The 72,089-nt window shown below is 45.0% G+C and overlaps 2 long non-coding RNA genes across 2 annotated transcripts; both read left to right on the top strand.

The window, feature by feature from the left end:
- Nucleotides 1-38,771: 38,771 nt before the first annotated feature.
- On the top strand, nt 38,772-43,162 carry LOC146183887 (uncharacterized). The gene is made up of 3 exons (XR_014708514.1): nt 38,772-38,963; nt 39,874-39,933; nt 42,512-43,162. It is a non-coding gene; the product is annotated as an uncharacterized LOC146183887 (long non-coding RNA).
- An 11,129-nt stretch (nt 43,163-54,291) lies between these two features.
- On the top strand, nt 54,292-61,824 carry LOC146183886 (uncharacterized). The gene is made up of 4 exons (XR_014708513.1): nt 54,292-54,323; nt 57,604-57,631; nt 58,542-58,601; nt 61,180-61,824. It is a non-coding gene; the product is annotated as an uncharacterized LOC146183886 (long non-coding RNA).
- The last annotated feature ends 10,265 nt before the right edge of the window (nt 61,825-72,089 follow it).

Genomic DNA, 72,089 nt, shown 5'->3' with positions numbered 1-72,089 from the left:
CTACTTCCAGTGCTCCGCTACCTAACTTAAACCGCTGTTCCTTCCCAAGACTGTTTGAACATTGCCTTAGTCTTCTGCATATTGATTTTCAAGCCTACCTTTCTACTTTTCCTCTCTAGGTCATCAATCATTCATTGCAGTTCATCCCATGAGTTACTTAGTAAGACAATGCAATCAGCAAATCGCAGATTACTGAGGTATTCTCCATCTGCCCTTATCCTTAACTGCTGCCATTCCAAGTCTCTGAATACTTCTTCTAATCAAGCTGTGAATTGCACTGGGGAGATCGTGTCTCTTTGCCCAACACCTCTCTTTATAGGAATTTAGCTATTTTATGCAGAACTATGGTTTACTGTGCAGCCCCTATATATATCCTTCTTGCACTTTCACGTACGGCTCGTCTACACCCTGACTTCGCAATGCTCGCATGACCGCCGAGGTTTCTACCGAGTCAAATTTAATCACTCCGCCGGGGTGGCACAGTGGTTACGGCGCTCGACTACTGTTCCCAAGGATGCGGGATCGAATCTTGGCCTCGGCAGCCGCTTTTCGATGGAGGCAAAAAGCAAGGCGCCCGCGTGCTGTGCGATGTCAGTGCACGTTAAAGAACCCCAGGTGGTCGAAATTTCCTGAGCCCTCCACTGCGGCGTGGGACGTTAAGCCCCAGAAACCAAACGAAACCAATTGAGACAGATACTGTGCCTTTTCTATCCTGTCAATCAATTTCAAACGCAGCTGATGCCTGCTGTACTAACACCTCCTAGACATCTTGGTCTGCTTCTGTTTGCCGTGTGACGCGGCGTTCGAGGAAGCGCAAATGAAAGCTTGGATAGGACGCCCGATGGGGTCAGCTTCATATATGCATTAATCGCCTTGTGACATTGTGACCTGTCGTGGCGGTACATCGCGCGCCCCTTGTCGAGCTTGTCATTTGCCATTGCTAGCTCATACCTAATTATTCTTAGGTTGTTGCCTAGCCAGTCCTGAAGCCGTGGCCTAATTTAGCGAATTATCTTGCCGGCATGAGCGCCACTATTACACATTGTGTTCGTGCTGGGTTAAGATTTTTCCTGCTGATTTCCTAAGCATCACATTATCTAAGTTTCAACAGTTACTTGTGAGGCGGTAATAATTGTAGCGGTTTGTGTTGTGTCTTTCAGCGCTGTGTAATCTTCTACTTATACTGACCTTTCTAGACTAACTAGTGCACATGTGAACCCCTTTTTTGGTAAGGGCCGGATGTTGTCCAAGTGACCAGAAAAGTGACCAGAAAATGCTGGTCTGTGAAGAAAGCTTTTCTTCTGTTTTGTCCGAATGATCAGCTAAACTTTATGCTTGCCAGCTGGCAGCCATAGTTTCTGGCATTTGCGAGAGCCTTGCATGACATCCGTGTTCTTTGCGGTGAATAGACTTGGGAGCGCTGTCACCTTGGAACACTGGCTCAGCAGATTCTCCAGTCTAGTCTACTTAACTTATTCATTACATCCGGTGCAACTTGCGACGATGATATTCTCTGCTCACTGCGAACCATACACTGGTGCTCTGCGGCTTGATAAATGTCGTTTCATTTCTCTTTTTTCATCGCAGCTGTAACATGGAAGCAGGATGCCGTCTGAGGGTGAGCACGCAATTTCTATTTTTGTTCATGAAAGCAGTAAGTAACAAGACCTGGTTTACACTGGCTAAAGGTTAGAATATGTCTTAGCTTTCTCATGCGCACTGTTCGTTAAATACTTGAGCCACTAATAGCATCTGCAATTGCACAGTCGACGTAATGCCTCAACTGCTAGATTGCGGAGGCGAAACTCCACACGTACCTATAAGATAGGTGGGCATGCGCACTTTGAAAGAAAACCATCACTTCTGAAACAGTTGTGAAGGCACTGTGCACATGTTTGGTGGTCGTGTACGGGACTCTAAAAAAAAATCAATAGCATGCGATTGGTGCCAAAGAGGGCAAAGCACTGCTTGCAAGTTTCATGCAGTGGTGGCTTCATAAGGAAAGCTAATCTCTTTTGTGATTACCGAAATGCTTTGTTCCTCGAAGATGTGCTCATGTTTCATAGTTGCAGTAGTCTTTACATTCTCCGTAAAGTTCTCCAAGCAACATTCTGCAAAATGAGAATAAAGAAAAGTGCTGCAATGCGCTTAAAATTTGAAGGCTTCGAAAATTGCTCAAAACAGAATTTTGCCACTAAAGCGAAAATTGGAGGTCCTGCTGCATTAGCCACATGAATGTGCTGGCACCAGCACTTTTGGTCAAACGTTCCTGTCATGTTGGTTCATGTTTTCCATCGTGAAACTGTCGCGTGGTTAATTTGAAGTAGCTAGCACTAGCTAGTCGGCATAGGTAGCTTATGTCAAATTTAATCACCCCAACACCTTTATTATGTGGAGTTCTCGGATGTATGTGCTTCAATGTGAGTGGTGTCAAGGAATTGAGGAACTTTGTAATATTGAGGAATTTTCTACATGCAGATCTGTTACATCCAGGTTTGCAATGCAGTAGGCACTGTTTGGTTATGTTCTCACAACCTGCCTTCTCTTTCTTCCCCTTCTCACTGTTTCTTTAATTCAATGTACCTTCCAAATTTGTCGGACACTCCACCGGTATATAAAACCAGAAAACATCCTGATCGGTTACTTTAATGTGATTAACATTACATGCTTTGGCTGGCCTCTTCTTCATGTACCTTTTTAAACCATTTTTCATAAACCCTTTGACTATGCATTGTGTTGAGTCACATCTGCTTGTAACTGGCATCCAGGCATTAATTTATTTCTTATGACTTAACTTGCTCATATGCTTAAAATAAGCCACCTTTAAGCAGTCCAATAGCACTGGCATGCTAAGCACAGGAGCACTAGCTTTCAGCTGAAATTTGTGTACGTTTTAAAGTTCTTGGGCGAATGGCCACTCTAGCATGCAGCGCTTACCTGTCTGCATTAGTTTTCATTGCAGTGCAGTAGTCGACATTGGCCACTTTCACTTTAGCCTTGTTCATTTAGAGGGACAGTCTGCGTCAGGAGACGAGTATAAAAATGTTGCCACATTCTGGTAGATCTCAACATTTGATGGAAGTATTGAGGGGAGAACGCGGGATTCAACCAGGAATTTATATTATAAATTGACGAAGAGAGTCTTATTTAAGGAGATGGTGGCATCCGACTGTGTCCTTCGTTGTGTTGCTACTATTATGGTATCTGCTTGGAGAATCCAAAGTAAATGTACTACGTGTTATTGCTATGTCGCAGCGTCATACAGGCAGCTATTTGTGTTCAAATCGGAAGTTGAAGTGCTGCTTCATTCTGCTACAAACTGCTTTCCCTGCCCCGTCCTGGTCTGAAGCAGAATATTGCTCCCGAACTGCTCCAAACCAGCTGCCGGGATGTCTTACTACCAAAATTACCTGCACACGGGGACCCTGGCAATGCACCATGGCAGAGGTATAACGAGTCTTGGACTAGGGCTTAATGCAAAAATTTACATAATGTAGGGAAGCTCGGAACATATTTGCTCACAAGTAAATTTAATAGGAGCCATAAGCTCCTGGGCGGAATTAATTGTAAACAAATGCACACTGTATGTGACATGGAAAGCGTAGCAGGGGGAGGCAGAAAGGTAGGTAGGTGGGTGAGGTTAAGAAGTTGGCAGGGGTCAGGTGGATGCGGCTGGCAGAGGACCGGTTAATTGGAGTAATGTAGGAGAGGCTTTTGCGTATAATCCAGCTGATGACTATAATAATGGCCTCTTCACAGCATTTTGAATACCCAGCGGAGAGACAAACGAGAGCAGTAAGCAAAGCAGCTTCAGAGCTGGCTGTTCATTGACTTAGGAATGGAGGTTTCGAATTAAGCAAGGAAAAAAATTACGAGACTCTTTGACGGCTAAAGTGGTGAACGGCGAAGGCCTGGGTGCCGCATTCTGCTATGCATTTGTTACGAATGTGGCGGTGAGTGATGCTTGCGAATGAAGAAGTTGGCTACTGTTTCACATTCCTCCCTTCTTTTATGGCATGGTACATGTGGACGCGGAGAATTGTTATAGATACTATGCATTGTCTATCCTGTAAATCAGTTTGTGGGGTTTAACGTCCCAAAGCAACTCAGGCTTTGAGAGGCGGCAAACGCCGCTGATGCCTGCTGTACTAAGACCTCCTAGACATCTTGGTCTGCTTCTGTTTGCTGTGTGACGCGGCGTTCGAAGAAGCGCAAATGAAAGCGCGCCCCTTGTCGAGCTTGTCATTTGCCATTGCTAGCTCATACCTAATGATTCCTAGGCTGTTGCCTAGTCAGTCCTGAAGCCGTGGCCTAATTTAGCTAATTTTTCTTGCCGGCGTGAGCGCCACTATTACACATTGTGTTTGTGCTAAGATTTGTCCTGCTGATTTCCTAAGCATCACATTATATAAGTTTCAACAGTTACTTGTGAGGCGGTAATAATTGTAGCGGTTTGTGTTGTGACTCTCAGCGCTGTGTAATCTTCTACTTATACTGACCTTTCTAGACTAACTAGTGCACATGTGAACCCCTTTTTTGGTAAGGGCCGGATGTTGTCCAAGTGACCAGAAAATGCTGGTCTGTGAAGAAAGCTTTTCTTCTGTTTTGTCCGAATGATCAGCTAAACTTTATGCTTGCCAGCTGGCAGCCATAGTTTCTGGCATTTGCGAGAGCCTTGCATGACATCCGTGTTCTTTGCGGTGAATAGACTTGGGAGCTCTGTCACCTTGGAACACTGGCTCAGCAGATTCTCCAGTCTAGTCTACTTAACTTATTCATTACATCCGGTGCAACTTGCGACGATGATATTCTCTGCTCACTGCGAACCATACACTGGTGCTCTGCGGCTTGATAAATGTCGTTTCATTTCTCTTTTTTCATCGCAGCTGTAACGTGGAAGCAGGATGCCGTCTGAGGGTGAGCACGCAATTTCTATTTTTGTTCATGAAAGCAGTAAGTAACAAGACCTGGTTTACACTGGCTAAAGGTTAGAATATGTCTTAGCTTTCTCATGCGCACTGTTCGTTAAATACTTGAGCCACTAATAGCATCTGCAATTGCACAGTCGACGTAATGCCTCAACTGCTAGATTGCGGAGGCGAAACTCTCGTGAAATAAAGCCACACGTACCTATAAGATAGGTGGGCATGCGCACTTTGAAAGAAAACCATCACTTCTGAAACAGTTGTGAAGGCACTGTGCACATGTTTGGTGGTCGTGTACGGGACTCTAAAAAAAATCAGTAGCATGCGATTGGTGCCAAAGAGGGCAAAGCACTGCTTGCAAGTTTCATGCAGTGGTGGCTTCATAAGGAAAGCTAATCTCTTTTGTGATTACCGAAATGCTTTGTTCCTCGAAGATGTGCTCATGTTTCATAGTTGCAGTAGTCTTTACATTCTCCGTAAAGTGCTCCAAGCAACATTCTGCAAAATGAGAATAAAGAAAAGTGCTGCAATGCGCTTAAAATTTGAAGGCTTCGAAAATTGCTCAAAACAGAATTTTGCCACTAAAGCGAAAATTGGAGGTCCTGCTGCATTAGCCACATGAATGTGCTTGCACCAGCACTTTTGGTCAAACGTTCCTGTCATGTTGGTTCATGTTTTCCATCGTGAAACTGTCGCGTGGTTAATTTGAAGTAGCTAGCACTAGCTAGTCGGCATAGGTAGCTTATGTCAAATTTAATCACCCCAACACCTTTATTATGTGGAGTTCTCGGATGTATGTGCTTCAATGTGAGTGGTGTCAAGGAATAGAGGAACTTTATAATATTGAGGAATTTTCTACATGCAGATCTGTTACATCCAGGTTTGCAATGCAGTAGGCACTGTTTGGTTATGTTCTCACAACCTGCCTTCTCTTTCTTCCCCTTCTCACTGTTTCTTTAATTCAATGTACCTTCCAAATTTGTCGGACACTCCACCGGTATATAAAACCAGAAAACATCCTGATCGGTTACTTTAATGTGATTAACATTACATGCTTTGGCTGGCCTCTTCTTCATGTACCTTTTTAAACCATTTTTCATAAACCCTTTGACTATGCATTGTGTTGAGTCACATCTGCTTGTAACTGGCATCCAGGCATTAATTTATTTCTTATGACTTAACTTGCTCATATGCTTAAAATAAGCCACCTTTAAGCAGTCCAATAGCACTGGCATGCTAAGCACAGGAGCACTAGCTTTCAGCTGAAATTTGTGTACGTTTTAAAGTTCTTGGGCGAATGGCCACTCTAGCATGCAGCGCTTACCTGTCTGCATTAGTTTTCATTGCAGTGCAGTAGTCGACATTGGCCACTTTCACTTTAGCCTTGTTGATTTAGAGGGACAGTCTGCGTCAGAAGACGAGTATAAAAATGTTGCCACATTCTGGTAGATCTCAACATTTGATGGAAGTATTGAGGGGAGAACGCGGGATTCAACCAGGAATTTATATTATAAATTGACGAAGAGAGTCTTATTTAAGGAGATGGTGGCATCCGACTGTGTCCTTCGTTGTGTTGCTACTATTATGGTATCTGCTTGGAGAATCCAAAGTAAATGTACTACGTGTTATTGCTATGTCGCAGCGTCATACAGGCAGCTATTTGTGTTCAAATCGGAAGTTGAAGTGCTGCTTCATTCTGCTACAAACTGCTTTCCCTGCCCCGTCCTGGTCTGAAGCAGAATATTGCTCCCGAACTTCTCCAAACCAGCTGCCGGGATGTCTTACTACCAAAATTACCTGCACACGGGGACCATGGCAACGCACCATGGCAGAGGTATAACGAGTCTTGGACTAGGGCTTAATGCAAAAATTTACATAATGTAGGGAAGCTCGGAACATATTTGCTCACAAGTAAATTTAATAGGAGCCATAAGCTCCTGGGCGGAATTAATTGTAAACAAATGCACACTGTATGTGACATGGAAAGCGTAGCAGGGGGAGGCAGAAAGTTAGGTAGGTGGGTGAGGTTAAGAAGTTGGCAGGGGTCAGGTGGATGCGGCTGGCAGAGGACCGGTTAATTGGAGTAATGTAGGAGAGGCTTTTGCGTATAATCCAGCTGATGACTATAATAATGGCCTCCTCACAGCATTTTGAATACCCAGCGGAGAGACAAACGAGAGCAGTAAGCAAAGCAGCTTCAGAGCTGGCTGTTCATTGACTTAGGAATGGAGGTTTCGAATTAAGCAAGGAAAAAAATTACGAGACTCTTTGACGGCTAAAGTGGTGAACGGCGAAGGCCTGGGTGCCGCATTCTGCTATGCATTTGTTACGAATGTGGCGGTGAGTGATGCTTGCGAATGAAGAAGTTGGCTACTGTTTCACATTCCTCCCTTCTTTTATGGCATGGTACATGTGGACGCGGAGAATTGTTATAGATACTATGCATTGTCTATCCTGTCAATCAGTTTGTGGGGTTTAACGTCCCAAAGCAACTCAGGCTTTGAGAGGCGGCAAATGCCGCTGATGCCTGCTGTACTAAGACCTCCTAGACATCTTGGTCTGCTTCTGTTTGCTGTGTGACGCGGCGTTCGAAGAAGCGCAAATGAAAGCGCGCCCCTTGTCGAGCTTGTCATTTGCCATTGCTAGCTCATACCTAATGATTCCTAGGCTGTTGCCTAGTCAGTCCTGAAGCCGTGGCCTAATTTAGCTAATTTTTCTTGCCGGCGTGAGCGCCACTATTACACATTGTGTTTGTGCTAAGATTTGTCCTGCTGATTTCCTAAGCATCACATTATATAAGTTTCAACAGTTACTTGTGAGGCGGTAATAATTGTAGCGGTTTGTGTTGTGACTCTCAGCGCTGTGTAATCTTCTACTTATACTGATCTTTCTAAACTAACTTGTGAGCATGTGAACTCCTTTTTTTGGTAAAGGCCGATGTTCTCCAAGTGACGAGAAAATACTGGTCTGTGAAGACAGCTTTTCTTCTGTTTTGTCCAAATGATAAGCTAAACTTTATGCTTTGCCAGCTGGCAGCCATTGTTTCTGGCAATTGCAAGAGCCTTGCATGATATCTGTGTTCTTTGCTGGGAATAGACTTGAGCGCTGTCACCTTGGAACACTGGCTCAGCAGGTTCTCCAGTCTAGTCTACTTAACTTATTCATTACATCCGGTGCAACTTGCGACGATGATATTCTCTGCTCACTGCGAACCATACACTGGTGCTCTGCGGCTTGATAAATGTCGTTTCATTTCTCTTTTTTCATCGCAGCTGTAACGTGGAAGCAGGATGCCGTCTGAGGGTGAGCACGCAATTTCTATTTTTGTTCATGAAAGCAGTAAGTAACAAGACCTGGTTTACACTGGCTAAAGGTTAGAATATGTCTTAGCTTTCTCATGCACACTGTTCGTTAATTACTTGAACCACTAATAGCATCTGCAATTGCACAGTCGACTTAATGGCTCAACTGCTAGATTGCGGAGGCGAAACTATTGTGAAATAAAGCCACACATATTTATAAGATAGGTGGGAATGCGCACTTTGCAAGAAAACCATCACTTCGGAAACAGTTGTGAAGGCACTGTGCACAAGTTTGGTGGTCGTGTACGGGACTCTGCAAAGAAACCAATATCATGCAATCGGCGCAGAAGTGGGCAAAGCACTGCTCGCAAACCAATATCATGCAATCGGTGCAGAAGTGGGCAAAGCACTGCTCGCAAGTTTCACGCAGCGATGGTTTCCTAATGAAAGCTAGTCTCTTTTGAAGGTACTGATTTGCTTTGTCTGTCGAAGATGTGCTTATGTTTCATAGTTGTAGTAGTCTGTACATTCTGTGTAAAGTTCTCCAAGGAACATTCTGCTAAATGAGAATAAAAAGCGCATATGAGATGCATCGTTTTGACGGACTGAGTAGCTACATTTTATAAAGGAAAGTTAAAAATTTAAGTGCTACTTTTTTTCTTTAGCATTGCTTGATTCGCTTTTAAAATGCCTTTAAAACTCACGCAAGCAAGGATGCCATTATATTTGTAGCGGCATTGCCATCAGAAGTGTTCCTAGAAAAGAGAACTTGTTGGGTTCTGTGGTAGAATTCACTGGGTTTTAGTTTATTTATTCATTTCATTCTTCTTAGAGCTGTCTTAGTACTCTCAATTATTGCTTTAATGAAATCTGTGCATCTTAATAAAACGTCTCTGCGCGACTTGGGCGGTGTGGCAATCTTTGTGCTCATGACGACGCCTCATGGCATCCCAATTACGCAGACGCTGAAAAAAAGACGGCGCGACGTCATCAAGGAGGTAGACGGCGAGCGAAGCCTTGCGGTAAGTGGTGCTGGAGCACTCGCCGCCATTTTGACCTACTTATCCGTCCTCTGCGGCCAGTCAAAGTTACCGACGCCGGGCCGCGCTAAGCCTGTGGTCTGCGTACTTTGCCCACGGTTCCTTATTTCGCCTTTGGCGCTATTTTTATGCGCGCCATCATTGCTCATGCAGCTGGGCAGGCGCTTGCAGTGGTAGCAATTTTGCGCTCAACTGCGCGAGGCCCTTTGTGTGTCGTTTGGCTTGAGCCATCAGCTGTTCCAGGCAGGACGTATGGTAGCCATTTTTAACAGAGCTTTACAGTGTGAGCCTTGAACTGTGCCATATTGGCGTGCCGAGTGCGTAGCATATAAAACTTGTATTTTCGGCGACATCGACAACGTTTGAAATTTATTTAGGTTTTTTTTTTAGGTGCGCGTATCGAGATACAAATAATTACTGCCTTTTCCGTTTGGCAGTTATTACATATGCCTTTTTATTTGCCTCTTTTTGATTTTTTCTTTCCTTCTTTGGATTTATTTTCTCATTTTGTGTGCAATGCTGCCGCAATATTTGTGACGCTTTGTCATTGTCCTGCGAAATTTTGCAAGCAAATTCTGCGCAGGGTTTTGCCTCGTTTTCTACTTGTCGCACGTTTTGCTCAAACCTCTACGATCTGTCGCTACGCTCCTGCGGTGCCGTCTGCAGAGAGCGAAAAAAAAAAAATGGACGGTAAAGCAGGAGACACATGTGCGAAAGCTTGACCGGCGAGCCGCAGCGAACGCCGCATGCGAACTACCGCCCAGTGCCAGCCGGAACACATGGAGCACCGCTCGTCCGGCGAGCGAGCTCCCTCGAGCTCCGCCCACAGCCGTGCCACTGTGCAGCGGAGACGGAAGGCTGCTTGGCTTGATAAACTTCACATGAATTCACGCTCGTACAAGAAATGACAAAACAGCGATGTTATCAGAAGGATTGTCTGCTGTACTCGTGCAACAACAGCAAGCCTGCACACGTACGAAGCTTTCGGCAACGATGCAACCCGCGGACGGGCTGGGCGCCGAACTTCACCGATTCGTGCTTGCCCTAGTCGTCGCTAGGCCTAGCCGGTGCCGTACCAAAGAGGCAGCGGACCGCGCTTCGGAACGGGCCAACGCTGTAATAAAGGTTCGAATGTCATCACCAGGGTACTGAGAAGGCCATCTTATAATAGAATGAACATAAGCTCGATTTGAGCAGCGCATTCGGCAGCGGAGCGAGCAGACGTTTGGCGATCGACCGGGCAGCAGCAGTGGTTGGGCGAACAAACTCGCTTGTTTTCGCAGTTATCACTCGTAGCAGCTCTTCAGTATTGGCTGGCGATCTTCGCAATTTACTTGTAGTTGACAGTCCTGTGTTTAGTGACTTTTTATGCACACGAAGAAACAATACTGAAGGGTTTTTCAGATGCCGGCGCGTCCGCGTCGTGTGCTCGGTAGGACCTCGACGGTGGAGCCGAGAGGCGCTTCACTGCATAGCCCCCCTACGTCACCGTGACGTCGCCGCCGTTCGCGCTCGCATTGGCTGCAGCCACCCGCCGGAGCGTCCCTTCGCCACGCTTCGCATGCGGACTGCCGGAGACATCTGCCCGGGTGGACGCGGGCGGCGAGCGCCGGTTTGCCGGATCGGACTCGTGCGGACGCGGCGCGCCGGAGCAGATCGCACTCGCTTTTCGGACATGTGTCCCCGCCTGAAATCTTTTCAGAAGACCTGGTGTGGTCGTTTTCAAAGTGCAGAAAATGTTTTACGTCAATTTTAGTTAATATCAATACTAAGCGAATTGTGCCCTAATCTCGCCGTTTAGGGGGTCAGTGATGGAATATATTAAATCCGATAAAGGCTCTTGTTTCGCCTTTACCTCGCACCATTCACTTGTGCCTTTACCGACCTTTTGTTGCGTACATACGTTGCAGATCAAGCTGTTGCAATGGGTTGCTGACATATACAATTAGTCGCATATAATGACCATAATGATTTCCGCATATTTAATATATTTTTTTAATTTAATTTAGACTTACTCTTTTCCTATGTTCACTATATTTATATAGTTTATGCAAGAACCTTGACAGCTTTTCACACTGCCGTCAATGCTGAAGCCTAAAAAAAAAAATTCATTGATTCAATATGATATTGTATTAATAAATATTAATCCTTGTTGTATTTCATTGGAGTATTTTTACCGCTAGTTTGGTTATTTGTTGTAGTTTAGCAGATACGTTTCATCATCCACATGACTATACCGACTGCAGGGCAAAGGCCTCTCCTATATTCCTCCACTTAACCCGGTCCCGTGCTTGCTGCATCCACTTGACCCCTGCGAACTTCTTGACCTCATCTGCCCATCTAACTCTCTGCCGCCCGCTGCTCCGCTTTCCTTCCCTTGGAATCCAGTTTGTTACACTAAGCGACCATCGGTGATCCTTTCTTCGCACTGCATGTCCTGCCCATGTCTATTTCTTCTTCCTGATTTCCACTAGAATGTCAGTAACCCGAGTTATTTTCTCTGACCCACTCTACACGTTTCCTATCTCTTAATGTTACACCTATCATTTTTCGCTCCATAGCCCTCTGCGTTGTCCTCAACTTGAGTGGAACCCTTTTTGTTGGCCTCCACGTTTCAGCCGCATAGAGAGTACAGGCAAGATGCAACTGATGTATACTTTCCTTTTGAGCGATACCGGTAAGCTGCTAGTCATCATCTGCGAGTGCTTGCCAAATGTGCTCCATCCCAGTTTTATTCTCCTTGTTATATCCCTTTCATGGTCCAGATCTGCGGTTACTACCTGTCCTAAGTAGACATATTCGCCTACTACTTCCAGTGCTCCGCTACCTAACTTAAACCGCTGTTCCTTCCCAAGACTGTTTGAACATTGCCTTAGTCTTCTGCATATTGATTTTCAAGCCTACCTTTCTACTTTTCCTCTCTAGGTCATCAATCATTCATTGCAGTTCATCCCATGAGTTACTTAGTAAGACAATGCAATCAGCAAATCGCAGATTACTGAGGTATTCTCCATCTGCCCTTATCCTTAACTGCTGCCATTCCAAGTCTCTGAATACTTCTTCTAATCAAGCTGTGAATTGCACTGGGGAGATCGTGTCTCTTTGCCCAACACCTCTCTTTATAGGAATTTAGCTATTTTATGCAGAACTATGGTTTACTGTGCAGCCCCTATATATATCCTTCTTGCACTTTCACGTACGGCTCGTCTACACCCTGACTTCGCAATGCTCGCATGACCGCCGAGGTTTCTACCGAGTCAAATTTAATCACTCCGCCGGGGTGGCACAGTGGTTACGGCGCTCGACTACTGTTCCCAAGGATGCGGGATCGAATCTTGGCCTCGGCAGCCGCTTTTCGATGGAGGCAAAAAGCAAGGCGCCCGCGTGCTGTGCGATGTCAGTGCACGTTAAAGAACCCCAGGTGGTCGAAATTTCCTGAGCCCTCCACTGCGGCGTGGGACGTTAAGCCCCAGAAACCAAACGAAACCAATTGAGACAGATACTGTGCCTTTTCTATCCTGTCAATCAATTTCAAACGCAGCTGATGCCTGCTGTACTAACACCTCCTAGACATCTTGGTCTGCTTCTGTTTGCCGTGTGACGCGGCGTTCGAGGAAGCGCAAATGAAAGCTTGGATAGGACGCCCGATGGGGTCAGCTTCATATATGCATTAATCGCCTTGTGACATTGTGACCTGTCGTGGCGGTACATCGCGCGCCCCTTGTCGAGCTTGTCATTTGCCATTGCTAGCTCATACCTAATTATTCTTAGGTTGTTGCCTAGCCAGTCCTGAAGCCGTGGCCTAATTTAGCGAATTATCTTGCCGGCATGAGCGCCACTATTACACATTGTGTTCGTGCTGGGTTAAGATTTTTCCTGCTGATTTCCTAAGCATCACATTATCTAAGTTTCAACAGTTACTTGTGAGGCGGTAATAATTGTAGCGGTTTGTGTTGTGTCTTTCAGCGCTGTGTAATCTTCTACTTATACTGACCTTTCTAGACTAACTAGTGCACATGTGAACCCCTTTTTTGGTAAGGGCCGGATGTTGTCCAAGTGACCAGAAAAGTGACCAGAAAATGCTGGTCTGTGAAGAAAGCTTTTCTTCTGTTTTGTCCGAATGATCAGCTAAACTTTATGCTTGCCAGCTGGCAGCCATAGTTTCTGGCATTTGCGAGAGCCTTGCATGACATCCGTGTTCTTTGCGGTGAATAGACTTGGGAGCGCTGTCACCTTGGAACACTGGCTCAGCAGATTCTCCAGTCTAGTCTACTTAACTTATTCATTACATCCGGTGCAACTTGCGACGATGATATTCTCTGCTCACTGCGAACCATACACTGGTGCTCTGCGGCTTGATAAATGTCGTTTCATTTCTCTTTTTTCATCGCAGCTGTAACATGGAAGCAGGATGCCGTCTGAGGGTGAGCACGCAATTTCTATTTTTGTTCATGAAAGCAGTAAGTAACAAGACCTGGTTTACACTGGCTAAAGGTTAGAATATGTCTTAGCTTTCTCATGCGCACTGTTCGTTAAATACTTGAGCCACTAATAGCATCTGCAATTGCACAGTCGACGTAATGCCTCAACTGCTAGATTGCGGAGGCGAAACTCCACACGTACCTATAAGATAGGTGGGCATGCGCACTTTGAAAGAAAACCATCACTTCTGAAACAGTTGTGAAGGCACTGTGCACATGTTTGGTGGTCGTGTACGGGACTCTAAAAAAAAATCAATAGCATGCGATTGGTGCCAAAGAGGGCAAAGCACTGCTTGCAAGTTTCATGCAGTGGTGGCTTCATAAGGAAAGCTAATCTCTTTTGTGATTACCGAAATGCTTTGTTCCTCGAAGATGTGCTCATGTTTCATAGTTGCAGTAGTCTTTACATTCTCCGTAAAGTTCTCCAAGCAACATTCTGCAAAATGAGAATAAAGAAAAGTGCTGCAATGCGCTTAAAATTTGAAGGCTTCGAAAATTGCTCAAAACAGAATTTTGCCACTAAAGCGAAAATTGGAGGTCCTGCTGCATTAGCCACATGAATGTGCTGGCACCAGCACTTTTGGTCAAACGTTCCTGTCATGTTGGTTCATGTTTTCCATCGTGAAACTGTCGCGTGGTTAATTTGAAGTAGCTAGCACTAGCTAGTCGGCATAGGTAGCTTATGTCAAATTTAATCACCCCAACACCTTTATTATGTGGAGTTCTCGGATGTATGTGCTTCAATGTGAGTGGTGTCAAGGAATTGAGGAACTTTGTAATATTGAGGAATTTTCTACATGCAGATCTGTTACATCCAGGTTTGCAATGCAGTAGGCACTGTTTGGTTATGTTCTCACAACCTGCCTTCTCTTTCTTCCCCTTCTCACTGTTTCTTTAATTCAATGTACCTTCCAAATTTGTCGGACACTCCACCGGTATATAAAACCAGAAAACATCCTGATCGGTTACTTTAATGTGATTAACATTACATGCTTTGGCTGGCCTCTTCTTCATGTACCTTTTTAAACCATTTTTCATAAACCCTTTGACTATGCATTGTGTTGAGTCACATCTGCTTGTAACTGGCATCCAGGCATTAATTTATTTCTTATGACTTAACTTGCTCATATGCTTAAAATAAGCCACCTTTAAGCAGTCCAATAGCACTGGCATGCTAAGCACAGGAGCACTAGCTTTCAGCTGAAATTTGTGTACGTTTTAAAGTTCTTGGGCGAATGGCCACTCTAGCATGCAGCGCTTACCTGTCTGCATTAGTTTTCATTGCAGTGCAGTAGTCGACATTGGCCACTTTCACTTTAGCCTTGTTCATTTAGAGGGACAGTCTGCGTCAGGAGACGAGTATAAAAATGTTGCCACATTCTGGTAGATCTCAACATTTGATGGAAGTATTGAGGGGAGAACGCGGGATTCAACCAGGAATTTATATTATAAATTGACGAAGAGAGTCTTATTTAAGGAGATGGTGGCATCCGACTGTGTCCTTCGTTGTGTTGCTACTATTATGGTATCTGCTTGGAGAATCCAAAGTAAATGTACTACGTGTTATTGCTATGTCGCAGCGTCATACAGGCAGCTATTTGTGTTCAAATCGGAAGTTGAAGTGCTGCTTCATTCTGCTACAAACTGCTTTCCCTGCCCCGTCCTGGTCTGAAGCAGAATATTGCTCCCGAACTGCTCCAAACCAGCTGCCGGGATGTCTTACTACCAAAATTACCTGCACACGGGGACCATGGCAATGCACCATGGCAGAGGTATAACGAGTCTTGGACTAGGGCTTAATGCAAAAATTTACATAATGTAGGGAAGCTCGGAACATATTTGCTCACAAGTAAATTTAATAGGAGCCATAAGCTCCTGGGCGGAATTAATTGTAAACAAATGCACACTGTATGTGACATGGAAAGCGTAGCAGGGGGAGGCAGAAAGGTAGGTAGGTGGGTGAGGTTAAGAAGTTGGCAGGGGTCAGGTGGATGCGGCTGGCAGAGGACCGGTTAATTGGAGTAATGTAGGAGAGGCTTTTGCGTATAATCCAGCTGATGACTATAATAATGGCCTCTTCACAGCATTTTGAATACCCAGCGGAGAGACAAACGAGAGCAGTAAGCAAAGCAGCTTCAGAGCTGGCTGTTCATTGACTTAGGAATGGAGGTTTCGAATTAAGCAAGGAAAAAAATTACGAGACTCTTTGACGGCTAAAGTGGTGAACGGCGAAGGCCTGGGTGCCGCATTCTGCTATGCATTTGTTACGAATGTGGCGGTGAGTGATGCTTGCGAATGAAGAAGTTGGCTACTGTTTCACATTCCTCCCTTCTTTTATGGCATGGTACATGTGGACGCGGAGAATTGTTATAGATACTATGCATTGTCTATCCTGTAAATCAGTTTGTGGGGTTTAACGTCCCAAAGCAACTCAGGCTTTGAGAGGCGGCAAACGCCGCTGATGCCTGCTGTACTAAGACCTCCTAGACATCTTGGTCTGCTTCTGTTTGCTGTGTGACGCGGCGTTCGAAGAAGCGCAAATGAAAGCGCGCCCCTTGTCGAGCTTGTCATTTGCCATTGCTAGCTCATACCTAATGATTCCTAGGCTGTTGCCTAGTCAGTCCTGAAGCCGTGGCCTAATTTAGCTAATTTTTCTTGCCGGCGTGAGCGCCACTATTACACATTGTGTTTGTGCTAAGATTTGTCCTGCTGATTTCCTAAGCATCACATTATATAAGTTTCAACAGTTACTTGTGAGGCGGTAATAATTGTAGCGGTTTGTGTTGTGACTCTCAGCGCTGTGTAATCTTCTACTTATACTGACCTTTCTAGACTAACTAGTGCACATGTGAACCCCTTTTTTGGTAAGGGCCGGATGTTGTCCAAGTGACCAGAAAATGCTGGTCTGTGAAGAAAGCTTTTCTTCTGTTTTGTCCGAATGATCAGCTAAACTTTATGCTTGCCAGCTGGCAGCCATAGTTTCTGGCATTTGCGAGAGCCTTGCATGACATCCGTGTTCTTTGCGGTGAATAGACTTGGGAGCTCTGTCACCTTGGAACACTGGCTCAGCAGATTCTCCAGTCTAGTCTACTTAACTTATTCATTACATCCGGTGCAACTTGCGACGATGATATTCTCTGCTCACTGCGAACCATACACTGGTGCTCTGCGGCTTGATAAATGTCGTTTCATTTCTCTTTTTTCATCGCAGCTGTAACGTGGAAGCAGGATGCCGTCTGAGGGTGAGCACGCAATTTCTATTTTTGTTCATGAAAGCAGTAAGTAACAAGACCTGGTTTACACTGGCTAAAGGTTAGAATATGTCTTAGCTTTCTCATGCGCACTGTTCGTTAAATACTTGAGCCACTAATAGCATCTGCAATTGCACAGTCGACGTAATGCCTCAACTGCTAGATTGCGGAGGCGAAACTCTCGTGAAATAAAGCCACACGTACCTATAAGATAGGTGGGCATGCGCACTTTGAAAGAAAACCATCACTTCTGAAACAGTTGTGAAGGCACTGTGCACATGTTTGGTGGTCGTGTACGGGACTCTAAAAAAAATCAGTAGCATGCGATTGGTGCCAAAGAGGGCAAAGCACTGCTTGCAAGTTTCATGCAGTGGTGGCTTCATAAGGAAAGCTAATCTCTTTTGTGATTACCGAAATGCTTTGTTCCTCGAAGATGTGCTCATGTTTCATAGTTGCAGTAGTCTTTACATTCTCCGTAAAGTGCTCCAAGCAACATTCTGCAAAATGAGAATAAAGAAAAGTGCTGCAATGCGCTTAAAATTTGAAGGCTTCGAAAATTGCTCAAAACAGAATTTTGCCACTAAAGCGAAAATTGGAGGTCCTGCTGCATTAGCCACATGAATGTGCTTGCACCAGCACTTTTGGTCAAACGTTCCTGTCATGTTGGTTCATGTTTTCCATCGTGAAACTGTCGCGTGGTTAATTTGAAGTAGCTAGCACTAGCTAGTCGGCATAGGTAGCTTATGTCAAATTTAATCACCCCAACACCTTTATTATGTGGAGTTCTCGGATGTATGTGCTTCAATGTGAGTGGTGTCAAGGAATAGAGGAACTTTATAATATTGAGGAATTTTCTACATGCAGATCTGTTACATCCAGGTTTGCAATGCAGTAGGCACTGTTTGGTTATGTTCTCACAACCTGCCTTCTCTTTCTTCCCCTTCTCACTGTTTCTTTAATTCAATGTACCTTCCAAATTTGTCGGACACTCCACCGGTATATAAAACCAGAAAACATCCTGATCGGTTACTTTAATGTGATTAACATTACATGCTTTGGCTGGCCTCTTCTTCATGTACCTTTTTAAACCATTTTTCATAAACCCTTTGACTATGCATTGTGTTGAGTCACATCTGCTTGTAACTGGCATCCAGGCATTAATTTATTTCTTATGACTTAACTTGCTCATATGCTTAAAATAAGCCACCTTTAAGCAGTCCAATAGCACTGGCATGCTAAGCACAGGAGCACTAGCTTTCAGCTGAAATTTGTGTACGTTTTAAAGTTCTTGGGCGAATGGCCACTCTAGCATGCAGCGCTTACCTGTCTGCATTAGTTTTCATTGCAGTGCAGTAGTCGACATTGGCCACTTTCACTTTAGCCTTGTTGATTTAGAGGGACAGTCTGCGTCAGAAGACGAGTATAAAAATGTTGCCACATTCTGGTAGATCTCAACATTTGATGGAAGTATTGAGGGGAGAACGCGGGATTCAACCAGGAATTTATATTATAAATTGACGAAGAGAGTCTTATTTAAGGAGATGGTGGCATCCGACTGTGTCCTTCGTTGTGTTGCTACTATTATGGTATCTGCTTGGAGAATCCAAAGTAAATGTACTACGTGTTATTGCTATGTCGCAGCGTCATACAGGCAGCTATTTGTGTTCAAATCGGAAGTTGAAGTGCTGCTTCATTCTGCTACAAACTGCTTTCCCTGCCCCGTCCTGGTCTGAAGCAGAATATTGCTCCCGAACTTCTCCAAACCAGCTGCCGGGATGTCTTACTACCAAAATTACCTGCACACGGGGACCATGGCAACGCACCATGGCAGAGGTATAACGAGTCTTGGACTAGGGCTTAATGCAAAAATTTACATAATGTAGGGAAGCTCGGAACATATTTGCTCACAAGTAAATTTAATAGGAGCCATAAGCTCCTGGGCGGAATTAATTGTAAACAAATGCACACTGTATGTGACATGGAAAGCGTAGCAGGGGGAGGCAGAAAGTTAGGTAGGTGGGTGAGGTTAAGAAGTTGGCAGGGGTCAGGTGGATGCGGCTGGCAGAGGACCGGTTAATTGGAGTAATGTAGGAGAGGCTTTTGCGTATAATCCAGCTGATGACTATAATAATGGCCTCCTCACAGCATTTTGAATACCCAGCGGAGAGACAAACGAGAGCAGTAAGCAAAGCAGCTTCAGAGCTGGCTGTTCATTGACTTAGGAATGGAGGTTTCGAATTAAGCAAGGAAAAAAATTACGAGACTCTTTGACGGCTAAAGTGGTGAACGGCGAAGGCCTGGGTGCCGCATTCTGCTACGCATTTGTTACGAATGTGGCGGTGAGTGATGCTTGCGAATGAAGAAGTTGGCTACTGTTTCACATTCCTCCCTTCTTTTATGGCATGGTACATGTGGACGCGGAGAATTGTTATAGATACTATGCATTGTCTATCCTGTCAATCAGTTTGTGGGGTTTAACGTCCCAAAGCAACTCAGGCTTTGAGAGGCGGCAAACGCCGCTGATGCCTGCTGTACTAAGACCTCCTAGACATCTTGGTCTGCTTCTGTTTGCTGTGTGACGCGGCGTTCGAAGAAGCGCAAATGAAAGCGCGCCCCTTGTCGAGCTTGTCATTTGCCATTGCTAGCTCATACCTAATGATTCCTAGGCTGTTGCCTAGTCAGTCCTGAAGCCGTGGCCTAATTTAGCTAATTTTTCTTGCCGGCGTGAGCGCCACTATTACACATTGTGTTTGTGCTGGGTTAAGATTTGTCCTGCTGATTTCCTAAGCATCACATTATATAAGTTTCAACAGTTACTTGTGAGGCGGTAATAATTGTAGTGGTTTGTGTTGTGACTCTCAGCGCTGTGTAATCTTCTACTTATACTGACCTTTCTAGACTAACTAGTGCACATGTGAACCCCTTTTTTGGTAAGGGCCGGATGTTGTCCAAGTGACCAGAAAATGCTGGTCTGTGAAGAAAGCTTTTCTTCTGTTTTGTCCGAATGATCAGCTAAACTTTATGCTTGCCAGCTGGCAGCCATAGTTTCTGGCATTTGCGAGAGCCTTGCATGACATCCGTGTTCTTTGCGGTGAATAGACTTGGGAGCTCTGTCACCTTGGAACACTGGCTCAGCAGATTCTCCAGTCTAGTCTACCTAACTTATTCATTACATCCGGTGCAACTTGCGACGATGATATTCTCTGCTCACTGCGAACCATACACTGGTGCTCTGCGGCTTGATAAATGTCGTTTCATTTCTCTTTTTTCATCGCAGCTGTAACGTGGAAGCAGGATGCCGTCTGAGGGTGAGCACGCAATTTCTATTTTTGTTCATGAAAGCAGTAAGTAACAAGACCTGGTTTACACTGGCTAAAGGTTAGAATATGTCTTAGCTTTCTCATGCGCACTGTTCGTTAAATACTTGAGCCACTAATAGCATCTGCAATTGCACAGTCGACGTAATGCCTCAACTGCTAGATTGCGGAGGCGAAACTCTCGTGAAATAAAGCCACACGTACCTATAAGATAGGTGGGCATGCGCACTTTGAAAGAAAACCATCACTTCTGAAACAGTTGTGAAGGCACTGTGCACATGTTTGGTGGTCGTGTACGGGACTCTAAAAAAAATCAGTAGCATGCGATTGGTGCCAAAGAGGGCAAAGCACTGCTTGCAAGTTTCATGCAGTGGTGGCTTCATAAGGAAAGCTAATCTCTTTTGTGATTACCGAAATGCTTTGTTCCTCGAAGATGTGCTCATGTTTCATAGTTGCAGTAGTCTTTACATTCTCCGTAAAGTGCTCCAAGCAACATTCTGCAAAATGAGAATAAAGAAAAGTGCTGCAATGCGCTTAAAATTTGAAGGCTTCGAAAATTGCTCAAAACAGAATTTTGCCACTAAAGCGAAAATTGGAGGTCCTGCTGCATTAGCCACATGAATGTGCTGGCACCAGCACTTTTGGTCAAACGTTCCTGTCATGTTGGTTCGTGTTTTCCATCGTGAAACTGTCGCGTGGTTAATTTGAAGTAGCTAGCACTAGCTAGTCGGCATAGGTAGCTTATGTCAAATTTAATCACCCCAACACCTTTATTATGTGGAGTTCTCAGATGTATGTGCTTCAATGTGAGTGGTGTCAAGGAATTGAGGAACTTTATAATATTGAGGAATTTTCTACATGCAGATCTGTTACATCCAGGTTTGCAATGCAGTAGGCACTGTTTGGTTATGTTCTCACAACCTGCCTTCTCTTTCTTCCCCTTCTCACTGTTTCTTTAATTCAATGTACCTTCCAAATTTGTCGGACACTCCACCGGTATATAAAACCAGAAAACATCCTGATCGGTTACTTTAATGTGATTAACATTACATGCTTTGGCTGGCCTCTTCTTCATGTACCTTTTTAAACCATTTTTCATAAACCCTTTGACTATGCATTGTGTTGAGTCACATCTGCTTGTAACTGGCATCCAGGCATTAATTTATTTCTTATGACTTAACTTGCTCATATGCTTAAAATAAGCCACCTTTAAGCAGTCCAATAGCACTGGCATGCTAAGCACAGGAGCACTAGCTTTCAGCTGAAATTTGTGTACGTTTTAAAGTTCTTGGGCGAATGGCCACTCTAGCATGCAGCGCTTACCTGTCTGCATTAGTTTTCATTGCAGTGCAGTAGTCGACATTGGCCACTTTCACTTTAGCCTTGTTCATTTAGAGGGACAGTCTGCGTCAGGAGACGAGTATAAAAATGTTGCCACATTCTGGTAGATCTCAACATTTGATGGAAGTATTGAGGGGAGAACGCGGGATTCAACCAGGAATTTATATTATAAATTGACGAAGAGAGTCTTATTTAAGGAGATGGTGGCATCCGACTGTGTCCTTCGTTGTGTTGCTACTATTATGGTATCTGCTTGGAGAATCCAAAGTAAATGTACTACGTGTTATTGCTATGTCGCAGCGTCATACAGGCAGCTATTTGTGTTCAAATCGGAAGTTGAAGTGCTGCTTCATTCTGCTACAAACTGCTTTCCCTGCCCCGTCCTGGTCTGAAGCAGAATATTGCTCCCGAACTTCTCCAAACCAGCTGCCGGGATGTCTTACTACCAAAATTACCTGCACACGGGGACCATGGCAACGCACCATGGCAGAGGTATAACGAGTCTTGGACTAGGGCTTAATGCAAAAATTTACATAATGTAGGGAAGCTCGGAACATATTTGCTCACAAGTAAATTTAATAGGAGCCATAAGCTCCTGGGCGGAATTAATTGTAAACAAATGCACACTGTATGTGACATGGAAAGCGTAGCAGGGGGAGGCAGAAAGTTAGGTAGGTGGGTGAGGTTAAGAAGTTGGCAGGGGTCAGGTGGATGCGGCTGGCAGAGGACCGGTTAATTGGAGTAATGTAGGAGAGGCTTTTGCGTATAATCCAGCTGATGACTATAATAATGGCCTCCTCACAGCATTTTGAATACCCAGCGGAGAGACAAACGAGAGCAGTAAGCAAAGCAGCTTCAGAGCTGGCTGTTCATTGACTTAGGAATGGAGGTTTCGAATTAAGCAAGGAAAAAAATTACGAGACTCTTTGACGGCTAAAGTGGTGAACGGCGAAGGCCTGGGTGCCGCATTCTGCTACGCATTTGTTACGAATGTGGCGGTGAGTGATGCTTGCGAATGAAGAAGTTGGCTACTGTTTCACATTCCTCCCTTCTTTTATGGCATGGTACATGTGGACGCGGAGAATTGTTATAGATACTATGCATTGTCTATCCTGTCAATCAGTTTGTGGGGTTTAACGTCCCAAAGCAACTCAGGCTTTGAGAGGCGGCAAACGCCGCTGATGCCTGCTGTACTAACACCTCCTAGACATCTTGGTCTGCTTCTGTTTGCTGTGTGACGCGGCGTTCGAAGAAGCGCAAATGAAAGCGCGCCCCTTGTCGAGCTTGTCATTTGCCATTGCTAGCTCATACCTAATGATTCCTAGGCTGTTGCCTAGTCAGTCCTGAAGCCGTGGCCTAATTTAGCTAATTTTTCTTGCCGGCGTGAGCGCCACTATTACACATTGTGTTTGTGCTGGGTTAAGATTTGTCCTGCTGATTTCCTAAGCATCACATTATATAAGTTTCAACAGTTACTTGTGAGGCGGTAATAATTGTAGCGGTTTGTGTTGTGACTCTCAGCGCTGTGTAATCTTCTACTTATACTGACCTTTCTAGACTAACTAGTGCACATGTGAACCCCTTTTTTGGTAAGGGCCGGATGTTGTCCAAGTGACCAGAAAAGTGACCAGAAAATGCTGGTCTGTGAAGAAAGCTTTTCTTCTGTTTTGTCCGAATGATCAGCTAAACTTTATGCTTGCCAGCTGGCAGCCATAGTTTCTGGCATTTGCGAGAGTCTTGCATGACATCCGTGTTCTTTGCGGTGAATAGACTTGGGAGCGCTGTCACCTTGGAACACTGGCTCAGCAGATTCTCCAGTCTAGTCTACTTAACTTATTCATTACATCCGGTGCAACTTGCGACGATGATATTCTCTGCTCACTGCGAACCATACACTGGTGCTCTGCGGCTTGATAAATGTCGTTTCATTTCTCTTTTTTCATCGCAGCTGTAACATGGAAGCAGGATGCCGTCGGAGGGTGAGCACGCAATTTCTATTTTTGTTCATGAAAGCAGTAAGTAACAAGACCTGGTTTACACTGGCTAAAGGTTAGAATATGTCTTAGCTTTCTCATGCGCACTGTTCGTTAAATACTTGAGCCACTAATAGCATCTGCAATTGCACAGTCGACGTAATGCCTCAACTGCTAGATTGCGGAGGCGAAACTCTCGTGAAATAAAGCCACACGTACCTATAAGATAGGTGGGCATGCGCACTTTGAAAGAAAACCATCACTTCTGAAACAGTTGTGAAGGCACTGTGCACATGTTTGGTGGTCGTGTACGGGACTCTAAAAAAAATCAGTAGCATGCGATTGGTGCCAAAGAGGGCAAAGCACTGCTTGCAAGTTTCATGCAGTGGTGGCTTCATAAGGAAAGCTAATCTCTTTTGTGATTACCGAAATGCTTTGTTCCTCGAAGATGTGCTCATGTTTCATAGTTGCAGTAGTCTTTACATTCTCCGTAAAGTGCTCCAAGCAACATTCTGCAAAATGAGAATAAAGAAAAGTGCTGCAATGCGCTTAAAATTTGAAGGCTTCGAAAATTGCTCAAAACAGAATTTTGCCACTAAAGCGAAAATTGGAGGTCCTGCTGCATTAGCCACATGAATGTGCTGGCACCAGCACTTTTGGTCAAACGTTCCTGTCATGTTGGTTCATGTTTTCCATCGTGAAACTGTCGCGTGGTTAATTTGAAGTAGCTAGCACTAGCTAGTCGGCATAGGTAGCTTATGTCAAATTTAATCACCCCAACACCTTTATTATGTGGAGTTCTCGGATGTATGTGCTTCAATGTGAGTGGTGTCAAGGAATTGAGGAACTTTATAATATTGAGGAATTTTCTACATGCAGATCTGTTACATCCAGGTTTGCAATGCAGTAGGCACTGTTTGGTTATGTTCTCACAACCTGCCTTCTCTTTCTTCCCCTTCTCACTGTTTCTTTAATTCAATGTACCTTCCAAATTTGTCGGACACTCCACCGGTATATAAAACCAGAAAACATCCTGATCGGTTACTTTAATGTGATTAACATTACATGCTTTGGCTGGCCTCTTCTTCATGTACCTTTTTAAACCATTTTTGATAAACCCTTTGACTATGCATTGTGTTGAGTCACATCTGCTTGTAACTAGCATCCAGGCATTAATTTATTTCTTATGACTTAACTTGCTCATATGCTTAAAATAAGCCACCTTTAAGCAGTCCAATAGCACTGGCATGCTAAGCACAGGAGCACTAGCTTTCAGCTGAAATTTGTGTACGTTTTAAAGTTCTTGGGCGAGTGGCCACTCTAGCATGCAGCGCTTACCTGTCTGCATTAGTTTTCATTGCAGTGCAGTAGTCGACATTGGCCATTTTCACTTTAGCCTTGTTCATTTAGAGGGACAGTCTGCGTCAGGAGACGAGTATAAAAATGTTGCCACATTCTGGTAGATCTCAACATTTGATGGAAGTATTGAGGGGAGAACGCGGGATTCAACCAGGAATTCATATTATAAATTGACGAAGAGAGTCTTATTTAAGCAGATGGTGGCATCCGACTGTGTCCTTCGTTGTGTTGCTACTATTATGGTATCTGCTTGGAGAATCCAAAGTAAATGTACTACGTGTTATTGCTATGTCGCAGCGTCATACAGGCAGCTATTTGTGTTCAAATCGGAAGTTGAAGTGCTGCTTCATTCTGCTACAAACTGCTTTCCCTGCTCCGTCCTGGTCTGAAGCAGAATATTGCTCCCAAACTGCTCCAAACCAGCTGCCGGGATGTCTTACTACCAAATTTAGCTGCACACGGGGACCATGGCAACGCACCATGGCAGAGGTATAACGAGTCTTGGACTAGGGCTTAATGCAAAAATTTACATAATGTAGGGAAGCTCGGAACATATTTGCTCACAAGTAAATTTAATAGGAGCCATAAGCTCCTGGGCGGAATTAATTGTGAAAAAATGCACAGTGTATGTGACATGGAAAGCGTAGCAGGGGGAGGCAGAAAGTTAGGTAGTTGGGTGAGGTTAAGAAGTTGGCAGGGGTCAGGTGGATGCAGCTGGCAGAGGACCGGTTAATTGGAGTAATGTAGGAGAGGCTTTTGCGTATAATCCAGCTGATGACTATAATAATGGCCTCCTCACAGCAGTTTGAATACCCAGCGGAGAGACAAACGAGAGCAGTAAGCAAAGCAGCTTCAGAGCTGGCTATTCATTGACTTAGGAATGGAGGTTTCGAATTAAGCAAGGAAAAAAATTACGAGACTCTTTGACGGCTAAAGTGGTGAACGGCGAAGGCCTGGGTGCCGCATTCTGCTACGCATTTGTTACGAATGTGGCGGTGAGTGATGCTTGCGAATGAAGAAGTTGGCTACTGTTTCACATTCCTCCCTTCTTTTATGGCATGGTACATGTGGACGCGGAGAATTGTTATAGATACTATGCATTGTCTATCCTGTCAATCAGTTCGTAGGGTTTAACGTCCCAAAGCAACTCAGGCTTTGAGAGGCGGCAAACGCCGCTGATGCCTGCTGTACTAACACCTCCTAGACATCTTGGTCTGCTTCTGTTTGCTGTGTGACGCGGCGTTCGAAGAAGCGCAAATGAAAGCGCGCCCCTTGTCGAGCTTGTCATTTGCCATTGCTAGCTCATACCTAATGATTCCTAGGCTGTTGCCTAGTCAGTCCTGAAGCCGTGGCCTAATTTAGCTAATTTTTCTTGCCGGCGTGAGCGCCACTATTACACATTGTGTTTGTGCTGGGTTAAGATTTGTCCTGCTGATTTCCTAAGCATCACATTATATAAGTTTCAACAGTTGCTTGTGAGGCGGTAATAATTGTAGCGGTTTGTGTTGTGACTCTCAGCGCTGTGTAATCTTCTACTTATACTGATCTTTCTAAACTAACTTGTGAGCATGTGAACTCCTTTTTTTGGTAAGGGCCGATGTTCTCCAAGTGACGAGAAAATACTGGTCTGTGAAGACAGCTTTTCTTCTGTTTTGTCCAAATGATAAGCTAAACTTTATGCTTTGCCAGCTGGCAGCCATTGTTTCTGGCAATTGCAAGAGCCTTGCATGATATCTGTGTTCTTCGCGGGGAATAGACTTGAGCGCTGTCACCTTGGAACACTGGCTCAGCAGGTTCTCCGGTCTCGTCTACTTAACACATTCATTACATCCGGTGCAACTTACGACGGTGATATTCTCTGCTCACTGTGAACCTTTTACCGGTGCTCTGTGGTTAGATAGATGTGTGTTTTTTTTTTTTTTTGCAGCTTCAGCGGGAAAGCAGGTAGTCGGCAGGTGAGCACGATAGTTTTATTGTTCATGAGAGCAGTATGTAATAAGACCTGGTCTACACTGGGTAAAGGTTAGATTATGTCTTAGCTTTCTCATGCACACTGTTCGTTAATTACTTGAACCACTAATAGCATCTGCAATTGCACAGTCGACTTAATGGCTCAACTGCTAGATTGCGGAGGTGAAACTATTGTGAAATAAAGCCACACATATTTATAAGATAGGTGGAAATGCGCACTTTGCAAGAAAACCATCACTTCGGAAACAGTTGTGAAGGCACTGTGCACAAGTTTGGTGGTCGTGTACGGGACTCTGCAAAGAAACCAATATCATGCAATCGGCGCAGAAGTGAGCAAAGCACTGCTCGCAAGTTTCACGCAGCGATGGTTTCCTAATGAAAGCTAGTCTCTTTTGAAGGTACTGATTTGCTTTGTCTCTCGAAGATGTGCTTATGTTTCATAGTTGTAGTAGTCTGTACATTCTGTGTAAAGTTCTCCAAGGAACATTCTGCTAAATGAGAATAAAAAGCGCATATGAGATGCATCGTTTTAACGGACTGAGTAGCTACATTTTATAAAGGAAAGTTAAAAATTTAAGTGCTACTTTTTTTCTTTAGCATTTCTTGATTCGCTTTTAAAATGCCTTTAAAACTCACGCAAGCAAGGATGCCATTATATTTGTAGCGGCATTGCCATCAGAAGTGTTCCTAGAAGGGAGAGCTTGGTAGGTTCTGTGGTAATTTTCACTGGGTTTTAGTTTATTTATTCATTTCATTCTTCTCAGAGCTGTCTTAGTACTCTCAATTATTGCTTTAATGAAATCTGTGCATCTTAATAAAACGTCTCTGCGCGACTTGGGCGGTGTGGCAATCTTTGTGCTCATGACGACGCCTCATGGCATCCCAATTACGCAGACGCTGAAAAAAAGACGGCGCGACGTCATCAAGGACGTAGACGGCGAGCGAAGCCTTGCGGTAAGTGGTGCTGGAGCACTCGCCGCCATTTTGACCTACTTATCCGTCCTCTGCGGCCAGTCAAAGTTACCGACGCCGGGCCGCGCTAAGCCTGTGGTCTGCGTACTTTGCCCACGGTTCCTTATTTCGCCTTTGGCGCTATTTTTATGCGCGCCATCATTGCTCATGCAGCTGGGCAGGCGCTTGCAGTGGTAGCAATTTTGCGCTCAACTGCGCGAGGCCCTTTGTGTGTCGTTTGGCTTGAGCCATCAGCTGTTCCAGGCAGGACTTATGGTAGCCATTTTTAACAGAGCTTTACAGTGTGAGCCTTGAACTGTGCCATATTGGCGTGCCGAGTGCGTAGCATATACAACTTGTATTTTCGGCGACATTGACAACGTTCGAAATTTATTTAGGTTTTTTTTTAGGTGCGCGTATTGAGATACAAATAATTACTGCCTTTTCCGTTTGGCAGTTATTACATATGCCTTTTTATTTGCCTCTTTTTGATTTTTTCTTTCCTTCTTTGGATTTATTTTCTCATTTTGTGTGCAATGCTGCCGCAATATTTGTGACGCTTTGTCATTGTCCTGCGAAATTTTGCAAGCAAATTCTGCGCAGGGTTTTGCCTCGTTTTCTACTTGTCGCATGTTTTGCTCAAACCTCTACGATCTGTCGCTACGGTCCTGCGGTGCCGTCTGCAGAGAGCGAAAAAAAAAAATGGACGGTAAAGCAGGAGACACATGTGCGAAAGCTTGACCGGCGTGCCGCAGCGAACGCCGCATGCGAACTAACGCCCAGTGCCAGCCGGTACACATGGAGCACCGCTCGTCCGGCGAGCGAGCTCCCTCAAGCTCCGCCCACCGCCGTGCCACTGTGCAGCGGAGATGGAAGGCTGCTTGGCTTGATAAACTTCACATGAATTCACGCTCGTACAAGAAATGACAAAACAGCGATGTTATCAGAAGGATTGTCTGCTGTACTCGTGCAACAACAGCAAGCCTGCACACGTACGAAGCTTTCGGCAACGATGCCACCCGCGGACGGGCTGGGCGCCGAACTTCACCGATTCGTGCTTGCCCTAGTCGTCGCTAGGCCTAGCCGGTGTCGTACCAAAGAGGCAGCGGACCGCGCTTCGGAACGGGCCAACGCTGTAATAAAGGTTCGAATGTCATCACCAGGGTACTGAGAAGGCCATCTTATAATAGAATGAACATAAGCTCGATTTGAGCAGCGCATTCGGCAGCAGAGCGAGCAGACGTTTGGCGATCGACTGGGCAGCAGCAGTGGTTGGGCGAACAAACTCGCTTGTTGTCGCAGTTATCACTCGTAGCAGCTCTTCAGTATTGGCTGGCGATCTTCGCAATTTACTTGTAGTTGACAGTCCTGTGTTTAGTGACTTTTTATGCACATGAAGAAACAATACTGAAGGGTTTTTCAGATGCCGGCGCGTCCGCGTCGTGTGCTCGGTAGGACCTCGACGGTGGAGCCGAGAGGCGCTTCACTGCATAGCCCCCCTACGTCACCGTGACGTCGCCGCCGTTCGCGCTCGCATTGGCTGCAGCCACCCGCCGGAGCGTCCCTTCGCCACGCTTCGCATGCGGACTGCCGGAGACATCTGCCCGGTTGGACGCGGGCGGCGAACGCCGGTTTGCCGGATCGGACTCGTCCGGACGCGCCGCGCCGGAGCAGATCGCACTCGCTTTTCGGACATGTGTCCCCGCCTGAAACCTTTTCAGAAGACCTGGTGTGGTCGTTTTCAAAGTGCAGAAAATGTTTTACGTTAATTTTAGTTAATATCAATACTAAGCGAATTGTGCCCTAATCTCGCCGTTTAGGGGGTCAGTGATGGAATATATTAAATCCGATAAAGGCTCTTGTTTCGCCTTTACCTCGCACCATTCACTTGTGCCTTTACCGACCTTTTGTTGTGTACATACGTTGCAGATCAAGCTGTTGCAATGGGTTGCTGACATATACAATTAGTCGCATATAATGACCATAATGATTTCCGCGTATTTAATATATTTTTTTAATTTAATTTAGACTTACTCTTTTCCTATGTTCACTATATTTATATAGTTTATGCAAGAACCTTGACAGCTTTTCACACTGCCGTCAATGCTGAAGCCTAAAAAAAAAAAATTCATTGATCCAATATGATATTGAATTAATAAATATTAATCCTTGTTGTATTTCATTGGGGTATTTTTACCGCTAGTTTGGTTATTTGTTGTAGTTTAGCAGATACGTTTCATCATCCACATGACTATACCGACTGCAGGGCAAAGGCCTCTCCTATATTCCTCCACTTAACCCGGTCCCGTGCTTGCTGCATCCACTTGACCCCTGCGAACTTCTTGACCTCATCTGCCCATCTAACTCTCTGCCGCCCGCTGCTCCGCTTTCCTTCCCTTGGAATCCAGTTTGTTACACTAAGCGACCATCGGTGATCCTTTCTTCGCACTGCATGTCCTGCCCATGTCTATTTCTTCTTCCTGATTTCCACTAGAATGTCAGTAACCCGAGTTATTTTCTCTGACCCACTCTGCACGTTTCCTATCTCTTAATGTTACACCTATCATGTTTCGCTCCATAGCCCTCTGCGTTGTCCTCAACTTGAGTGGAACCCTTTTTGTTGGCCTCCACGTTTCAGCCGCATGGTGAGTACAGGCAAGATGCAACTGATGTATACTTTCCTTTTGAGCGATACCGGTAAGCTGCTAGTCATTATCTGCGAGTGCTTGCCAAATGTGCTCCATCCCAATTTTATTCTCCTTGTTATTTCCCTTTCATGGTCCAGATCTGCGGTTACTACCTGTCCTAAGTAGACATATTCGCCTACTACTTCCAGTGCTCCGCTACCTAACTTAAACCGCTGTTCCTTCCCAAGACTGTTGAACATTACCTTAGTCTTCTGCATATTGATTTTCAAGCCTACCTTTCTACTTTTCCTCTCTAGGTCATCAATCATTCATTGCAGTTCATCCCATGAGTTACTTAGTAAGACAATGCAATCAGCAAATCGCAGATTACTGAGGTAGTCTCCATCTGCCCTTATCCTTAACTGCTGCCATTCCAAGTCTCTGAATACTTCTTCTAATCAAGCTGTGAATTGCACTGGGGAGATCGTGTCTCTTTGCCCAGCACCTCTCTTTATAGGAATTTAGCTATTTTATGCAGAACTATGGTTTACTGTGCAGCCCCTATATATATCCTTCTTGCACTTTCACGTACGGCTCGTCTACACCCTGACTTTGCAATGCTCTCATGACCGCCGAGGTTTCTACCGAGTCAAATTTAATCACTCCGCCGGGGTGGCACAGTGGTTACGGCGCTCGACTACTGTTCCCAAGGATGCGGGATCGAATCTTGGCCTCGGCAGCCGCTTTTCGATGGAGGCAAAAAGCAAGGCGCCCGCGTGCTGTGCGATGTCAGTGCACGTTAAAGAACCCCAGGTGGTCGAAATTTCCTGAGCCCTGCACTGCGGCGTGGGACGTTAAGCCCCAGAAACCAAACGAAACCAATTGAGACAGATACTGTGCCTTTTCTATCCTGTCAATCAATTTCAAACGCAGCTGATGCCTGCTGTACTAACACCTCCTAGACATCTTGGTCTGCTTCTGTTTGCTGTGTGACGCGGCGTTCGAGGAAGCGCAAATGAAAGCTTGGATAGGACGCCCGATGGGGTCAGCTTCATATATGCATTAATCGCCTTGTGACATTGTGACCTGTCGTGGCGGTACATCGCGCGCCCCTTGTCGAGCTTGTCATTTGCCATTGCTAGCTCATACCTAATTATTCTTAGGTTGTTGCCTAGTCAGTCCTCAAGCCGTGGCCTAATTTAGCGAATTTTCTTGCCGGCGTGAGCGCCACTATTACACATTGTGTTCGTGCTGGGTTAAGATTTGTCCTGCTGATTTCCTAAGCATCACATTATCTAAGTTTCAACAGTTACTTGTGAGGCGGTAATAATTGTAGCGGTTTGTGTTGTGTCTTTCAGCGCTGTGTAATCTTCTACTTATACTGACCTTTCTAGACTAACTAGTGCACATGTGAACCCCTTTTTTGGTAAGGGCCGGATGTTGTCCAAGTGACCAGAAAATGCTGGTCTGTGAAGAAAGCTTTTCTTCTGTTTTGTCCGAATGATCAGCTAAACTTTATGCTTGCCAGCTGGCAGCCATAGTTTCTGGCATTTGCGAGAGCCTTGCATGACATCCGTGTTCTTTGCGGTGAATAGACTTGGGAACGCTGTCACCTTGGAACACTGGCTCAGCAGATTCTCCAGTCTAGTCTACTTAACTTATTCATTACATCCGGTGCAACTTGCGACGATATTTTCTGCTCACTGCGAACCATACACTGGTGCTCTGCGGCTTGATAAATGTCGTTTCATTTCTCTTTTTTCATCGCAGCTGTAACATGGAAGCAGGATGCCGTCTGAGGGTGAGCACGCAATTTCTATTTTTGTTCATGAAAGCAGTAAGTAACAAGACCTGGTTTACACTGGCTAAAGGTTAGAATATGTCTTAGCTTTCTCATGCGCACTGTTCGTTAAATACTTGAGCCACTAATAGCATCTGCAATTGCACAGTCGACGTAATGCCTCAACTGCTAGATTGCGGAGGCGAAACTCTCGTGAAATAAAGCCACACATACCTATAAGATAGGTGGGCATGCGCACTTTGAAAGAAAACCATCACTTCTGAAACAGTTGTGAAGGCACTGTGCACATGTTTGGTGGTCGTGTACGGGACTCTAAAAAAAATCAATAGCATGCGATTGGTGCCAAAGGGGGCAAAGCACTGCTTGCAAGTTTCATGCAGTGGTGGCTTCATAATGAAAGCTAATCTCTTTTGTGATTACCAAAATGCTTTGTTCCTCGAAGATGTGCTCATGTTTCATAGTTGCAGTAGTCTTTACATTCTCCGTAAAGTTCTCCAAGCAACATTCTGCAAAATGAGAATAAAGAAAAGTGCTGCAATGCGCTTAAAATTTGAAGGCTTCGAAAATTGCTCAAAACAGAATTTTGCCACTAAAGCGAAAATTGGAGGTCCTGCTGCATTAGCCACATGAATGTGCTGGCACCAGCACTTTTGGTCAAACGTTCCTGTCATGTTGGTTCATGTTTTTCATCGTGAAACTGTCGCGTGGTTAATTTGAAGTAGCTTGCACTAGCTAGTCGGCATAGGTAGCTTATGTCAAGTTTAATCACCCCAACACCTTTATTATGTGGAGTTCTCGGATGTATGTGCTTCAATGTGAGTGGTGTCAAGGAATTGAGGAACTTTAAAATATTGTGGAATTTACTACATGCAGGTCTGTTACATCCAGGTTTGCAATGCAGTAGGCACTGTTTGGTTATGTTCTCACAACCTGCCTTCTCTTTCTTCCTCTTCTCACTGTTTCTTTAATTCAATGTACCTTCCAAATTTGTCGGACACTCCACCGGTATATACAACCAGAAAACATCCTGATCGGTTACTTTAATGTGATTAACATTACATGCTTTGGCTGGCCTCTTCTTCATGTACCTTTTTAAACCATTTTTCATAAACCCTTTGACTATGCATTGTGTTGAGTCACATCTGCTTGTAACTGGCATCCAGGCATTAATTTATTTCTTATGTCTTAACTTGCTCATATGCTTAAAATAAGCCACCTTTAAGCAGTCCAATAGCACTGGCATGCTAAGCACAGGAGCACTAGCTTTCAGCTGAAATTTGTGTACGTTTTAAAGTTCTTGGGCGAATGGCCACTCTAGCATGCAGCGCTTACCTGTCTGCATTAGTTTTCATTGCAGTGCAGTAGTCGACATTGGCCACTTTCACTTTAGCCTTGTTATTTAGAGGGACAGTCTGCGTCAGGAGACGAGTATAAAAATGTTGCCACATTCTGGTAGATCTCAACATTTGATGGAAGTATTGAGGGGAGAACGCGGGATTCAACCAGGAATTTATATTATAAATTGACGAAGAGAGTCTTATTTAAGGAGATGGTGGCATCCGACTGTGTCCTTCGTTGTGTTGCTACTATTATGGTATCTGCTTGGAGAATCCAAAGTAAATGTACTACGTGTTATTGCTATGTCGCAGCGTCATACAGGCAGCTATTTGTGTTCAAATCGGAAGTTGAAGTGCTGCTTCATTCTGCTACAAACTGCTTTCCCTGCCCCGTCCTGGTCTGAAGCAGAATATTGCTCCCGAACTGCTCCAAACCAGCTGCCGGGATGTCTTACTACCAAAATTACCTGCACACGGGGACCATGGCAACGCACCATGGCAGAGGTATAACGAGTCTTGGACTAGGGCTTAATGCAAAAATTTACATAATGTAGGGAAGCTCGGAACATATTTGCTCACAAGTAAATTTAATAGGAGCCATAAGCTTCTGGGCGGAATTAATTGTAAACAAATGCACACTGTATGTGACATGGAAAGCGTAGCAGGGGGAGGCAGAAAGTTAGGTAGGTGGGTGAGGTTAAGAAGTTGGCAGGGGTCAGGTGGATGCGGCTGGCAGAGGACCGGTTAATTGGAGTAATGTAGGAGAGGCTTTTGCGTATAATCCAGCTGATGACTATAATAATGGCCTCCTCAACGCATTTTGAATACCCAGCGGAGAGACAAACGAGAGCAGTAAGCAAAGCAGCTTCAGAGCTGGCTGTTCATTGACTTAGGAATGGAGGTTTCGAATTAAGCAAGGAAAAAAATTACGAGACTCTTTGACGGCTAAAGTGGTGAACGGCGAAGGCCTGGGTGCCGCATTCTGCTACGCATTTGTTACGAATGTGGCGGTGAGTGATGCTTGCGAATGAAGAAGTTGGCTACTGTTTCACATTCCTCCCTTCTTTTATGGCATGGTACATGTGGACGCGGAGAATTGTTATAGATACTATGCATTGTCTATCCTGTCAATCAGTTTGTGGGGTTTAACGTCCCAAAGCAACTCAGGCTTTGAGAGGCAGCAAACGCCGCTGATGCCTGCTGTACTAAGACCTCCTAGACATCTTGGTCTGCTTCTGTTTGCTGTGTGACGCGGCGTTCGAAGAAGCGCAAATGAAAGCGCGCCCCTTGTCGAGCTTGTCATTTGCCATTGCTAGCTCATACCTAATGATTCCTAGGCTGTTGCCTAGTCAGTCCTGAAGCCGTGGCCTAATTTAGCTAATTTTTCTTGCCGGCGTGAGCGCCACTATTACACATTGTGTTTGTGCTGGGTTAAGATTTGTCCTGCTGATTTCCTAAGCATCACATTATATAAGTTTCAACAGTTACTTGTGAGGCGGTAATAATTGTAGCGGTTTGTGTTGTGTCTTTCAGCGCTATGTAATCTTCTACTTATACTGACCTTTCTAGACTAACTAGTGCACATGTGAACCCCTTTTTTGGTAAGGGCCGGATGTTGTCCAAGTGACCAGAAAATGCTGGTCTGTGAAGAAAGCTTTTCTTCTGTTTTGTCCGAATGATCAGCTAAACTTTATGCTTGCCAGCTGGCATCCATAGTTTCTGGCATTTGCGAGAGCCTTGCATGACATCCGTGTTCTTTGCGGTGAATAGACTTGGGAGCTCTGTCACCTTGGAACACTGGCTCAGCAGATTCTCCAGTCTAGTCTACTTAACTTATTCATTACATCCGGTGCAACTTGCGACGATGATATTCTCTGCTCACTGCGAACCATACACTGGTGCTCTGCGGCTTGATGAATGTCGTTTCATTTCTCTTTTTTCATCGCAGCTGTAACGTGGAAGCAGGATGCCGTCTGAGGGTGAGCACGCAATTTCTATTTTTGTTCATGAAAGCAGTAAGTAACAAGACCTGGTTTACACTGGCTAAAGGTTAGAATATGTCTTAGCTTTCTCATGCGCACTGTTCGTTAAATACTTGAGCCACTAATAGCATCTGCAATTGCACAGTCGACGTAATGCCTCAACTGCTAGATTGCGGAGGCGAAACTCTCGTGAAATAAAGCCACACGTACCTATAAGATAGGTGGGCATGCGCACTTTGAAAGAAAACCATCACTTCTGAAACAGTTGTGAAGGCACTGTGCACATGTTTGGTGGTCGTGTACGGGACTCTAAAAAAAATCAGTAGCATGCGATTGGTGCCAAAGAGGGCAAAGCACTGCTTGCAAGTTTCATGCAGTGGTGGCTTCATAAGGAAAGCTAATCTCTTTTGTGATTACCGAAATGCTTTGTTCCTCGAAGATGTGCTCATGTTTCATAGTTGCAGTAGTCTTTACATTCTCCGTAAAGTGCTCCAAGCAACATTCTGCAAAATGAGAATAAAGAAAAGTGCTGCAATGCGGTTAAAATTTGAAGGCTTCGAAAATTGCTCAAAACAGAATTTTGCCACTAAAGCGAAAATTGGAGGTCCTGCTGCATTAGCCACATGAATGTGCTGGCACCAGCACTTTTGGTCAAACGTTCCTGTCATGTTGGTTCATGTTTTCCATCGTGAAACTGTCGCGTGGTTAATTTGAAGTAGCTAGCACTAGCTAGTCGGCATAGGTAGCTTATGTCAAATTTAATCACCCCAACACCTTTATTATGTGGAGTTCTCGGATGTATGTGCTTCAATGTGAGTGGTGTCAAGGAATTGAGGAACTTTATAATATTGAGGAATTTTCTACATGCAGATCTGTTACATCCAGGTTTGCAATGCAGTAGGCACTGTTTGGTTATGTTCTCACAACCTGCCTTCTCTTTCTTCCCCTTCTCACTGTTTCTTTAATTCAATGTACCTTCCAAATTTGTCGGACACTCCACCGGTATATAAAACCAGAAAACATCCTGATCGGTTACTTTAATGTGATTAACATTACATGCTTTGGCTGGCCTCTTCTTCATGTACCTTTTTAAACCATTTTTCATAAACCCTTTGACTATGCATTGTGTTGAGTCACATCTGCTTGTAACTAGCATCCAGGCATTAATTTATTTCTTATGACTTAACTTGCTCATATGCTTAAAATAAGCCACCTTTAAGCAGTCCAATAGCACTGGCATGCTAAGCACAGGAGCACTAGCTTTCAGCTGAAATTTGTGTACGTGTTAAAGTTCTTGGGCGAGTGGCCACTCTAGCATGCAGCGCTTACCTGTCTGCATTAGTTTTCATTGCAGTGCAGTAGTCGACATTGGCCATTTTCACTTTAGCCTTGTTCATTTAGAGGGACAGTCTGCGTCAGGAGACGAGTATAAAAATGTTGCCACATTCTGGTAGATCTCAACATTTGATGGAAGTATTGAGGGGAGAACGCGGGATTCAACCAGGAATTCATATTATAAATTGACGAAGAGAGTCTTATTTAAGCAGATGGTGGCATCCGACTGTGTCCTTCGTTGTGTTGCTACTATTATGGTATCTGCTTGGAGAATCCAAAGTAAATGTACTACGTGTTATTGCTATGTCGCAGCGTCATACAGGCAGCTATTTGTGTTCAAATCGGAAGTTGAAGTGCTGCTTCATTCTGCTACAAACTGCTTTCCCTGCTCCGTCCTGGTCTGAAGCAGAATATTGCTCCCAAACTGCTCCAAACCAGCTGCCGGGATGTCTTACTACCAAATTTAGCTGCACACGGGGACCATGGCAACGCACCATGGCAGAGGTATAACGAGTCTTGGACTAGGGCTTAATGCAAAAATTTACATAATGTAGGGAAGCTCGGAACATATTTGCTCACAAGTAAATTTAATAGGAGCCATAAGCTCCTGGGCGGAATTAATTGTGAAAAAATGCACAGTGTATGTGACATGGAAAGCGTAGCAGGGGGAGGCAGAAAGTTAGGTAGTTGGGTGAGGTTAAGAAGTTGGCAGGGGTCAGGTGGATGCAGCTGGCAGAGGTCCGGTTAATTGGAGTAATGTAGGAGAGGCTTTTGCGTATAATCCAGCTGATGACTATAATAATGGCCTCCTCACAGCAGTTTGAATACCCAGCGGAGAGACAAACGAGAGCAGTAAGCAAAGCAGCTTCAGAGCTGGCTATTCATTGACTTAGGAATGGAGGTTTCGAATTAAGCAAGGAAAAAAATTACGAGACTCTTTGATGGCTAAAGTGGTGAACGGCGAAGGCCTGGGTGCCGCATTCTGCTACGCATTTGTTACGAATGTGGCGGTGAGTGATGCTTGCGAATGAAGAAGTTGGCTACTGTTTCACATTCCTCCCTTCTTTTATGGCATGGTACATGTGGACGCGGAGAATTGTTATAGATACTATGCATTGTCTATCCTGTCAATCAGTTCGTGGGGTTTAACGTCCCAAAGCAACTCAGGCTTTGAGAGGCGGCAAACGCCGCTGATGCCTGCTGTACTAACACCTCCTAGACATCTTGGTCTGCTTCTGTTTGCTGTGTGACGCGGCGTTCGAAGAAGCGCAAATGAAAGCGCGCCCCTTGTCGAGCTTGTCATTTGCCATTGCTAGCTCATACCTAATGATTCCTAGGCTGTTGCCTAGTCAGTCCTGAAGCCGTGGCCTAATTTAGCTAATTTTTCTTGCCGGCGTGAGCGCCACTATTACACATTGTGTTTGTGCTGGGTTAAGATTTGTCCTGCTGATTTCCTAAGCATCACATTATATAAGTTTCAACAGTTGCTTGTGAGGCGGTAATAATTGTAGCGGTTTGTGTTGTGACTCTCAGCGCTGTGTAATCTTCTACTTATACTGATCTTTCTAAACTAACTTGTGAGCATGTGAACTCCTTTTTTTGGTAAGGGCCGATGTTCTCCAAGTGACGAGAAAATACTGGTCTGTGAAGACAGCTTTTCTTCTGTTTTGTCCAAATGATAAGCTAAACTTTATGCTTTGCCAGCTGGCAGCCATTGTTTCTGGCAATTGCAAGAGCCTTGCATGATATCTGTGTTCTTCACGGGGAATAGACTTGAGCGCTGTCACCTTGGAACACTGGCTCAGCAGGTTCTCCGGTCTCGTCTACTTAACACATTCATTACATCCGGTGCAACTTACGACGGTGATATTCTCTGCTCACTGTGAACCTTTTACCGGTGCTCTGTGGTTAGATAAATGTGTTTTTTTTTTTTTTTTTGCAGCTTCAGCGGGAAAGCAGGTAGTCGGCAGGTGAGCATGATAGTTTTATTGTTCATGAGAGCAGTATGTAATAAGACCTGGTCTACACTGGGTAAAGGTTAGATTATGTCTTAGCTTTCTCATGCACACTGTTCGTTAATTACTTGAACCACTAATAGCATCTGCAATTGCACAGTCGACTTAATGGCTCAACTGCTAGATTGCGGAGGCGAAACTATTGTGAAATAAAGCCACACATATTTATAAGATAGGTGGGAATGCGCACTTTGCAAGAAAACCATCACTTCGGAAACAGTTGTGAAGGCACTGTGCACAAGTTTGGTGGTCGTGTACGGGACTCTGCAAAGAAACCAATATCATGCAATCGGCGCAGAAGTGAGCAAAGCACTGCTCGCAAGTTTCACGCAGCGATGGTTTCCTAATGAAAGCTAGTCTCTTTTGAAGGTACTGATTTGCTTTGTCTCTCGAAGATGTGCTTATGTTTCATAGTTGTAGTAGTCTGTACATTCTGTGTAAAGTTCTCCAAGGGACATTCTGCTAAATGAGAATAAAAAGCGCATATGAGATGCATCGTTTTAACGGACTGAGTAGCTACATTTTATAAAGGAAAGTTAAAAATTTAAGTGCTACTTTTTTTCTTTAGCATTTCTTGATTCGCTTTTAAAATGCCTTTGAAACTCACGCAAGCAAGGATGCCATTATATTTGTAGCGGCATTGCCATCAGAAGTGTTCCTAGAAGGGAGAGCTTGGTAGGTTCTGTGGTAATTTTCACTGGGTTTTAGTTTATTTATTCATTTCATTCTTCTCAGAGCTGTCTTAGTACTCTCAATTATTGCTTTAATGAAATCTGTGCATCTTAATAAAACGTCTCTGCGCGACTTGGGCGGTGTGGCAATCTTTGTGCTCATGACGACGCCTCATGGCATCCCAATTACGCAGACGCTGAAAAAAAGACGGCGCGACGTCATCAAGGAGGTAGACGGCGAGCGAAGCCTTGCGGTAAGTGGTGCTGGAGCACTCGCCGCCATTTTGACCTACTTATCCGTCCTCTGCGGCCAGTCAAAGTTACCGACGCCGGGCCGCGCTAAGCCTGTGGTCTGCGTACTTTGCCCACGGTTCCTTATTTCGCCTTTGGCGCTATTTTTATGCGCGCCATCATTGCTCATGCAGCTGGGCAGGCGCTTGCAGTGGTAGCAATTTTGCGCTCAACTGCGCGAGGCCCTTTGTGTGTCGTTTGGCTTGAGCCATCAGCTGTTCCAGGCAGGACATATGGTAGCCATTTTTAACAGAGCTTTACAGTGTGAGCCTTGAACTGTGCCATATTGGCGTGCCGAGTGCGTAGCATATACAACTTGTATTTTCGGCGACATTGACAACGTTCGAAATTTATTTAGGTTTTTTTTTAGGTGCGCGTATTGAGATACAAATAATTACTGCCTTTTCCGTTTGGCAGTTATTACATATGCCTTTTTATTTGCCTCTTTTTGATTTTTTCTTTCCTTCTTTGGATTTATTTTCTCATTTTGTGTGCAATGCTGCCGCAATATTTGTGACGCTTTGTCATTGTCCTGCGAAATTTTGCAAGCAAATTCTGCGCAGGGTTTTGCCTCGTTTTCTACTTGTCGCACGTTTTGCTCAAACCTCTACGATCTGTCGCTACGCTCCTGCGGTGCCGTCTGCAGAGAGCGAAAAAAAAAAATGGACGGTAAAGCAGGAGACACATGTGCGAAAGCTTGACCGGCGTGCCGCAGCGAACGCCGCATGCGAACTACCGCCCAGTGCCAGCCGGTACACATGGAGCACCGCTCGTCCGGCGAGCGAGCTCCCTCAAGCTCCGCCCACCGCCGTGCCACTGTGCAGCGGAGATGGAAGGCTGCTTGGCTTGATAAACTTCACATGAATTCACGCTCGTACAAGAAATGACAAAACAGCGATGTTATCAGAAGGATTGTCTGCTGTACTCGTGCAACAACAGCAAGCCTGCACACGTACGAAGCTTTCGGCAACGATGCCACCCGCGGACGGGCTGGGCGCCGAACTTCACCGATTCGTGCTTGCCCTAGTCGTCGCTAGGCCTAGCCGGTGTCGTACCAAAGAGGCAGCGGACCGCGCTTCGGAACGGGCCAACGCTGTAATAAAGGTTCGAATGTCATCACCAGGGTACTGAGAAGGCCATCTTATAATAGAATGAACATAAGCTCGATTTGAGCAGCGCATTCGGCAGCAGAGCGAGCAGACGTTTGGCGATCGACCGGGCAGCAGCAGTGGTTGGGCGAACAAACTCGCTTGTTGTCGCAGTTATCACTCGTAGCAGCTCTTCAGTATTGGCTGGCGATCTTCGCAATTTACTTGTAGTTGACAGTCCTGTGTTTAGTGACTTTTTATGCACACGAAGAAACAATACTGAAGGGTTTTTCAGATGCCGGCGCGTCCGCGTCGTGTGCTCGGTAGGACCTCGACGGTGGAGCCGAGAGGCGCTTCACTGCATAGCCCCCCTACGTCACCGTGACGTCGCCGCCGTTCGCGCTCGCATTGGCTGCAGCCACCCGCCGGAGCGTCCCTTCGTCACGCTTCGCATGCGGACTGCCGGAGACATCTGCCCGGTTGGACGCGGGCGGCGAACGCCGGTTTGCCGGATCGGACTCGTCCGGACGCGGCGCGCCGGAGCAGATCGCACTCGCTTTTCGGACATGTGTCCCCGCCTGAAACCTTTTCAGAAGACCTGGTGTGGTCGTTTTCAAAGTGCAGAAAATGTTTTACGTTAATTTTAGTTAATATCAATACTAAGCGAATTGTGCCCTAATCTCGCCGTTTAGGGGGTCAGTGATGGAATATATTAAATCCGATAAAGGCTCTTGTTTCGCCTTTACCTCGCACCATTCACTTGTGCCTTTACCGACCTTTTGTTGTGTACATACGTTGCAGATCAAGCTGTTGCAATGGGTTGCTGACATATACAATTAGTCGCATATAATGACCATAATGATTTCCGCGTATTTAATATATTTTTTTAATTTAATTTAGACTTACTCTTTTCCTATGTTCACTATATTTATATAGTTTATGCAAGAACCTTGACAGCTTTTCACACTGCCGTCAATGCTGAAGCCTAAAAAAAAAAAATTCATTGATCCAATATGATATTGAATTAATAAATATTAATCCTTGTTGTATTTCATTGGGGTATTTTTACCGCTAGTTTGGTTATTTGTTGTAGTTTAGCAGATACGTTTCATCATCCACATGACTATACCGACTGCAGGGCAAAGGCCTCTCCTATATTCCTCCACTTAACCCGGTCCCGTGCTTGCTGCATCCACTTGACCCCTGCGAACTTCTTGACCTCATCTGCCCATCTAACTCTCTGCCGCCCGCTGCTCCGCTTTCCTTCCCTTGGAATCCAGTTTGTTACACTAAGCGACCATCGGTGATCCTTTCTTCGCACTGCATGTCCTGCCCATGTCTATTTCTTCTTCCTGATTTCCACTAGAATGTCAGTAACCCGAGTTATTTTCTCTGACCCACTCTGCACGTTTCCTATCTCTTAATGTTACACCTATCATGTTTCGCTCCATAGCCCTCTGCGTTGTCCTCAACTTGAGTGGAACCCTTTTTGTTGGCCTCCACGTTTCAGCCGCATGGTGAGTACAGGCAAGATGCAACTGATGTATACTTTCCTTTTGAGCGATACCGGTAAGCTGCTAGTCATTATCTGCGAGTGCTTGCCAAATGTGCTCCATCCCAATTTTATTCTCCTTGTTATTTCCCTTTCATGGTCCAGATCTGCGGTTACTACCTGTCCTAAGTAGACATATTCGCCTACTACTTCCAGTGCTCCGCTACCTAACTTAAACCGCTGTTCCTTCCCAAGACTGTTGAACATTACCTTAGTCTTCTGCATATTGATTTTCAAGCCTACCTTTCTACTTTTCCTCTCTAGGTCATCAATCATTCATTGCAGTTCATCCCATGAGTTACTTAGTAAGACAATGCAATCAGCAAATCGCAGATTACTGAGGTAGTCTCCATCTGCCCTTATCCTTAACTGCTGCCATTCCAAGTCTCTGAATACTTCTTCTAATCAAGCTGTGAATTGCACTGGGGAGATCGTGTCTCTTTGCCCAGCACCTCTCTTTATAGGAATTTAGCTATTTTATGCAGAACTATGGTTTACTGTGCAGCCCCTATATATATCCTTCTTGCACTTTCACGTACGGCTCGTCTACACCCTGACTTTGCAATGCTCGCATGACCGCCGAGGTTTCTACCGAGTCAAATTTAATCACTCCGCCGGGGTGGCACAGTGGTTACGGCGCTCGACTACTGTTCCCAAGGATGCGGGATCGAATCTTGGCCTCGGCAGCCGCTTTTCGATGGAGGCAAAAAGCAAGGCGCCCGCGTGCTGTGCGATGTCAGTGCACGTTAAAGAACCCCAGGTGGTCGAAATTTCCTGAGCCCTGCACTGCGGCGTGGGACGTTAAGCCCCAGAAACCAAACGAAACCAATTGAGACAGATACTGTGCCTTTTCTATCCTGTCAATCAATTTCAAACGCAGCTGATGCCTGCTGTACTAACACCTCCTAGACATCTTGGTCTGCTTCTGTTTGCTGTGTGACGCGGCGTTCGAGGAAGCGCAAATGAAAGCTTGGATAGGACGCCCGATGGGGTCAGCTTCATATATGCATTAATCGCCTTGTGACATTGTGACCTGTCGTGGCGGTACATCGCGCGCCCCTTGTCGAGCTTGTCATTTGCCATTGCTAGCTCATACCTAATTATTCTTAGGTTGTTGCCTAGTCAGTCCTCAAGCCGTGGCCTAATTTAGCGAATTTTCTTGCCGGCGTGAGCGCCACTATTACACATTGTGTTCGTGCTGGGTTAAGATTTGTCCTGCTGATTTCCTAAGCATCACATTATCTAAGTTTCAACAGTTACTTGTGAGGCGGTAATAATTGTAGCGGTTTGTGTTGTGTCTTTCAGCGCTGTGTAATCTTCTACTTATACTGACCTTTCTAGACTAACTAGTGCACATGTGAACCCCTTTTTTGGTAAGGGCCGGATGTTGTCCAAGTGACCAGAAAATGCTGGTCTGTGAAGAAAGCTTTTCTTCTGTTTTGTCCGAATGATCAGCTAAACTTTATGCTTGCCAGCTGGCAGCCATAGTTTCTGGCATTTGCGAGAGCCTTGCATGACATCCGTGTTCTTTGCGGTGAATAGACTTGGGAGCTCTGTCACCTTGGAACACTGGCTCAGCAGATTCTCCAGTCTAGTCTACTTAACTTATTCATTACATCCGGTGCAACTTGCGACGATGATATTCTCTGCTCACTGCGAACCATACACTGGTGCTCTGCGGCTTGATAAATGTCGTTTCATTTCTCTTTTTTCATCGCAGCTGTAACGTGGAAGCAGGATGCCGTCTGAGGGTGAGCACGCAATTTCTATTTTTGTTCATGAAAGCAGTAAGTAACAAGACCTGGTTTACACTGGCTAAAGGTTAGAATATGTCTTAGCTTTCTCATGCGCACTGTTCGTTAAATACTTGAGCCACTAATAGCATCTGCAATTGCACAGTCGACGTAATGCTTCAACTGCTAGATTGCGGAGGCGAAACTCTCGTGAAATAAAGCCACACATACCTATAAGATAGGTGGGCATGCGCACTTTGAAAGAAAACCATCACTTCTGAAACAGTTGTGAAGGCACTGTGCACATGTTTGGTGGTCGTGTACGGGACTCTAAAAAAAATCAATAGCATGCGATTGGTGCCAAAGGGGGCAAAGCACTGCTTGCAAGTTTCATGCAGTGGTGGCTTCATAATGAAAGCTAATCTCTTTTGTGATTACCAAAATGCTTTGTTCCTCGAAGATGTGCTCATGTTTCATAGTTGCAGTAGTCTTTACATTCTCCGTAAAGTTCTCCAAGCAACATTCTGCAAAATGAGAATAAAGAAAAGTGCTGCAATGCGCTTAAAATTTGAAGGCTTCGAAAATTGCTCAAAACAGAATTTTGCCACTAAAGCGAAAATTGGAGGTCCTGCTGCATTAGCCACATGAATGTGCTGGCACCAGCACTTTTGGTCAAACGTTCCTGTCATGTTGGTTCATGTTTTCCATCGTGAAACTGTCGCGTGGTTAATTTGAAGTAGCTTGCACTAGCTAGTCGGCATAGGTAGCTTATGTCAAGTTTAATCACCCCAACACCTTTATTATGTGGAGTTCTCGGATGTATGTGCTTCAATGTGAGTGGTGTCAAGGAATTGAGGAACTTTAAAATATTGTGGAATTTACTACATGCAGATCTGTTACATCCAGGTTTGCAATGCAGTAGGCACTGTTTGGTTATGTTCTCACAACCTGCCTTCTCTTTCTTCCCCTTCTCACTGTTTCTTTAATTCAATGTACCTTCCAAATTTGTCGGACACTCCACCGGTATATACAACCAGAAAACATCCTGATCGGTTACTTTAATGTGATTAACATTACATGCTTTGGCTGGCCTCTTCTTCATGTACCTTTTTAAACCATTTTTCATAAACCCTTTGACTATGCATTGTGTTGAGTCACATCTGCTTGTAACTGGCATCCAGGCATTAATTTATTTCTTATGACTTAACTTGCTCATATGCTTAAAATAAGCCACCTTTAAGCAGTCCAATAGCACTGGCATGCTAAGCACAGGAGCACTAGCTTTCAGCTGAAATTTGTGTACGTTTTAAAGTTCTTGGGCGAATGGCCACTCTAGCATGCAGCGCTTACCTGTCTGCATTAGTTTTCATTGCAGTGCAGTAGTCGACATTGGCCACTTTCACTTTAGCCTTGTTATTTAGAGGGACAGTCTGCGTCAGGAGACGAGTATAAAAATGTTGCCACATTCTGGTAGATCTCAACATTTGATGGAAGTATTGAGGGGAGAACGCGGGATTCAACCAGGAATTTATATTATAAATTGACGAAGAGAGTCTTATTTAAGGAGATGGTGGCATCCGACTGTGTCCTTCGTTGTGTTGCTACTATTATGGTATCTGCTTGGAGAATCCAAAGTAAATGTACTACGTGTTATTGCTATGTCGCAGCGTCATACAGGCAGCTATTTGTGTTCAAATCGGAAGTTGAAGTGCTGCTTCATTCTGCTACAAACTGCTTTCCCTGCCCCGTCCTGGTCTGAAGCAGAATATTGCTCCCGAACTGCTCCAAACCAGCTGCCGGGATGTCTTACTACCAAAATTACCTGCACACGGGGACCATGGCAACGCACCATGGCAGAGGTATAACGAGTCTTGGACTAGGGCTTAATGCAAAAATTTACATAATGTAGGGAAGCTCGGAACATATTTGCTCACAAGTAAATTTAATAGGAGCCATAAGCTTCTGGGCGGAATTAATTGTAAACAAATGCACACTGTATGTGACATGGAAAGCGTAGCAGGGGGAGGCAGAAAGTTAGGTAGGTGGGTGAGGTTAAGAAGTTGGCAGGGGTCAGGTGGATGCGGCTGGCAGAGGACCGGTTAATTGGAGTAATGTAGGAGAGGCTTTTGCGTATAATCCAGCTGATGACTATAATAATGGCCTCCTCAACGCATTTTGAATACCCAGCGGAGAGACAAACGAGAGCAGTAAGCAAAGCAGCTTCAGAGCTGGCTGTTTATTGACTTAGGAATGGAGGCTTCGAATTAAGCAAGGAAAAAAATTACGAGACTCTTTGACGGCTAAAGTGGTGAACGGCGAAGGCCTGGGTGCCGCATTCTGCTACGCATTTGTTACGAATGTGGCGGTGAGTGATGCTTGCGAATGAAGAAGTTGGCTACTGTTTCACATTCCTCCCTTCTTTTATGGCATGGTACATGTGGACGCGGAGAATTGTTATAGATACTATGCATTGTCTATCCTGTCAATCAGTTTGTGGGGTTTAACGTCCCAAAGCAACTCGGGCTTTGAGAGGCAGCAAACGCCGCTGATGCCTGCTGTACTAAGACCTCCTAGACATCTTGGTCTGCTTCTGTTTGCTGTGTGACGCGGCGTTCGAAGAAGCGCAAATGAAAGCGCGCCCCTTGTCGAGCTTGTCATTTGCCATTGCTAGCTCATACCTAATGATTCCTAGGCTGTTGCCTAGTCAGTCCTGAAGCCGTGGCCTAATTTAGCTAATTTTTCTTGCCGGCGTGAGCGCCACTATTACACATTGTGTTTGTGCTGGGTTAAGATTTGTCCTGCTGATTTCCTAAGCATCACATTATATAAGTTTCAACAGTTACTTGTGAGGCGGTAATAATTGTAGCGGTTTGTGTTGTGTCTTTCAGCGCTGTGTAATCTTCTACTTATACTGACCTTTCTAGACTAACTAGTGCACATGTGAACCCCTTTTTTGGTAAGGGCCGGATGTTGTCCAAGTGACCAGAAAATGCTGGTCTGTGAAGAAAGCTTTTCTTCTGTTTTGTCCGAATGATCAGCTAAACTTTATGCTTGCCAGCTGGCAGCCATAGTTTCTGGCATTTGCGAGAGCCTTGCATGACATCCGTGTTCTTTGCGGTGAATAGACTTGGGAGCGCTGTCACCTTGGAACACTGGCTCAGCAGATTCTCCAGTCTAGTCTACTTAACTTATTCATTACATCCGGTGCAACTTGCGACGATGATATTCTCTGCTCACTGCGAACCATACACTGGTGCTCTGCGGCTTGATGAATGTCGTTTCATTTCTCTTTTTTCATCGCAGCTGTAACATGGAAGCAGGATGCCGTCTGAGGGTGAGCACGCAATTTATATTTTTGTTCATGAAAGCAGTAAGTAACAAGACCTGGTTTACACTGGCTAAAGGTTAGAATATGTCTTAGCTTTCTCATGCGCACTGTTCGTTAAATACTTGAGCCACTAATAGCATCTGCAATTGCACAGTCGACGTAATGCCTCAACTGCTAGATTGCGGAGGCGAAACTCTCGTGAAATAAAGCCACACATACCTATAAGATAGGTGGGCATGCGCACTTTGAAAGAAAACCATCACTTCTGAAACAGTTGTGAAGGCACTGTGCACATGTTTGGTGGTCGTGTACGGGACTCTAAAAAAAATCAATAGCATGCGATTGGTGCCAAAGGGGGCAAAGCACTGCTTGCAAGTTTCATGCAGTGGTGGCTTCATAATGAAAGCTAATCTCTTTTGTGATTACCGAAATGCTTTGTTCCTCGAAGATGTGCTCATGTTTCATAGTTGCAGTAGTCTTTACATTCTCCGTAAAGTTCTCCAAGCAACATTCTGCAAAATGAGAATAAAGAAAAGTGCTGCAATGCGCTTAAAATTTGAAGGCTTCGAAAATTGCTCAAAACAGAATTTTGCCACTAAAGCGAAAATTGGAGGTCCTGCTGCATTAGCCACATGAATGTGCTGGCAGCAGCACTTTTGGTCAAACGTTCCTGTCATGTTGGTTCATGTTTTCCATCGTGAAACTGTCGCGTGGTTAATTTGAAGTAGCTTGCACTTGCTAGTCGGCATAGGTAGCTTATGTCAAGTTTAATCACCCCAACACCTTTATTATGTGGAGTTCTCGGATGTATGTGCTTCAATGTGAGTGGTGTCAAGGAATTGAGGAACTTTATAATATTGAGGAATTTACTACATGCAGATCTGTTACATCCAGGTTTGCAATGCAGTAGGCACTGTTTGGTTATGTTCTCACAACCTGCCTTCTCTTTCTTCCCCTTCTCACTGTTTCTTTAATTCAATGTACCTTCCAAATTTGTCGGACACTCCACCGGTATATAAAACCAGAAAACATCCTGATCGGTTACTTTAATGTGATTAACATTACATGCTTTGGCTGGCCTCTTCTTCATGTACCTTTTTAAACCATTTTTCATAAACCCTTTGACTATGCATTGTGTTGAGTCACATCTGCTTGTAACTGGCATCCAGGCATTAATTTATTTCTTATGACTTAACTTGCTCATATGCTTAAAATAAGCCACCTTTAAGCAGTCCAATAGCACTGGCATGCTAAGCACAGGAGCACTAGCTTTCAGCTGAAATTTGTGTACGTTTTAAAGTTCTTGGGCGAATGGCCACTCTAGCATGCAGCGCTTACCTGTCTGCATTAGTTTTCATTGCAGTGCAGTAGTCGACATTGGCCACTTTCACTTTAGCCTTGTTCATTTAGAGGGACAGTCTGCGTCAGGAGACGAGTATAAAAATGTTGCCACATTCTGGTAGATCTCAACATTTGATGGAAGTATTGAGGGGAGAACGCGGGATTCAACCAGGAATTTATATTATAAATTGACGAAGAGAGTCTTATTTAAGGAGATGGTGGCATCCGACTGTGTCCTTCGTTGTGTTGCTACTATTATGGTATCTGTTTGGAGAATCCAAAGTAAATGTACTACGTGTTATTGCTATGTCGCAGCGTCATACAGGCAGCTATTTGTGTTCAAATCGGAAGTTGAAGTGCTGCTTCATTCTGCTACAAACTGCTTTCCCTGCCCCGTCCTGGTCTGAAGCAGAATATTGCTCCCGAACTGCTCCAAACCAGCTGCCGGGATGTCTTACTACCAAAATTACCTGCACACGGGGACCATGGCAACGCACCATGGCAGAGGTATAACGAGTCTTGGACTAGGGCTTAATGCAAAAATTTACATAATGTAGGGAAGCTCGGAACATATTTGCTCACAAGTAAATTTAATAGGAGCCATAAGCTTCTGGGCGGAATTAATTGTAAACAAATGCACACTGTATGTGACATGGAAAGCGTAGCAGGGGGAGGCAGAAAGTTAGGTAGGTGGGTGAGGTTAAGAAGTTGGCAGGGGTCAGGTGGATGCGGCTGGCAGAGGACCGGTTAATTGGAGTAATGTAGGAGAGGCTTTTGCGTATAATCCAGCTGATGACTATAATAATGGCCTCCTCACAGCATTTTGAATACCCAGCGGAGAGACAAACGAGAGCAGTAAGCAAAGCAGCTTCAGAGCTGGCTGTTCATTGACTTGGGAATGGAGGTTTCGAATTAAGCAAGGAAAAAAATTACGAGACTCTTTGACGGCTAAAGTGGTGAACGGCGAAGGCCTGGGTGCCGCATTCTGCTACGCATTTGTTACGAATGTGGCGGTGAGTGATGCTTGCGAATGAAGAAGTTGGCTACTGTTTCACATTCCTCCCTTCTTTTATGGCATGGTACATGTGGACGCGGAGAATTGTTATAGATACTATGCATTGTCTATCCTGTCAATCAGTTTGTGGGGTTTAACGTCCCAAAGCAACTCAGGCTTTGAGAGGCGGCAAACGCCGCTGATGCCTGCTGTACTAAGACCTCCTAGACATCTTGGTCTGCTTCTGTTTGCTGTGTGACGCGGCGTTCGAAGAAGCGCAAATGAAAGCGCGCCCCTTGTCGAGCTTGTCATTTGCCATTGCTAGCTCATACCTAATGATTCCTAGGCTGTTGCCTAGTCAGTCCTGAAGCCGTGGCCTAATTTAGCTAATTTTTCTTGCCGGCGTGAGCGCCACTATTACACATTGTGTTTGTGCTGGGTTAAGATTTGTCCTGCTGATTTCCTAAGCATCACATTATATAAGTTTCAACAGTTACTTGTGAGGCGGTAATAATTGTAGCGGTTTGTGTTGTGTCTTTCAGCGCTGTGTAATCTTCTACTTATACTGACCTTTCTAGACTAACTAGTGCACATGTGAACCCCTTTTTTGGTAAGGGCCGGATGTTGTCCAAGTGACCAGAAAATGCTGGTCTGTGAAGAAAGCTTTTCTTCTGTTTTGTCCGAATGATCAGCTAAACTTTATGCTTGCCAGCTGGCAGCCATAGTTTCTGGCATTTGCGAGAGCCTTGCATGACATCCGTGTTCTTTGCGGTGAATAGACTTGGGAGCGCTGTCACCTTGGAACACTGGCTCAGCAGATTCTCCAGTCTAGTCTACTTAACTTATTCATTACATCCGGTGCAACTTGCGACGATGATATTCTCTGCTCACTGCGAACCATACACTGGTGCTCTGCGGCTTGATGAATGTCGTTTCATTTCTCTTTTTTCATCGCAGCTGTAACATGGAAGCAGGATGCCGTCTGAGGGTGAGCACGCAATTTCTATTTTTGTTCATGAAAGCAGTAAGTAACAAGACCTGGTTTACACTGGCTAAAGGTTAGAATATGTCTTAGCTTTCTCATGCGCACTGTTCGTTAAATACTTGAGCCACTAATAGCATCTGCAATTGCACAGTCGACGTAATGCCTCAACTGCTAGATTGCGGAGGCGAAACTCTCGTGAAATAAAGCCACACATACCTATAAGATAGGTGGGCATGCGCACTTTGAAAGAAAACCATCACTTCTGAAACAGTTGTGAAGGCACTGTGCACATGTTTGGTGGTCGTGTACGGGACTCTAAAAAAAATCAATAGCATGCGATTGGTGCCAAAGGGGGCAAAGCACTGCTTGCAAGTTTCATGCAGTGGTGGCTTCATAATGAAAGCTAATCTCTTTTGTGATTACCGAAATGCTTTGTTCCTCGAAGATGTGCTCATGTTTCATAGCTGCAGTAGTCTTTACATTCTCCGTAAAGTTCTCCAAGCAACATTCTGCAAAATGAGAATAAAGAAAAGTGCTGCAATGCGCTTAAAATTTGAAGGCTTCGAAAATTGCTCAAAACAGAATTTTGCCACTAAAGCGAAAATTGGAGGTCCTGCTGCATTAGCCACATGAATGTGCTGGCACCAGCACTTTTGGTCAAACGTTCCTGTCATGTTGGTTCATGTTTTCCATCGTGAAACTGTCGCGTGGTTAATTTGAAGTAGCTTGCACTAGCTAGTCGGCATAGGTAGCTTATGTCAAGTTTAATCACCCCAACACCTTTATTATGTGGAGTTCTCGGATGTATGTGCTTCAATGTGAGTGGTGTCAAGGAATTGAGGAACTTTATAATATTGAGGAATTTACTACATGCAGATCTGTTACATCCAGGTTTGCAATGCAGTAGGCACTGTTTGGTTATGTTCTCACAACCTGCCTTCTCTTTCTTCCCCTTCTCACTGTTTCTTTAATTCAATGTTCCTTCCAAATTTGTCGGACACTCCACCGGTATAAAAAACCAGAAAACATCCTGATCGGTTACTTTAATGTGATTAACATTACATGCTTTGGCTGGCCTCTTCTTCATGTACCTTTTTAAACCATTTTTCATAAACCCTTTGACTATGCATTGTGTTGAGTCACATCTGCTTGTAACTGGCATCCAGGCATTAATTTATTTCTTATGACTTAACTTGCTCATATGCTTAAAATAAGCCACCTTTAAGCAGTCCAATAGCACTGGCATGCTAAGCACAGGAGCACTAGCTTTCAGCTGAAATTTGTGTACGTTTTAAAGTTCTTGGGCGAATGGCCACTCTAGCATGCAGCGCTTACCTGTCTGCATTAGTTTTCATTGCAGTGCAGTAGTCGACATTGGCCACTTTCACTTCAGCCTTGTTCATTTAGAGGGACAGTCTGCGTCAGGAGACGAGTATAAAAATGTTGCCACATTCTGGTAGATCTCAACATTTGATGGAAGTATTGAGGGGAGAACGCGGGATTCAACCAGGAATTTATATTATAAATTGACGAAGAGAGTCTTATTTAAGGAGATGGTGGCATCCGACTGTGTCCTTCGTTGTGTTGCTACTATTATGGTATCTGCTTGGAGAATCCAAAGTAAATGTACTACGTGTTATTGCTATGTCGCAGCGTCATACAGGCAGCTATTTGTGTTCAAATCGGAAGTTGAAGTGCTGCTTCATTCTGCTACAAACTGCTTTCCCTGCCCCGTCCTGGTCTGAAGCAGAATATTGCTCCCGAACTGCTCCAAACCAGCTGCCGGGATGTCTTACTACCAAAATTACCTGCACACGGGGACCATGGCAACGCACCATGGCAGAGGTATAACGAGTCTTGGACTAGGGCTTAATGCAAAAATTTACATAATGTAGGGAAGCTCGGAACATATTTGCTCACAAGTAAATTTAATAGGAGCCATAAGCTCCTGGGCGGAATTAATTGTAAACAAATGCACACTGTATGTGACATGGAAAGCGTAGCAGGGGGAGGCAGAAAGTTAGGTAGGTGGGTGAGGTTAAGAAGTTGGCAGGGGTCAGGTGGATGCGGCTGGCAGAGGACCGGTTAATTGGAGTAATGTAGGAGAGGCTTTTGCGTATAATCCAGCTGATGACTATAATAATGGCCTCCTCACAGCATTTTGAATACCCAGCGGAGAGACAAACGAGAGCAGTAAGCAAAGCAGCTTCAGAGCTGGCTGTTCATTGACTTAGGAATGGAGGTTTCGAATTAAGCAAGAAAAAAAATTACGAGACTCTTTGACGGCTAAAGTGGTGAACGGCGAAGGCCTGGGTGCCGCATTCTGCTACGCATTTGTTACGAATGTGGCGGTGAGTGATGCTTGCGAATGAAGAAGTTGGCTACTGTTTCACATTCCTCCCTTCTTTTATGGCATGGTACATGTGGACGCGGAGAATTGTTATAGATACTATGCATTGTCTATCCTGTCAATCAGTTTGTGGGGTTTAACGTCCCAAAGCAACTCAGGCTTTGAGAGGCGGCAAACGCCGCTGATGCCTGCTGTACTAAGACCTCCTAGACATCTTGGTCTGCTTCTGTTTGCTGTGTGACGCGGCGTTCGAAGAAGCGCAAATGAAAGCGCGCCCCTTGTCGAGCTTGTCATTTGCCATTGCTAGCTCATACCTAATGATTCCTAGGCTGTTGCCTAGTCAGTCCTGAAGCCGTGGCCTAATTTAGCTAATTTTTCTTGCCGGCGTGAGCGCCACTATTACACATTGTGTTTGTGCTGGGTTAAGATTTGTCCTGCTGATTTCCTAAGCATCACATTATATAAGTTTCAACAGTTACTTGTGAGGCGGTAATAATTGTAGCGGTTTGTGTTGTGACTCTCAGCGCTGTGTAATCTTCTACTTATACTGACCTTTCTAGACTAACTAGTGCACATGTGAACCCCTTTTTTGGTAAGGGCCGGATGTTGTCCAAGTGACCAGAAAAGTGACCAGAAAATGCTGGTCTGTGAAGAAAGCTTTTCTTCTGTTTTGTCCGAATGATCAGCTAAACTTTATGCTTGCCAGCTGGCAGCCATAGTTTCTGGCATTTGCGAGAGTCTTGCATGACATCCGTGTTCTTTGCGGTGAATAGACTTGGGAGCGCTGTCACCTTGGAACACTGGCTCAGCAGATTCTCCAGTCTAGTCTACTTAACTTATTCATTACATCCGGTGCAACTTGCGACGATGATATTCTCTGCTCACTGCGAACCATACACTGGTGCTCTGCGGCTTGATAAATGTCGTTTCATTTCTCTTTTTTCATCGCAGCTGTAACATGGAAGCAGGATGCCGTCGGAGGGTGAGCACGCAATTTCTATTTTTGTTCATGAAAGCAGTAAGTAACAAGACCTGGTTTACACTGGCTAAAGGTTAGAATATGTCTTAGCTTTCTCATGCGCACTGTTCGTTAAATACTTGAGCCACTAATAGCATCTGCAATTGCACAGTCGACGTAATGCCTCAACTGCTAGATTGCGGAGGCGAAACTCTCGTGAAATAAAGCCACACGTACCTATAAGATAGGTGGGCATGCGCACTTTGAAAGAAAACCATCACTTCTGAAACAGTTGTGAAGGCACTGTGCACATGTTTGGTGGTCGTGTACGGGACTCTAAAAAAAATCAGTAGCATGCGATTGGTGCCAAAGAGGGCAAAGCACTGCTTGCAAGTTTCATGCAGTGGTGGCTTCATAAGGAAAGCTAATCTCTTTTGTGATTACCGAAATGCTTTGTTCCTCGAAGATGTGCTCATGTTTCATAGTTGCAGTAGTCTTTACATTCTCCGTAAAGTTCTCCAAGCAACATTCTGCAAAATGAGAATAAAGAACAGTGCTGCAATGCGCTTAAAATTTGAAGGCTTCGAAAATTGCTCAAAACAGAATTTTGCCACTAAAGCGAAAATTGGAGGTCCTGCTGCATTAGCCACATGAATGTGCTGGCACCAGCACTTTTGGTCAAACGTTCCTGTCATGTTGGTTCATGTTTTCCATGGTGAAACTGTCGCGTGGTTAATTTGAAGTAGCTAGCACTAGCTAGTCGGCATAGGTAGCTTATGTCAAATTTAATCACCCCAACACCTTTATTATGTGGAGTTCTCGGATGTATGTGCTTCAATGTGAGTGGTGTCAAGGAATTGAGGAACTTTATAATATTGAGGAATTTTCTACATGCAGATCTGTTACATCCAGGTTTGCAATGCAGTAGGCACTGTTTGGTTATGTTCTCACAACCTGCTTTCTCTTTCTTCCCCTTCTCACTGTTTCTTTAATTCAATGTACCTTCCAAATTTGTCGGACACTCCACCGGTATATAAAACCAGAAAACATCCTGATCGGTTACTTTAATGTGATTAACATTACATGCTTTGGCTGGCCTCTTCTTCATGTACCTTTTTAAACCATTTTTCATAAACCCTTTGACTATGCATTGTGTTGAGTCACATCTGCTTGTAACTAGCATCCAGGCATTAATTTATTTCTTATGACTTAACTTGCTCATATGCTTAAAATAAGCCACCTTTAAGCAGTCCAATAGCACTGGCATGCTAAGCACAGGAGCACTAGCTTTCAGCTGAAATTTGTGTACGTGTTAAAGTTCTTGGGCGAGTGGCCACTCTAGCATGCAGCGCTTACCTGTCTGCATTAGTTTTCATTGCAGTGCAGTAGTCGACATTGGCCATTTTCACTCTAGCCTTGTTCATTTAGAGGGACAGTCTGCGTCAGGAGACGAGTATAAAAATGTTGCCACATTCTGGTAGATCTCAACATTTGATGGAAGTATTGAGGGGAGAACGCGGGATTCAACCAGGAATTCATATTATAAATTGACGAAGAGAGTCTTATTTAAGCAGATGGTGGCATCCGACTGTGTCCTTCGTTGTGTTGCTACTATTATGGTATCTGCTTGGAGAATCCAAAGTAAATGTACTACGTGTTATTGCTATGTCGCAGCGTCATACAGGCAGCTATTTGTGTTCAAATCGGAAGTTGAAGTGCTGCTTCATTCTGCTACAAACTGCTTTCCCTGCTCCGTCCTGGTCTGAAGCAGAATATTGCTCCCAAACTGCTCCAAACCAGCTGCCGGGATGTCTTACTACCAAATTTAGCTGCATACGGGGACCATGGCAACGCACCATGGCAGAGGTATAACGAGTCTTGGACTAGGGCTTAATGCAAAAATTTACATAATGTAGGGAAGCTCGGAACATATTTGCTCACAAGTAAATTTAATAGGAGCCATAAGCTCCTGGGCGGAATTAATTGTGAAAAAATGCACAGTGTATGTGACATGGAAAGCGTAGCAGGGGGAGGCAGAAAGTTAGGTAGTTGGGTGAGGTTAAGAAGTTGGCAGGGGTCAGGTGGATGCAGCTGGCAGAGGACCGGTTAATTGGAGTAATGTAGGAGAGGCTTTTGCGTATAATCCAGCTGATGACTATAATAATGGCCTCCTCACAGCAGTTTGAATACCCAGCGGAGAGACAAACGAGAGCAGTAAGCAAAGCAGCTTCAGAGCTGGCTATTCATTGACTTAGGAATGGAGGTTTCGAATTAAGCAAGGAAAAAAATTACGAGACTCTTTGACGGCTAAAGTGGTGAACGGCGAAGGCCTGGGTGCCGCATTCTGCTACGCATTTGTTACGAATGTGGCGGTGAGTGATGCTTGCGAATGAAGAAGTTGGCTACTGTTTCACATTCCTCCCTTCTTTTATGGCATGGTACATGTGGACGCGGAGAATTGTTATAGATACTATGCATTGTCTATCCTGTCAATCAGTTTGTGGGGTTTAACGTCCCAAAGCAACTCAGGCTTTGAGAGGCGGCAAACGCCGCTGATGTGTGCTGTACTAACACCTCCTAGACATCTTGGTCTGCTTCTGTTTGCTGTGTGACGCGGCGTTCGAAGAAGCGCAAATGAAAGCGCGCCCCTTGTCGAGCTTGTCATTTGCCATTGCTAGCTCATACCTAATGATTCCTAGGCTGTTGCCTAGTCAGTCCTGAAGCCGTGGCCTAATTTAGCTAATTTTTCTTGCCGGCGTGAGCGCCACTATTACACATTGTGTTTGTGCTAGGTTAAGATTTGTCCTGCTGATTTCCTAAGCATCACATTATATAAGTTTCAACAGTTACTTGTGAGGCGGTAATAATTGTAGCGGTTTGTGTTGTGACTCTCAGCGCTGTGTAATCTTCTACTTATACTGATCTTTCTAAACTAACTTGTGAGCATGTGAACTCCTTTTTTTGGTAAGGGCCGATGTTCTCCAAGTGACGAGAAAATACTGGTCTGTGAAGACAGCTTTTCTTCTGTTTTGTCCAAATGATAAGCTAAACTTTATGCTTTGCCAGCTGGCAGCCATTGTTTCTGGCAATTGCAAGAACCTTGCATGATATCTGTGTTCTTCGCGGGGAATAGACTTGAGCGCTGTCACCTTGGAACACTGGCTCAGCAGGTTCTCCGGTCTCGTCTACTTAACACATTCATTACATCCGGTGCAACTTACGACGGTGATATTCTCTGCTCACTGTGAACCTTTTACCGGTGCTCTGTGGTTAGATAAATGTGTGTTTTTTTTTTTTTTTGCAGCTTCAGCGGGAAAGCAGGTAGTCGGCAGGTGAGCACGATAGTTTTATTGTTCATGAGAGCAGTATGTAATAAGACCTGGTCTACACTGGGTAAAGGTTAGATTATGTCTTAGCTTTCTCATGCACACTGTTCGTTAATTACTTGAACCACTAATAGCATCTGCAATTGCACAGTCGACTTAATGGCTCAACTGCTAGATTGCGGAGGCGAAACTATTGTGAAATAAAGCCACACATATTTATAAGATAGGTGGGAATGCGCACTTTGCAAGAAAACCATCACTTCGGAAACAGTTGTGAAGGCACTGTGCACAAGTTTGGTGGTCGTGTACGGGACTCTGCAAAGAAACCAATATCATGCAATCGGCGCAGAAGTGGGCAAAGCACTGCTCGCAAGTTTCACGCAGCGATGGTTTCCTAATGAAAGCTAGTCTGTTTTGAAGGTACTGATTTGCTTTGTCTCTCGAAGATGTGCTTATGTTTCATAGTTGTAGTAGTCTGTACATTCTGTGTAAAGTTCTCCAAGGAACATTCTGCTAAATGAGAATAAAAAGCGCATATGAGATGCATCGTTTTAACGGACTGAGTAGCTACATTTTATAAAGGAAAGTTAAAAATTTAAGTGCTACTTTTTTTCTTTAGCATTGCTTGATTCGCTTTTAAAATGCCTTTAAAACTCACGCAAGCAAGGATGCCATTATATTTGTAGCGGCATTGCCATCAGAAGTGTTCCTAGAAGGGAGAACTTGTTGGGTTCTGTGGTAGAATTCACTGGGTTTTAGTTTATTTATTCATTTCATTCTTCTTAGAGCTGTCTTAGTACTCTCAATTATTGCTTTAATGAAATCTGTGCATCTTAATAAAACGTCTCTGCGCGACTTGGGCGGTGTGGCAATCTTTGTGCTCATGACGACGCCTCATGGCATCCCAATTACGCAGACGCTGAAAAAAAGACGGCGCGACGTCATCAAGGAGGTAGACGGCGAGCGAAGCCTTGCGGTAAGTGGTGCTGGAGCACTCGCCGCCATTTTGACCTACTTATCCGTCCTCTGCGGCCAGTCAAAGTTACCGACGCCGGGCCGCGCTAAGCCTGTGGTCTGCGTACTTTGCCCACGGTTCCTTATTTCGCCTTTGGCGCTATTTTTATGCGCGCCATCATTGCTCATGCAGCTGGGCAGGCGCTTGCAGTGGTAGCAATTTTGCGCTCAACTGCGCGAGGCCCTTTGTGTGTCGTTTGGCTTGAGCCATCAGCTGTTCCAGGCAGGACGTATGGTAGCCATTTTTAACAGAGCTTTACAGTGTGAGCCTTGAACTGTGCCATATTGGCGTGCCGAGTGCGTAGCATATAAAACTTGTATTTTCGGCGACATTGACAACGTTCGAAATTTATTTAGGTTTTTTTTTAGGTGCGCGTATTGAGATACAAATAATTACTGCCTTTTCCGTTTGGCAGTTATTACATATGCCTTTTTATTTGCCTCTTTTTGATTTTTTCTTTCCTTTTTTGGATTTATTTTCTCATTTTGTGTGCAATGCTGCCGCAATATTTGTGACGCTTTGTCATTGTCCTGCGAAATTTTGCAAGCAAATTCTGCGCAGGGTTTTGCCTCGTTTTCTACCTGTCGCACGTTTTGCTCAAACCTCTACGATCTGTCGCTACGCTCCTGCGGTGCCGTCTGCAGAGAGCGAAAAAAAAAAATGGACGGTAAAGCAGGAGACACATGTGCGAAAGCTTGACCGGCGTGCCGCAGCGAACGCCGCATGCGAACTACCGCCCAGTGCCAGCCGGAACACATGGAGCACCGCTCGTCCGGCGAGCGAGCTCCCTCAAGCTCCGCCCACAGCCGTGCCACTGTGCAGCGGAGATGGAAGGCTGCTTGGCTTGATAAACTTCACATGAATTCACGCTCGTACAAGAAATGACAAAACAGCGATGTTATCAGAAGGATTGTCTGCTGTACTCGTGCAACAACAGCAAGCCTGCACACGTACGAAGCTTTCGGCAACGATGCCACCCGCGGACGGGCTGGGCGCCGAACTTCACCGATTCGTGCTTGCCCTAGTCGTCGCTAGGCCTAGCCGGTGTCGTACCAAAGAGGCAGCGGACCGCGCTTCGGAACGGGCCAACGCTGTAATAAAGGTTCGAATGTCATCACCAGGGTACTGAGAAGGCCATCTTATAATAGAATGAACATAAGCTCGATTTGAGCAGCGCATTCGGCAGCGGAGCGAGCAGACGTTTGGCGATCGACCGGGCAGCAGCAGTGGTTGGGCGAACAAACTCGCTTGTTGTCGCAGTTATCACTCGTAGCAGCTCTTCAGTATTGGCTGGCGATCTTCGCAATTTACTTGTAGTTGACAGTCCTGTGTTTAGTGACTTTTTATGCACACGAAGAAACAATACTGAAGGGTTTTTCAGATGCCGGCGCGTCCGCGTCGTGTGCTCGGTAGGACCTCGACGGTGGAGCCGAGAGGCGCTTCACTGCATAGCCCCCCTACGTCACCGTGACGTCGCCGCCGTTCGCGCTCGCATTGGCTGCAGCCACCCGCCGGAGCGTCCCTTCGCCACGCTTCGCATGCGGACTGCCGGAGACATCTGCCCGGTTGGACGCGGGCGGCGAGCGCCGGTTTGCCGGATCGGACTCGTCCGGACGCGGCGCGCCGGAGCAGATCGCACTCGCTTTTCGGACATGTGTCCCCGCCTGAAACCTTTTCAGAAGACCTGGTGTGGTCGTTTTCAAAGTGCAGAAAATGTTTTACGTTAATTTTAGTTAATATCAATACTAAGCGAATTGTGCCCTAATCTCGCCGTTTAGGGGGTCAGTGATGGAATATATTAAATCCGATAAAGGCTCTTGTTTCGCCTTTACCTCGCACCATTCACTTGTGCCTTTACCGACCTTTTGTTGCGTACATACGTTGCAGATCAAGCTGTTGCAATGGGTTGCTGACATATACAATTAGTCGCATATAATGACCATAATGATTTCCGCGTATTTAATATATTTTTTTAATTTAATTTAGACTTACTCTTTTCCTATGTTCACTATATTTATATAGTTTATGCAAGAACCTTGACAGCTTTTCACACTGCCGTCAATGCTGAAGCCTAAAAAAAAAAAATTCATTGATCCAATATGATATTGAATTAATAAATATTAATCCTTGTTGTATTTCATTGGAGTATTTTTACCGCTAGTTTGGTTATTTGTTGTAATTTAGCAGATACGTTTCATCATCCACATGACTGTACCGACTGCAGGGCAAAGAACTCTCCTATATTCCTCCACTTAACCCGGTCCCGTGCTTGCTGCATCCACTTGACCCCTGCGAACTTCTTGACCTCATCTGCCCATCTAACTCTCTGCCGCCCGCTGCTCCGCTTTCCTTCCCTTGGAATCCAGTTTGTTACACTAAGCGACCATCGGTGATCCTTTCTTCGCACTGCATGTCCTGCCCATGTCTATTTCTTCTTCCTGATTTCCACTAGAATGTCAGTAACCCGAGTTATTTTCTCTGACCCACTCTACACGTTTCCTATCTCTTAATGTTACACCTATCATGTTTCGCTCCATAGCCCTCTGCGTTGTCCTCAACTTGAGTGGAACCCTTTTTGTTGGCCTCCACGTTTCAGCCGCATGGTGAGTACAGGCAAGATGCAACTGATGTATACTTTCCTTTTGAGCGATACCGGTAAGCTGCTAGTCATTATCTGCGAGTGCTTGCCAAATGTGCTCCATCCCAATTTTATTCTCCTTGTTATTTCCCTTTCATGGTCCAGATCTGCGGTTACTACCTGTCCTAAGTAGACATATTCGCCTACTACTTCCAGTGCTCCGCTACCTAACTTAAACCGCTGTTCCTTCCCAAGACTGTTGAACATTACCTTAGTCTTCTGCATATTGATTTTCAAGCCTACCTTTCTACTTTTCCTCTCTAGGTCATCAATCATTCATTGCAGTTCATCCCATGAGTTACTTAGTAAGACAATGCAATCAGCAAATCGCAGATTACTGAGGTATTCTCCATCTGCCCTTATCCTTAACTGCTGCCATTCCAAGTCTCTGAATACTTCTTCTAATCAAGCTGTGAATTGCACTGGGGAGATCGTGTCTCTTTGCCCAGCACCTCTCTTTATAGGAATTTAGCTATTTTATGCAGAACTATGGTTTACTGTGCAGCCCCTATATATATCCTTCTTGCACTTTCACGTACGGCTCGTCTACACCCTGACTTTGCAATGCTCGCATGACCGCCGAGGTTTCTACCGAGTCAAATTTAATCACTCCGCCGGGGTGGCACAGTGGTTACGGCGCTCGACTACTGTTCCCAAGGATGCGAGATCGAATCTTGGCCTCGGCAGCCGCTTTTCGATGGAGGCAAAAAGCAAGGCGCCCGCGTGCTGTGCGATGTCAGTGCACGTTAAAGAACCCCAGGTGGTCGAAATTTCCTGAGCCCTCCACTGCGGCGTGGGACGTTAAGCCCCAGAAACCAAACGAAACCAATTGAGACAGATACTGTGCCTTTTCTATCCTGTCAATCAATTTCAAACGCAGCTGATGCCTGCTGTACTAACACCTCCTAGACATCTTGGTCTGCTTCTGTTTGCTGTGTGACGCGGCGTTCGAGGAAGCGCAAATGAAAGCTTGGATAGGACGCCCGATGGGGTCAGCTTCATATATGCATTAATCGCCTTGTGACATTGTGACCTGTCGTGGCGGTACATCGCGCGCCCCTTGTCGAGCTTGTCATTTGCCATTGCTAGCTCATACCTAATTATTCTTAGGTTGTTGCCTAGTCAGTCCTGAAGCCGTGGCCTAATTTAGCGAATTTTCTTGCCGGCGTGAGCGCCACTATTACACATTGTGTTCGTGCTGGGTTAAGATTTGTCCTGCTGATTTCCTAAGCATCACATTATCTAAGTTTCAACAGTTACTTGTGAGGCGGTAATAATTGTAGCGGTTTGTGTTGTGTCTTTCAGCGCTGTGTAATCTTCTACTTATACTGACCTTTCTAGACTAACTAGTGCACATGTGAACCCCTTTTTTGGTAAGGGCCGGATGTTGTCCAAGTGACCAGAAAATGCTGGTCTGTGAAGAAAGCTTTTCTTCTGTTTTGTCCGAATGATCAGCTAAACTTTATGCTTGCCAGCTGGCAGCCATAGTTTCTGGCATTTGCGAGAGCCTTGCATGACATCCGTGTTCTTTGCGGTGAATAGACTTGGGAACGCTGTCACCTTGGAACACTGGCTCAGCAGATTCTCCAGTCTAGTCTACTTAACTTATTCATTACATCCGGTGCAACTTGCGACGATATTTTCTGCTCACTGCGAACCATACACTGGTGCTCTGCGGCTTGATAAATGTCGTTTCATTTCTCTTTTTTCATCGCAGCTGTAACATGGAAGCAGGATGCCGTCTGAGGGTGAGCACGCAATTTCTATTTTTGTTCATGAAAGCAGTAAGTAACAAGACCTGGTTTACACTGGCTAAAGGTTAGAATATGTCTTAGCTTTCTCATGCGCACTGTTCGTTAAATACTTGAGCCACTAATAGCATCTGCAATTGCACAGTCGACGTAATGCCTCAACTGCTAGATTGCGGAGGCGAAACTCTCGTGAAATAAAGCCACACGTACCTATAAGATAGGTGGGCATGCGCACTTTGAAAGAAAACCATCACTTCTGAAACAGTTGTGAAGGCACTGTGCACATGTTTGGTGGTCGTGTACGGGACTCTAAAAAAAATCAGTAGCATGCGATTGGTGCCAAAGAGGGCAAAGCACTGCTTGCAAGTTTCATGCAGTGGTGGCTTCATAAGGAAAGCTAATCTCTTTTGTGATTACCGAAATGCTTTGTTCCTCGAAGATGTGCTCATGTTTCATAGTTGCAGTAGTCTTTACATTCTCCGTAAAGTTCTCCAAGCAACATTCTGCAAAATGAGAGTAAAGAAAAGTGGTGCAATGCGCTTAAAATTTGAAGGCTTCGAAAATTGCTCAAAACAGAATTTTGCCACTAAAGCGAAAATTGGAGGTCCTGCTGCATTAGCCACATGAATGTGCTGGCACCAGCACTTTTGGTCAAACGTTCCTGTCATGTTGGTTCATGTTTTCCATCGTGAAACTGTCGCGTGGTTAATTTGAAGTAGCTAGCACTAGCTAGTTGGCATAGGTAGCTTATGTCAAATTTAATCACCCCAACACCTTTATTATGTGGAGTTCTCGGATGTATGTGCTTCAATGTGAGTGGTGTCAAGGAATTGAGGAACTTTATAATATTGAGGAATTTTCTACATGCAGATCTGTTACATCCAGGTTTGCAATGCAGTAGGCACTGTTTGGTTATGTTCTCACAACCTGCCTTCTCTTTCTTCCCCTTCTCACTGTTTCTTTAATTCAATGTACCTTCCAAATTTGTCGGACACTCCACCGGTATATAAAACCAGAAAACATCCTGATCGGTTACTTTAATGTGATTAACATTACATGCTTTGGCTGGCCTCTTCTTCATGTACCTTTTTAAACCATTTTTCATAAACCCTTTGACTATGCATTGTGTTGAGTCACATCTGCTTGTAACTAGCATCCAGGCATTAATTTATTTCTTATGACTTAACTTGCTCATATGCTTAAAATAAGCCACCTTTAAGCAGTCCAATAGCACTGGCATGCTAAGCACAGGAGCACTAGCTTTCAGCTGAAATTTGTGTACGTGTTAAAGTTCTTGGGCGAGTGGCCACTCTAGCATGCAGCGCTTACCTGTCTGCATTAGTTTTCATTGCAGTGCAGTAGTCGACATTGGCCATTTTCACTCTAGCCTTGTTCATTTAGAGGGACAGTCTGCGTCAGGAGACGAGTATAAAAATGTTGCCACATTCTGGTAGATCTCAACATTTGATGGAAGTATTGAGGGGAGAACGCGGGATTCAACCAGGAATTCATATTATAAATTGACGAAGAGAGTCTTATTTAAGCAGATGGTGGCATCCGACTGTGTCCTTCGTTGTGTTGCTACTATTATGGTATCTGCTTGGAGAATCCAAAGTAAATGTACTACGTGTTATTGCTATGTCGCAGCGTCATACAGGCAGCTATTTGTGTTCAAATCGGAAGTTGAAGTGCTGCTTCATTCTGCTACAAACTGCTTTCCCTGCTCCGTCCTGGTCTGAAGCAGAATATTGCTCCCAAACTGCTCCAAACCAGCTGCCGGGATGTCTTACTACCAAATTTAGCTGCATACGGGGACCATGGCAACGCACCATGGCAGAGGTATAACGAGTCTTGGACTAGGGCTTAATGCAAAAATTTACATAATGTAGGGAAGCTCGGAACATATTTGCTCACAAGTAAATTTAATAGGAGCCATAAGCTCCTGGGCGGAATTAATTGTGAAAAAATGCACAGTGTATGTGACATGGAAAGCGTAGCAGGGGGAGGCAGAAAGTTAGGTAGTTGGGTGAGGTTAAGAAGTTGGCAGGGGTCAGGTGGATGCAGCTGGCAGAGGACCGGTTAATTGGAGTAATGTAGGAGAGGCTTTTGCGTATAATCCAGCTGATGACTATAATAATGGCCTCCTCACAGCAGTTTGAATACCCAGCGGAGAGACAAACGAGAGCAGTAAGCAAAGCAGCTTCAGAGCTGGCTATTCATTGACTTAGGAATGGAGGTTTCGAATTAAGCAAGGAAAAAATTACGAGACTCTTTGACGGCTAAAGTGGTGAACGGCGAATGCCTGGGTGCCGCATTCTGCTACGCATTTGTTACGAATGTGGCGGTGAGTGATGCTTGCGAATGAAGAAGTTGGCTACTGTTTCACATTCCTCCCTTCTTTTATGGCATGGTACATGTGGACGCGGAGAATTGTTATAGATACTATGCATTGTCTATCCTGTCAATCAGTTTGTGGGGTTTAACGTCCCAAAGCAACTCAGGCTTTGAGAGGCGGCAAACGCCGCTGATGTGTGCTGTACTAACACCTCCTAGACATCTTGGTCTGCTTCTGTTTGCTGTGTGACGCGGCGTTCGAAGAAGCGCAAATGAAAGCGCGCCCCTTGTCGAGCTTGTCATTTGCCATTGCTAGCTCATACCTAATGATTCCTAGGCTGTTGCCTAGTCAGTCCTGAAGCCGTGGCCTAATTTAGCTAATTTTTCTTGCCGGCGTGAGCGCCACTATTACACATTGTGTTTGTGCTGGGTTTAGATTTGTCCTGCTGATTTCCTAAGCATCACATTATATAAGTTTCAACAGTTACTTGTGAGGCGGTAATAATTGTAGCGGTTTGTGTTGTGACTCTCAGCGCTGTGTGATCTTCTACTTATACTGATCTTTCTAAACTAACTTGTGAGCATGTGAACTCCTTTTTTTGGTAAGGGCCGATGTTCTCCAAGTGACGAGAAAATACTGGTCTGTGAAGACAGCTTTTCTTCTGTTTTGTCCAAATGATAAGCTAAACTTTATGCTTTGCCAGCTGGCAGCCATTGTTTCTGGCAATTGCAAGAACCTTGCATGATATCTGTGTTCTTCGCGGGGAATAGACTTGAGCGCTGTCACCTTGGAACACTGGCTCAGCAGGTTCTCCGGTCTCGTCTACTTAACACATTCATTACATCCGGTGCAACTTACGACGGTGATATTCTCTGCTCACTGTGAACCTTTTACCGGTGCTCTGTGGTTAGATAAATGTGTGTTTTTTTTTTTTTTTTTTGCAGCTTCAGCGGGAAAGCAGGTAGTCGGCAGGTGAGCACGATAGTTTTATTGTTCATGAGAGCAGTATGTAATAAGACCTGGTCTACACTGGGTAAAGGTTAGATTATGTCTTAGCTTTCTCATGCACACTGTTCGTTAATTACTTGAACCACTAATAGCATCTGCAATTGCACAGTCGACTTAATGGCTCAACTGCTAGATTGCGGAGGCGAAACTATTGTGAAATAAAGCCACACATATTTATAAGATAGGTGGGAATGCGCACTTTGCAAGAAAACCATCACTTCGGAAACAGTTGTGAAGGCACTGTGCACAAGTTTGGTGGTCGTGTACGGGACTCTGCAAAGAAACCAATATCATGCAATCGGCGCAGAAGTGGGCAAAGCACTGCTCGCAAGTTTCACGCAGCGATGGTTTCCTAATGAAAGCTAGTCTCTTTTGAAGGTACTGATTTGCTTTGTCTCTCGAAGATGTGCTTATGTTTCATAGTTGTAGTAGTCTGTACATTCTGTGTAAAGTTCTCCAAGGAACATTCTGCTAAATGAGAATAAAAAGCGCATATGAGATGCATCGTTTTAACGGACTGAGTAGCTACATTTTATAAAGGAAAGTTAAAAATTTAAGTGCTACTTTTTTTCTTTAGCATTGCTTGATTCGCTTTTAAAATGCCTTTAAAACTCACGCAAGCAAGGATGCCATTATATTTGTAGCGGCATTGCCATCAGAAGTGTTCCTAGAAGGGAGAACTTGTTGGGTTCTGTGGTAGAATTCACTGGGTTTTAGTTTATTTATTCATTTCATTCTTCTTAGAGCTGTCTTAGTACTCTCAATTATTGCTTTAATGAAATCTGTGCATCTTAATAAAACGTCTCTGCGCGACTTGGGTGGTGTGGCAATCTTTGTGCTCATGACGACGCCTCATGGCATCCCAATTACGCAGACGCTGAAAAAAAGACGACGCGACGTCATCAACGAGGTAGACGGCGAGCGAAGCCTTGCGGTAAGTGGTGCTGGAGCACTCGCCGCCATTTTGACCTACTTATCCGTCCTCTGCGGCCAGTCAAAGTTACCGACGCCGGGCCGCGCTAAGCCTGTGGTCTGCGTACTTTGCCCACGGTTCCTTATTTCGCCTTTGGCGCTATTTTTATGCGCGCCATCATTGCTCATGCAGCTGGGCAGGCGCTTGCAGTGGTAGCAATTTTGCGCTCAACTGCGCGAGGCCCTTTGTGTGTCGTTTGGCTTGAGCCATCAGCTGTTCCAGGCAGGACATATGGTAGCCATTTTTAACAGAGCTTTACAGTGTGAGCCTTGAACTGTGCCATATTGGCGTGCCGAGTGCGTAGCATATACAACTTGTATTTTCGGCGACATTGACAACGTTCGAAATTTATTTAGGTTTTTTTTTAGGTGCGCGTATTGAGATACAAATAATTACTGCCTTTTCCGTTTGGCAGTTATTACATATGCCTTTTTATTTGCCTCTTTTTGATTTTTTCTTTCCTTCTTTGGATTTATTTTCTCATTTTGTGTGCAATGCTGCCGCAATATTTGTGACGCTTTGTCATTGTCCTGCGAAATTTTGCAAGCAAATTCTGCGCAGGGTTTTGCCTCGTTTTCTACCTGTCGCACGTTTTGCTCAAACCTCTACGATCTGTCGCTATGCTCCTGCGGTGCCGTCTGCAGAGAGCGAAAAAAAAAAATGGACGGTAAAGCAGGAGACACATGTGCGAAAGCTTGACCGGCGTGCCGCAGCGAACGCCGCATGCGAACTACCGCCCAGTGCCAGCCGGAACACATGGAGCACCGCTCGTCCGGCGAGCGAGCTCCCTCAAGCTCCGCCCACAGCCGTGCCACTGTGCAGCGGAGATGGAAGGCTGCTTGGCTTGATAAACTTCACATGAATTCACGCTCGTACAAGAAATGACAAAACAGCGATGTTATCAGAAGGATTGTCTGCTGTACTCGTGCAACAACAGCAAGCCTGCACACGTACGAAGCTTTCGGCAACGATGCCACCCGCGGACGGGCTGGGCGCCGAACTTCACCGATTCGTGCTTGCCCTAGTCGTCGCTAGGCCTAGCCGGTGTCGTACCAAAGAGGCAGCGGACCGCGCTTCGGAACGGGCCAACGCTGTAATAAAGGTTCGAATGTCATCACCAGGGTACTGAGAAGGCCATCTTATAATAGAATGAACATAAGCTCGATTTGAGCAGCGCATTCGGCAGCGGAGCGAGCAGACGTTTGGCGATCGACCGGGCAGCAGCAGTGGTTGGGCGAACAAACTCGCTTGTTGTCGCAGTTATCACTCGTAGCAGCTCTTCAGTATTGGCTGGCGATCTTCGCAATTTACTTGTAGTTGACAGTCCTGTGTTTAGTGACTTTTTATGCACACGAAGAAACAATACTGAAGGGTTTTTCAGATGCCGGCGCGTCCGCGTCGTGTGCTCGGTAGGACCTCGACGGTGGAGCCGAGAGGCGCTTCACTGCATAGCCCCCCTACGTCACCGTGACGTCGCCGCCGTTCGCGCTCGCATTGGCTGCAGCCACCCGCCGGAGCGTCCCTTCGCCACGCTTCGCATGCGGACTGCCGGAGACATCTGCCCGGTTGGACGCGGGCGGCGAGCGCCGGTTTGCCGGATCGGACTCGTCCGGACGCGGCGCGCCGGAGCAGATCGCACTCGCTTTTCGGACATGTGTCCCCGCCTGAAACCTTTTCAGAAGACCTGGTGTGGTCGTTTTCAAAGTGCAGAAAATGTTTTACGTTAATTTTAGTTAATATCAATACTAAGCGAATTGTGCCCTAATCTCGCCGTTTAGGGGGTCAGTGATGGAATATATTAAATCCGATAAAGGCTCTTGTTTCGCCTTTACCTCGCACCATTCACTTGTGCCTTTACCGACCTTTTGTTGCGTACATACGTTGCAGATCAAGCTGTTGCAATGGGTTGCTGACATATACAATTAGTCGCATATAATGACCATAATGATTTCCGCGTATTTAATATATTTTTTTAATTTAATTTAGACTTACTCTTTTCCTATGTTCACTATATTTATATAGTTTATGCAAGAACCTTGACAGCTTTTCACACTGCCGTCAATGCTGAAGCCTAAAAAAAAAAAATTCATTGATCCAATATGATATTGAATTAATAAATATTAATCCTTGTTGTATTTCATTGGAGTATTTTTACCGCTAGTTTGGTTATTTGTTGTAATTTAGCAGATACGTTTCATCATCCACATGACTGTACCGACTGCAGGGCAAAGAACTCTCCTATATTCCTCCACTTAACCCGGTCCCGTGCTTGCTGCATCCACTTGACCCCTGCGAACTTCTTGACCTCATCTGCCCATCTAACTCTCTGCCGCCCGCTGCTCCGCTTTCCTTCCCTTGGAATCCAGTTTGTTACACTAAGCGACCATCGGTGATCCTTTCTTCGCACTGCATGTCCTGCCCATGTCTATTTCTTCTTCCTGATTTCCACTAGAATGTCAGTAACCCGAGTTATTTTCTCTGACCCACTCTACACGTTTCCTATCTCTTAATGTTACACCTATCATGTTTCGCTCCATAGCCCTCTGCGTTGTCCTCAACTTGAGTGGAACCCTTTTTGTTGGCCTCCACGTTTCAGCCGCATGGTGAGTACAGGCAAGATGCAACTGATGTATACTTTCCTTTTGAGCGATACCGGTAAGCTGCTAGTCATTATCTGCGAGTGCTTGCCAAATGTGCTCCATCCCAATTTTATTCTCCTTGTTATTTCCCTTTCATGGTCCAGATCTGCGGTTACTACCTGTCCTAAGTAGACATATTCGCCTACTACTTCCAGTGCTCCGCTACCTAACTTAAACCGCTGTTCCTTCCCAAGACTGTTGAACATTACCTTAGTCTTCTGCATATTGATTTTCAAGCCTACCTTTCTACTTTTCCTCTCTAGGTCATCAATCATTCATTGCAGTTCATCCCATGAGTTACTTAGTAAGACAATGCAATCAGCAAATCGCAGATTACTGAGGTATTCTCCATCTGCCCTTATCCTTAACTGCTGCCATTCCAAGTCTCTGAATACTTCTTCTAATCAAGCTGTGAATTGCACTGGGGAGATCGTGTCTCTTTGCCCAGCACCTCTCTTTATAGGAATTTAGCTATTTTATGCAGAACTATGGTTTACTGTGCAGCCCCTATATATATCCTTCTTGCACTTTCACGTACGGCTCGTCTACACCCTGACTTTGCAATGCTCGCATGACCGCCGAGGTTTCTACCGAGTCAAATTTAATCACTCCGCCGGGGTGGCACAGTGGTTACGGCGCTCGACTACTGTTCCCAAGGATGCGAGATCGAATCTTGGCCTCGGCAGCCGCTTTTCGATGGAGGCAAAAAGCAAGGCGCCCGCGTGCTGTGCGATGTCAGTGCACGTTAAAGAACCCCAGGTGGTCGAAATTTCCTGAGCCCTCCACTGCGGCGTGGGACGTTAAGCCCCAGAAACCAAACGAAACCAATTGAGACAGATACTGTGCCTTTTCTATCCTGTCAATCAATTTCAAACGCAGCTGATGCCTGCTGTACTAACACCTCCTAGACATCTTGGTCTGCTTCTGTTTGCTGTGTGACGCGGCGTTCGAGGAAGCGCAAATGAAAGCTTGGATAGGACGCCCGATGGGGTCAGCTTCATATATGCATTAATCGCCTTGTGACATTGTGACCTGTCGTGGCGGTACATCGCGCGCCCCTTGTCGAGCTTGTCATTTGCCATTGCTAGCTCATACCTAATTATTCTTAGGTTGTTGCCTAGTCAGTCCTGAAGCCGTGGCCTAATTTAGCGAATTTTCTTGCCGGCGTGAGCGCCACTATTACACATTGTGTTCGTGCTGGGTTAAGATTTGTCCTGCTGATTTCCTAAGCATCACATTATCTAAGTTTCAACAGTTACTTGTGAGGCGGTAATAATTGTAGCGGTTTGTGTTGTGTCTTTCAGCGCTGTGTAATCTTCTACTTATACTGACCTTTCTAGACTAACTAGTGCACATGTGAACCCCTTTTTTGGTAAGGGCCGGATGTTGTCCAAGTGACCAGAAAATGCTGGTCTGTGAAGAAAGCTTTTCTTCTGTTTTGTCCGAATGATCAGCTAAACTTTATGCTTGCCAGCTGGCAGCCATAGTTTCTGGCATTTGCGAGAGCCTTGCATGACATCCGTGTTCTTTGCGGTGAATAGACTTGGGAACGCTGTCACCTTGGAACACTGGCTCAGCAGATTCTCCAGTCTAGTCTACTTAACTTATTCATTACATCCGGTGCAACTTGCGACGATATTTTCTGCTCACTGCGAACCATACACTGGTGCTCTGCGGCTTGATAAATGTCGTTTCATTTCTCTTTTTTCATCGCAGCTGTAACATGGAAGCAGGATGCCGTCTGAGGGTGAGCATGCAATTTCTATTTTTGTTCATGAAAGCAGTAAGTAACAAGACCTGGTTTACACTGGCTAAAGGTTAGAATATGTCTTAGCTTTCTCATGCGCACTGTTCGTTAAATACTTGAGCCACTAATAGCATCTGCAATTGCACAGTCGACGTAATGCCTCAACTGCTAGATTGCGGAGGCGAAACTCTCGTGAAATAAAGCCACACGTACCTATAAGATAGGTGGGCATGCGCACTTTGAAAGAAAACCATCACTTCTGAAACAGTTGTGAAGGCACTGTGCACATGTTTGGTGGTCGTGTACGGGACTCTAAAAAAAATCAGTAGCATGCGATTGGTGCCAAAGAGGGCAAAGC

The sequence above is a fragment of the Amblyomma maculatum genome, chromosome 7 (genome assembly GCF_055883805.1).
Source record: "Amblyomma maculatum isolate TAMU_Amacu chromosome 7, ASM5588380v1, whole genome shotgun sequence".
Lineage (NCBI taxonomy): Eukaryota > Metazoa > Arthropoda > Arachnida > Ixodida > Ixodidae > Amblyomma > Amblyomma maculatum.
This window is presented reverse-complemented; position numbering and strand designations above follow the sequence as displayed.